Here is a 72,089-nt window from a genome sequence, read left to right on the forward strand (position 1 = left end):
CTTTAAGGCGTTCTCTTATTTCATCGTTCCGTATCCTGTCCATTCTGGTCACCCCTAGTACTCTTCTTAGATACTTCATTGAAATACTTTGCAATTTATTTTTTAGTCTAGTGGTGAGCGTCCAGCTTTCACATCCAAATGTTCAGATAGGCACAAAAACTGTGTTGTAGATAGCTCTCTTTGCTTTTTGGGATACTTCTTTTTTCGATAGGAATGTGCTCTGAATTGAGTGGTATATCCTGTTTGCTATTCGATTGTTTATCTCTTCTTCTTGTGTACCCCTACTCTCTAGTTGCACTCCCAGGTATTTGAAGGTTTCGACCTGTTCTAAAGTAGTTCTATAGTTATTGAGTTTAATGTTTGTATGTTGGTCTGTTTTCCCACATACCATGACCTTGGTTTTACTTTCATTAATTCTCAGGTTACGCTTTTCAAGTTTATCTCTCCATATCTGGAGGTTTCTCTTGAGTGCGTCCTCGTTTCTTCCAAATACGACGAGGTCATCTGCAAATGCGCACTTCGCTATCTGTATCATTTCCAGGTTTCTATGTCCAACAAATACTCTTGATGTTTCGTCTCTAGTTTTCTTTATTACATAATCTAGTAAAATATTGAACAGGATGGGGCCTAGTAGACCTCCTTGTCATAAGCCATCATTGATTCTAAACTCTTCTGATTCCATATTATCTGTTCTTACTCTGTTTCTTGTAATTTTTAGGATCCTTTCGGTAATACATTTCCAATCTTTATTGCTACTCGTCAAGTTTCTATAGCCTTATTAAATTCTTCTACAAGTTCAGCCTCCTTGCCGTTGAGACCTCTTACGTTTCATGTTTCTATTGTCATCCTTCAGGTATTCTGGTTTTTTGAGTTGCCGTTGTTTTCACACTTTTAATCTCATTGATTGCAGTTGCTTTGTGTATTTGTAAGCGTTTCTCATCTTCATTCTTTTTTAAGTTTCCATACTGGTCTTTATATAATGCTTTACTACTACTCATGTCCTTGTTCATTAAAAACTTATACAGAAGTAAAATACTTTAAATTTGTATCCTGGTATAAAACATTTAATTTAAAACTTTTTAAAAGTGCCGTACAAAATGCATAACGTAACATTACAGGTGAATAACGTAATGTTTTCGATCTAGTTTAGATCATCCTCAGTGCCTTCTTTTTGTACTTTAAAATAGTAGCAGTGATATCAATATATGGTTTTACATGTGTGAAATTTTAAATTCTAATGCGAACTTTGGTCGATGATAATGGATAATGATTTTAATACTTAAAGAGCAACATGTTTCTTTGCTCGACTTAAACACGGGGTTCTTGTTAGTTAAAACGACACAGTCCAACTATCTGAGATGACAGGAACTATAACTCAAGAAGACAGCATTACCATGACGAGCTATGGGTGTGATCAGAAACTAATGTAATTAATTACATTACATCACATTACATTAATTACATTAGTTTCTGATCATACCCATACTTAGTCATGTTAATGCTGTCTTCTTGAATTATACTTCCTGTTACCTCAGCCAGTTGGTCTGCGTCGTTTTAACTGACAAGAACCACGTGTTCAAGTCGAACAAAGAAACATGTTGTTCTTTAAGTATTAAAATCTTTATCCATTGTCATCGACCTATGGTCGCATTAGAATTTAAATTTTTAAACATGTAAAACCATATATTGATGTCACCGCTACTATTTTAGTGTTAGCTTCAAGTACAATTAGATCGAAAACGTTACGTTATGCACCTGTAAATTTTGGACGACACTGTTAGAAAGTTTTAAATTTAATATTTTATACCAAGATACAAATTTGAAGTATTTAACTTCCGTATAAGTCTTTATGTTGTAGTTTTGTTTGTCCGCCCCCCTTCTGAAATACTTTTTGATAGTTTCTTTCATTTTTTAATTGGTTAAAAATCAACTATTTTGTGTAAAATAATATAAAATATGTAGTAAATAGATGGTCGACAGAAAAACTAAAAACTAAAAACTAAAAACTTTCCTTGACTTTAGTTACTTAACTTATAGTTTGTTTTACAAATTGTGTTTGGTATAACTTCCTGCAGTAAATTATTTCTCTGAACAATGAATATTTACAAAACTTTTTGCTTTCGGCTTAGTGTCAGTGAACTAGTTTTGCATACAACTTTGTATTGATATATAGCTACGAAACTTTAGCAAATTACGTTATAGTTAAACATAATTTTTCTTTCGCGTCATGTATCAGACGGGCTTAAAGGTTGGACTTTTATCACAAGGCAACTTACAGGGATGCTATATACAAGATGTTTCGACAAGTTTTTATTATACTACGAACCACTTTCAATACAACAAATTATCAAAATTTTAACATGAAAGGTTTAAAATGAAAAAAAAAACTACTAAAAGAAAAATTACACAAATTTAAGGATACAGGAAATATAGACAAAAAAATATCAGAAGAAGAAACAAGGCAGTAGGAGAAACAAAAGAAAACTAAAGTAAATTGGTTAAAAAAAATATAATCAAAAATATGAACCAACTTAACAAACCACTACAAAAAGTCAACAAATATATGTACTTATTTTGAAAATAATATTATTATTAGCAAATTTCATGTTAGAGTACTTCCTTTTGGCAAAATACAATTTTAAACAGAATGCTGTGGTATGACAATATATTTATAAGCATATGGAATATACGTTACCAGAAAATACTTAAAACCTTTTTATTTTTTGATGATGTACTATTGATAGCAATAAGAAGGGAAAAACCAATTTCAATAATATTAGATCATGAAAAATAATATTAAAAATCAAAAAGAAATAATGATAGACTGCATATTCATCATCACGCTGTATGCGTTAAATTGCTATAGATATAGGTCTCCCTCAGATCTTTTCATCTGTCTCTGTCTTCTGCGGCTTGAATCCAGTTATTGCTAACACGCTTTAGATCGTCATTTCATCTAGTTGGTATACGTCCTCTGCTCTGCAGTTCTTCTTGTCTTGGTTTCCACTAGACAATACGTTTTGTTTATCAGTTGTCTAATAATCTGGCGACATCTCCTGTCCAATTTTATGTTAGCGGCGCGATTTTTTTGATGACGTCTATCGTTTTTGTTTTGCGACGTATTTCTTCATTTGGAATTCGGTCTCTCAGAGAGACACCCAACATATGGTGGTCCATAGCCCCCTGAGATAAGCGAATCATTGTTCACTACTTTTTTTGTGAGCGTAAGTGTTTACTCTCCATAAGTAAGTATAGATAAAATGCATTGATAAAAGATTTTCCTTTTGAGGCGTATGGGTAGAACCGATTTAAACACAAAGTTTAATTTACCAAACGCTGCCCAGGCTAATCCTATGCGCTGTGGGAACTCACATGTCTGGTTATCTTTGCCCAAATGAATATTTTATATCCTAAGTACTTATACCATGCAGTCTGCACAATATCCCTTATATCAACAGAATTATTTCGATTTAGCAACAGATTAGTTATTATTTACGTCTTGTTCATATTAATCTTTAGTCCGACCTCCAATGAAGTGCGCTATAATTTTTCAAACATTAATATTTATCATCCATGCGATTGGCTATAAGGATAATGTCATCTGCAAATCTAAAATGACTGAGTTTCTCTCTATTTTTGTTGATATCATGCTCGTTCAGATGTACCTTTTTACAAGTATGTTTCAAAAGCGTCGTAAATAACTTTGGAGAGACGGTGTCTCCTTGCCGTTCTCCTCGCTGTACACAGAATTTATTTGTTTCTTGTTTAAATCCTCTTAAGTGGCGGCCACAACGACGCACAGCACATCGCACCGCACCTACCCTTGACCAAAGCCTCGCTGAAGCAAAGTAAATACAAGCATTACCGTAAATGCGTGTGGCCACAACGACGCACCGCTCCTTGCTTTGCACATCGCTGGATACCAATGCCTCGCCTACGTAAATTGAGTTTAGTATTTTCTGATCTTCGCACAGCGATTATTTTAGGGATGGATAAAGACAAATTACTTAGTTATGTGTTTATGCATGAACCAATTTGCTCCGCCAGAACACCTGTAGTTTCAGCGCCCAAGTATGCCATATATTTTTGATGACATGCACCTTTCACACTAATTTGTATTACATCATTTTTAGTAAAATGGTTATTTAAAACTTTTTTTAACTTACCGTAATGTTAAGATTAGTCTTTCTTCAGCTGTTGTGGGTTGGATATGGCAATTTTTCCAAATAATATTTATTTTTCCTTTAAATTTGTATAAAATACAATCAAACGTATTTGAACTCTTTCTTACGTATTCAAAAAAGTATTGGGAATCTTTTCTAAGGTCTTTATAAGGGTGGTGAAATTCGCCATAGTAAATTAGCATTTTATTAAGAGGATGCACCGCCATATTTCGTCTCAAAACTTTTAAACTTTTGTTTTCTTAATTATTTTATTTATTTCTATTGTATTGGTTTCTCTTACATCTTTTTGGATTGACTGGTAAACATATTTAATTATTTTCTTCGTTGTTTTGTAGTTGGAGCCGTTTGTTATGCCAGGTGTTTTCTTTTACCTATTAGCTGCTTGGTATTTTGCCTTAGTTTTCCTTTCTGTCAGAGAAGTTAGACAGCACTTCCTTTCCGTTTTTTTAGAGCTTTCGTTATGCTACCATTTGCTTGATCTACATCTTCTGTTTCGTATTACAAATTTTGTACTACATCTCACCACATAGTTGTTTAATAGAAACTGCAAGGTTAGATATAATAGTTAAATAAGAGCAAGTAGGGGTAGCATGTATATCACTGAAAATAAATATTTAGAACCAATATTAAAAAATCCAATATCAAGAATATAATACGTGCCGCTTAATGGCGGTATACGGGCAACAATACATTGGCTTGTAGAACAGCCCTTACAATAGGGGTACTGGCCTATAGTCTATGGCTAATGAAGCAAATAAAAAAATGCATTTAGCCAGCAAACGTCCGAAAATCTATTCAGGCCAGAAAAAGGAAACTATCTTCTAATTCTTCAGTATAATCAAAGTTATGACATCTGCTGATGTGAAATGTTCTCCAACTAAACACAGATTCTTAGATAAGTAGCAACAGGACGATTTCTCCTACAAATCGTTCAGTCAAAATGGTTGCCTCAATATAAGTTCAGGTGATACTTTCAATGATCAAACGTGTGCATATTCTGGGTGGGTTCAACTTGCGTAAGAGCATAATTGGTGAACCAATTTTCAACTAAAAATTGTGTGGTGATATCCCTGGTATATCCAGACAATTTAAACATTCTGTTGGATAATTTACGGCTTTGTTTTCATTAATAATACTGTCTATTGTTTTAAAAGAAATCAGATCACCTGATAAGAACTGTTGAATCTGCAAGTTAATTTCGTCAACATTTTTAATTTAAGTAATTATTCAGTATAGCCGGGAAGACACTTATAATTAATTTATATTTGGTCTTAACAACAATGCAGAAATTATCTGGAAGTTTAATGCATTTTTTATTTGGATGGAGTTTTATTTTACCTTTTTTAATATCCAGCAAATGTTTGGAAAATATTTGCGCTTATTGATCATTTTGGTTCGACCGGTCACTCCTCAAAGAGAAGAATAACCAGTAATGTACGTTAGAAGTTACTGAATAAATTGTCGTTGTACTTCTATGTAATGCTTTTAGTGAATGTTTATAAGCCATAGTACATTCATGCCAGATAATAACTGAACTCATCTGCATCATTGCACTCAAGAGGTAAGAGGTGGTATCACAACTTTTCCCGATGCGCAACAGATGCCAAGTGCTTTATTATAAAACTTTAATGCCTAGCAATACCGGCATACTGTGTCCATTGCACCAATAGTAATTTTAAAATACGCAGAGTAATTAAATCACTTATTTTGAAAAGGTAACATTTACATAAATGCAAGGTTTACAGGAAGACAAAAAAAAAAACTGAATTTCTTCAAAAATGATGTAGTTACAAAAATCTTTCAAATATATTACTTGATAGTGGATGTGTTGTTTGCACAATGTCATGGTTGTCAATCGCCTAAAGTACACTAGACCAATAGAATGTTTTTCGAAACAAATGTGTGCGATTCCAAGAAAAAATGAAGCAATCATTATTTTATTTCAGTTTAATTCAAATAATATATAAAAAAAATCATTTTAAAAATACAACCAGTAAACTATACACTAATTAGAAATCCTCTTCTGCTAGTTTAGCTTGCTCTGTTGTAGGCTATGTGATAATCTGGGACCAATATTCCTTTTTTTTCTACTGGAATATACACCAATAGTTCCTTCAAGTCTTCAATTTTTTATAATTAATAGGCAAAATGCCGGAATATGCAGGATATAAAACCTCAGTCAGGAAGATTAACTCTGCTTTCTTGTATTTTGGCTAATCCAAAACACTCCTATATTATTCCATCAACAAATGGAAGTGCAGTTACTGTGCCAGGAGTTTCCTTAAAATATCGAAACTCATAGAAATTGCTGACTTGTAAGGAAACTTTTTTATCAGTGGCAATTTTATTGCCATGGCTTGATATTGACAAAACTTGCTTCTTAGAGTGTTGTGGTCACCATTTTTTGAAGTCGATTACTTCCGTACCAACGACTTTGTGAACACTAGTTTTTTTACTTTTTGAAGAAGTCTCAATGAGAAAGACATATTTATCATGAGGGTATATTCTATCATATCTCCGTACTTTTATTTTCGCAATTTCAAAATCTCGATCACATTCATTAAAAGAATGTCCCTTCATTGGAAAGTAATGTGTGATATTTTGAAACCGACCACTTGATGTTAGTGTTAACATCACATCACAACGGTATTGTTTTTATTTTGGCCAAGGCATCTGTCTGAGAAAAGATATAACTCAGTTATCGTTAAGGGTACGTGTTCTTTAATGAAATTGAGCAAAAATGTACATACTTCATTTCGACCTTTCAATGATTCTCCTTCTTGGTATGAATAAAAAAAGTCTTTGTTGTTCTTCATATCATAAATACCAAATTCATAAATGCATAGCTGCTTGTATTAAAATACCTCTTGCACAGGAATATGAAAAAGGGTCAGATTCTGCATGTAGTTGATTGTTATTGCCATTACATCCTCTCTTTCTCTGCAGATTCTGCTTATTTCATCTATTTTTGCGTAGAATTTATTTGCTCTTCTTTTATGCACTAGAAGCTTAGCTACAGCAAAACTTATAGCACTTTTATTTAAAAATGGATCTGCTATATTTTCTTTACACAGTGAACACACATCCACCTAAGGTCGGCCAAACGAAAGATCGAAATTTTTTTAAAATAGGAATAGAAGTAGTTATATTTTATGATTTTATCGGTGATATCCGGATTCTTCTCCAGAAACATTCCGTAAATAATTTTAATGTTTAATGAAGCAGACAGGTATTTTTTTTTAATATTGTTTGAGTAGTGGACTACTCTTTTGGGTAATCAACAAATTCATGAATTCGATGAAAGAAGTTGCCATCAATAGCATTATGCCAAGACGATATTGCTGTTCCCCTTAAATCACGAGGAAATTTGTTCTGAGACTTTAGTTTGCATAAACGATAAACTCTTTTTATTGTAATTCCATGCAAGCTTATGAAAGCTTTCTTGCATACTTCTTTTCTCTGTCCATTACTACAAACATAGTATTTACAAGAATAACTTTAATGCTTACTTAATGTTACGGATACCTTATGGCTTCTAATGTTTTGTTTGAAAGTTGGTTAAGGTTGGCTATAATTTCCGCACTGTTTTCACAAGAGAACATATGGCAACACTTCTTTACACAGCTAAAACCAATAAAAAATCTATTTAACTCTGTACTCTAAGAACTGTACTATTTTTACTTACCCACCGTTTACTCCTATTTTTCTCCGATAAACTTCTTTTATAACATGATTTATATGAGCTTTTTCTTTCACCTTAGCATTTCGTATAAAAGTTTTTTTAGAGTAGTTGTCTGCATTCACAATACCTTTCCTCTTTTTTCATCTTCGAGTGTATTACAATAAATAACGGTCAAGTGATCTAGCTGTACTTGCAAGAACTGGCGGGATATTGGGTTTGTTCCAACACAACGAAAAATCGTCACGTAACGGTTACGGTCCTGCGCACTAAACAAAATACTTTCCAACAAAAATATGATCGTTCATCTCATCGTCCTTCCGACCGTCCAACAAAAATTATGATCGCCCAGTGAAGGTTTCGGGACGATAATTTCAGTAATCTGGCAAATGCATGTACTGGCTGGGATGACTTGCGCACTAGGATTTTATTCTACTTCTTTAAATTTTAAAACAGCAAATTTGTTCAGAAAAAAGAAGTTAGGTTAATGATTTTATCACGTGCTTATGATAGACTTGTTTCTCGGTATTTATAACTTTATAAATATGACTGACGACAAAGGAATTAGTGATTTTTCTGATTGTTATAGTAGTGAGGATGATTTGGAGCTATTAGCCGAACCTAGGGTGAAAAACCAGAATTATTTAGGTAGATTGGTCTTTATTTTAAAATTGTGCAAACTACTGATTAATAATTAAATAAATAAAATAAAAAAAATAAATTGTCACCAAATGATGAACATGCGCATTAAAAACGGTACAAGTAGTTTCGTGACGGTTTTCGGACCATACAAAAATTGCGTGTTGAAACAAACCTATTATCATTCCAATACGTTACCGTTAGCCGAAAGCCGATCGTTGCCGAACCAATTCAGTTGGTTTAGTTCGAAAAGGTAACATGGCCAAGATTTGTTACCTATTTTAACTAAACCAAAACTCAATGTCTATTTTTAACAGGGACGAGATGAGATATGTTACTTTTTCAAACTACATACTGTGTAGGAACAATTTGTAAGCAATATTGCGTCAAAAAGTGCATTTGGCAAAAAGTGTCATTTGTTACCTTTTCGAAACAAGTGATTCAATTAATGCCTGGAGTATATTCAAATGCAAGACGAACAAATGATTTACGTGTAAATGCGCGGTTGATTCGCTATCTTTCTCGTTCTTGTGTTCTGGCTGTAGCTATATGCTGCCCACGTGCAGATCTCGTTCTTAATATATTCTGTATTCTGTCGTACCCGATGGTCACGAGATGCATAATATACTTGTGCACGGTTCCTTTTTATTTTTTTTTAGTGATAATTGATATATTTTAAAACAATTTAACAAATATTTAAATAAAATTAACATAAATATAAAAATAAATTATTAAGTAAAACCCACCTGTTTTTACTTTATTCTAATATTTTATAGAATTTTATGACTATGAATAAACGTAACCGAAAAATTACCACTGAAAATAAATTAAAGTTACAATATTAAAAATACACAATTTACTAATTTAAATTTGCGCACTGTTATTAATAATATATAAAATAACACACAGACTAACTCATATAAATCTTTTTTTTGAGAAGTTAGTTACATTTGACAACCTGGAAGTGCTTGTAAACTAACAATAATTGTTTAGTACTGACACATGCAAAATAAAACGGCGTAAAACAATAAATCAAAGGTTTAATGTATATTTTTTAAATTGTATAACCATCTATATATTTGTATTTACAAATAGAAATATTATTATTTACAAAATATCCTTTGGGCCATTACCATTTTTGTGTGTTGTAGAGTAAATAAATTAATAAATAAAACAAAATTTTAAAAAACAATTAACGCCAATCATAATTTATTCATAATATATAATGTTTTGATTAGATAAACAAAAAATAAAATCACAAAACAATGTTGTTCGATTTTTAATAAATAATGCTATTCATTTAGAATCATTACTTTGAATTTAAGATAGTAATACTGAATAATGTTAAATTTTATTCGTTCATTTAAATAAGGGAATATTAAGTGAAATGATTTATCTCAGTATTGCTTACAACAACTGTAAGTTGTCTACATAACATTTTCTATAAAATATACTTTTTTATAAATAATAGAAGATTAATTTAGTCATATATACGATAAAAATATATACGAAAGATTTTATGTATTTAGATTAATCACTTAGAATTTAACATTTTTTACCATTCTCAGTAGATTTTAATATTTTTAATTTTCAATCTTAATATTAAGTGAATGCACAGACTTATAATTAATATAAACTTAAACAAATATAAATAAATAATGTTGAATATTTTAAACATATTTTGAATAATTCTAAGCATAAAGACAAAATAAAACATTGGGTTGTCAGCAAAACGGAGTTACAACCAACGAACATCAGAGCGTATGGACTAGAGTTATAAAGAGTCCAAAATATTTCCTATTTGGGCGCAAACGTTAACGATAACCGGGATATAAATAAAGAAAAATAAGAATGTGCATTAAAAAAGCCAGAGACACCTTCTATATATTACAGAAAATTCTAATTAATAGAGATATTACGTTAAACCCTAAAATCAGAATAATACGCTACTAAGTATATATTTTCCACATTGCTCTATGTAGTGGTCGCCAACCTGTCGGTCGCGAGCTACCGGTAGCTCGCGGAGGCAATTCTGGTAGCTCCCACAACAATTTTAATTTAAAAAATACAAACTGCAAAAATCAGAGAAGCTTCCGTCCAGCGGTTGGGTTAGTAGAGAACAACAAAAATAATATTATGGCAAGCAGTTGTAAGATGGTAAAGACATACCACTTTCATTCAAAATGGGAAGAACAATACTTTTTTACAGAAGTTAAAGATAAAAATGTGTGTTTGTTATGCAATACTTCAGTCTCCGTTGCTAAAAAAGGAAATATTGAGAGACATCATAAAACTGTACATTCTAATCTTGAAAAATCATTCCCACTACATTCTGCCGCCAGAAAGGAGAAACTGAAACAGTTAAAAAACCAGTTAATTGGACAACAATCAATATTTTTAAGAACAGTCGACAAAAATAAGGCTGCAACTGAAGCATCGTCCAGCGTGTCCCAGATAATTGCATAAAAAAAGAAACCTTATGAAGACGGGGAAATGATAAAATAGGCGTTTTTAGAAGCTGCTGATTCGTTATTTGCCAACTTTAGAAATAAAGACGAGATAGTTTCAGCTATAAAATCTATGCAACTTTCTGCTAATACAGTGATGAGACGTGTAGAAGTAATGAGCAATGATATTTTTTTACAATTAAGAACTGACTTAGATAACTGTGTTTATTTTTCACTTCAACTGGATGAATCAATAGATGCCGTTGACACTGCCCAGATGGCCGTGTTCGTCAGGATGGTTTTTAGTGATTTTACGATTAAAGAAGATCTTTTGAAGTTTATTCTACTGTAAGGACACACTACTGGACAAGAGTTGTTTTCTCATTTAAAAAATATTATTTCTTCCGAAAAAATTCCAATATCGAAAATGGTAGGCTTGACAACCGATGGCGCTCCAGCTATGGTGGGTTTTGATAAGGGTCTGGTGGCGTTATGTCGTAAAGATGAAACTTTTCCTCAATTTCTCTTTTACCACTATATTATCCATCAGTAAGCATTGTGTGGAAATTTCCTGAAACTAAACAACGTTATGAAACTGGTGGTAAAAATTGTGAACAAGATTAGAGCTCAAGCGTTACAAAGAAGATTATTCAGAACCTTGGCCGATGAAGTTGACTGTCAATACGGGGACCTACTCCTTAACTCTGAAGTCCGATGGTTAAGTAGAGAACTGGTGCTGAAACGTTTTATTGATGTCCTATCTGGCATAGTTTAATTTTTCAAACCACGGGATGAACCGACTCCGGAACTAGAAAATTCAATCTGGCTTAAAGATTTTGGTTTTCTCGTGGACATTACAGAGAAATTAAACGAACTTAATTTGCAGCTTCAGGGAAGAGACAAAGAACTAGCGAAAATGATTTCTGATATAAAAGCATTTATCAAAAAGCTGGAGTTTTGGGAACAAAACCTAATTAACAGCGATTTCAAGCATTTTCCTATTCTTTCAGAAAAAATATCTCAAAATCCATTTGAACCCTAACAGATCATGTAGAAATAATTTCTATTCTGAAGAGTAACTTTAAAAACCGTTTGAAGGATTTCAATGAAATGGCTTTAGTAGCGCAGTTTGTTGTTTCATCCTTTATGGAAATTGATATCCAGCAGTTTTCAGCTTGTGTTATGCAGAACTTTGCCGAAGACATCGCTGCAACAGAAATGAAAGTCATTGAGTTTCAAAATGATTTAGCCTTAAAATCGTTAGTCTCAAGTACTGAATGTATCTGGCCTATTGTAAATAAAGACATTCTATGCCGTGTTGCCTTGAATCGACTTAAAGATGAACATTTGGATAATTGTATTCGAATGGCTGCGTCAAATTATACTGCAAACATTACAAAAATTATCGATGAGTCTGAGTGTCAGCCTTCTCATTGAACGTGCTTTTTTATTTTTCAATATTTATGTTTATGATAGTGCGTTACTTTTTTGTTGTTATTAACTATTTTTAAATCATACGTGACATGCCGTTGTGGCTGGATAAAAGTTTGTGTTTATTTTTCAAATACCTTCGTTTAATAGGTAGGAATGTAGCTATGAACAAGTACGTACTAGTAATATTAGTTATTTTGTTATTAGTTTATTATTAGTACCTATGTATTATGTATTACCAGTTAAACAGTGAAATAAATACATATAATGATATATTAACTGTGGATTATTTCCTTTACGTTGCGTTACGTGGCTTCCGTGTGGGTAGCTCGCTGTTTCTTCCAAAATTAACAAAGTAGCTCAACACATTGAAGAGGTTGGCGACCACTCCTCTATGGTATGAAGAGCTGGACCCTTATAGAGACATTAATGAAAAGATTGCAAGCCTTTGAGGTATAAATTTATTGATTAGTATTGCGGATAAGTTGGAATGATCAAATAGGAAATGAAATAGTTTTAGATCGAATGAAAAAGAGCACAAATATAACAAAAACGATAAAAATTCGAAATTTACAGTATTTCAGTCATGTAATGAGACATTCAAAGAGGTATAACCTTCTACACCTCATAATACAGAGTAAGATCTTCGGAAGGAGAGGCCCGAAGTAGAACATCCTGGCTCCGAAATCTCCAAGAAACTTATTAAGAAACCACCTCTAACTAATTTAGAGCCGCCGTACACAAAGTTATTCATGCCAATAAGATCGCCAACGTTCGATACTCGGACAGGGTACTGAAAGAAGAAGAAAAAGCTTTAGTAAATCTGTCAAAAATAAAAGTATTTTACTCTCGAGTAAAAATCATATTGTTAAAAAAACACTTTATATACAACTAATGAAAGTTGATGCCTGATGGTATATGACATAGATCAGTGTAGATAACTGTTTGTATGGAAAAATAAAACCATTGCTTCTCCTTATAATTTCATTATATTTCCTCACCTAGTAGAACTTCCTAGGATTTCAAATAAATATTTCTAAAATAAAATTAGTCAAATCGATTTTGTCGTTATCGATTTATTATAAAAATATAAAATGACGTTTAACAAACAACGTCATTTTATGATATATTATAACTCTGTAGAGGTGAAGTATTCTACTCAAATATATATATATATATATATATATATATATATATATATATATAAATATATAGATATATAGATATATATATATATATATATATATATATATATATATATATATATATATATATATAGATATATATATATATATATATATATATATATATATATATATATATATATATATATATATATATATATATATACTGTGGTGCAAAATTAATCGGCCACTCAGATTTTTTCTAAAAACTGGCGTTTGAGAAAGTTTAAGATCTTTCCAATTAAGTATTTAATGATAAACAAAATTTAGAAGTCAAACTTATTACAACTCAAGAATGTTACATAGAAAAAACAACAAACAATTCAAAAAATCTGAAAATCTGCAAAGAAACAAAAATATTTTTTTATATACACATTTTTAATTGAAAACGATATTTAGTAGAGTAGTTCGGTCAGGCATACTTCGGATTAAGGCAACAAAGTCTGCTTACGTTACTTCAAATACGTCTTCCCAGAGTCTCCCATTCAGGCTCTATTGGATTTAAGTCCGCGATGTGCGGACGAGCATTATCTTGCATCAGACGAAAGTTTCTCCAACAAATGGGGAACATGGCACTACATTATCTTTCAAACATTGCTAAATATACCGTTGAGCTCTCAAATTGCCCCCTTAAATTAAACACGTTCTGTATGAGCTCCTAGGGAAATGCCTGCCCACAACATTAAGTTACCTCCACCAAATTGAACAATGTTTTTTAATTTTAATTTCATTGTATTTACTGAAAAATAATATATATAAATATATATATATATATATATATATATATATATATATATATACGTTTCACTTTTATTTTTGATAGCATTAGTTCACTACAAATTGAAAAGATCTTAGAATATAAGTAAACAACGAACAGGGTTTATACTTACAAACACAATTTGTTGTACTTCTGCTTTTCATCCATTGAATATATATATATATATATATATATATATATATATATATATATATATATATATATATATATATATATATATATACTGATAATATTTTTATAAACGTATAAAAATAGTCTTCCGGTTTGTGCCACCATGTAAACGTCAAGAATAACATAGTGTTGTCGGAAGTTCTTCCCTAGAGGGATGAAGACGTAACAAGATTGAAGTGTTGGTATATATACGATATTGTTCTCCTTCATCACCTCTTATCTTTGCTATAAATTTTACGAGCGCGATGTCTTGTCCCCGGCGAGAAAGCATTGCGACAGCAACCAAGAAAACTAAATCGGGGTCCAACGTTTTGTAGCAATTTAGTAATGAACGCAATTGCTGGATTTTACTTTTACGATCATAATAAAAAATATGATAGAGCGCTGAGCACGTACAAACTAAATGCCTTGTTATTAGACTTGATTTGTTGGTTTGAAAATATGAAGCAAAATGTATAGTTTAAATTTTAATCTTTGAATTAATCATGACAATTTATGTTTTTGTTTCTTTTTGGATTCTGTTATATTTAATTTTGATTTGTTGCTACTTTGGCATTTGAAAATAGAGAGTTGATCTGAAAAGTAAATACATTAAATTTTCCGTAGACGAATCCTAACACCTTTATATTCGGATTAAAAAATAAGATTTTTTTTATTTAAACAAAAATGACCCTGCACAACTACTAAAAGTTATTAGCAGGGAGTAAAAACACAAATTACAAATAATCAATTTCTTGGGTCTATTGAATAAAAATAAGTATTTGCTTTTACGTCTTCGTATTTAAGTATTTACTTAATATTAATTGAATAAAAGAACAGTAATTACTTTATGTAAAAGAGTTTACTTAGAGCAATAAGTAATCTCTTTTATTTTCAAGTAGTTACTGAATGTATAAGGTTACACAAAATTTTTTCCAGTTATTACTTCTTTTTAGTTGAATAAAAAGAAGGATATTCTACAATTAGTAAGTAATACCTTAATATTTGTTAAGGAATCTCAAATGAATACTTACGCCAGTAGTTTATGCATACTTACACTAGTAGAGTGGTAGTTCTAAACATTTTTCGATTATTATAATTATGGCTGACTTTATATGTTCGTCAACATAAACACCACATGAAAAGAAAAAACGTAAGTCCCAGCAAGTCTAAGGTTGTATTGCGTTTTGAAAGCGAAAGTCTAGACTTTCTATCAGATTATATTTTGCCATAGCTGGATGAAACCAGAGGAGGTGCCCTTAGCTCTCGACAAAGTATGAAGATTTTTCTGCGATACGTTAGTGATACTGGATTTCAACCAGGTATTGCTGAAGATTTCGGCGTTCACCATACGCCTGTATGTAAAACCATAAATAATGTTGCTGACAGAATTTTTGAGAAATCACATCATTGGATAAAGTTTCCGTCTGACCTGGATGTACATTACAATGAAGCGGAAGTAGATATCATTCGTCAAAGAGCTGCAAAACTCCAATTAATAGTGGACACAATATTTAACAATAATATTTAAAAACAATATTTTACTTGATTTTGTAATTTTCTAACGTTGTTTTTAATTTGTTTACTTAAATATCATTGTCAATTTTTGTGCCATAGACACTACCATATAAAACAAGTATTTTTTGTTTTGATACCTATTTAATACACTGAAACTTTTAATACAAAATTAAGAAAACAAAAAATGTGAAACTAAAAATTGCAGTACATATATGGAAATTACAAATACATTAAAAATAGCAGTACATATTTGGAAATTACAAATACATTACAAGTTTATGTATTCTCGTAGTTCTGATACGATGAGATTATTAACCACTTCTGCTCCAAAACTATCTTCAGGAATTCGATATGGCAAAACATTTGTCAATTTTTCTATCAGAAGTTTTTCCCTTTGCGCTTGAAGTCTAGCAACATTTAATTGTTCAAGAAGAACAAGTCGTTGCAACTCTTGTGTTGATAAAGTTTCCGTTTCATCGGTCTCTAACTTAAATTTCTTGTTCTTTGGGCGTTTTTCCATTGTTCCCATAGATGAGGGTATTTGTGAATTGGTACTAGCTGATCCAGTATTTTTTAGATTGTTCGCTTCTCCATTGTTAGTTCCAATGGAACATCCCCCAGGAATTTTCGTGAATACTGGATTTTTTCAAAATTCAATATATCCAGAAATTGTCTTTCCCACTCGCGCAATTTAATTTTTTTGTTACCAGTCATATTTTTATCCGTTTTCTTCTTTACATCTGTTTTCATGTTATTGAGAATTTTTTTTTAAATTGTCAATAGTAATACTTGTACCAGAAGCCTTAATAAATTGATCTCTTATCCTGTTCCATGCCTTCTCTTTACTTCTAACAATTGCCGGAACCATTGATTTGTTCAGAAGAACCGTATGATTTTTCAATATTTTTACAAATATAAGCCTTTGACAGCCACTCTCGACAGGTAATTCTTCCTCACTTGATGACGACATGACTATTTATAGCGCTAAAATTTAACTGACGTGGATGTACCTACTACACAGAAATCTCAACGACGCACGCGACGTTTACAAACTTGTTAAAACTGGTCTTGCAGCTATAAAAACATCACAAGACAATTTTAAAAGTAAATACTTACAAGCATAAGTTAATACTTAAATTTCAGAATATTTTTCCAGTATTACCTTATAAGAAAACACTTACTTTTATTCAAATAAAAATAAGTAATATCTTATCCTTATAAGTATTAGCTTAAAAGTTACTACTTTTAAGGTAACACTTATTTTTATTCAACAGACCCAAATGTATGTATATAACTTAAGTATATTCTATTAAATACCGTAAAATTTAACGTCTTTCAAATATTTCAGCACTTAGTTATTGGCAGCTTAGTAGATCTTTCATGTTGGTAGAGAGGTTATTTTTTCTTCGTTCTTGGGTGTATGTTTTACATTCTAACAGAATATGTTTCACAGTGATTTGAATCTTGCAGTTGTGGCAGAAAGGGATGGCTTCTTTATTTATTAAGTAAATATGGGTTGGTACAGTAAGTCCTAATCGTAGTCGTCATTATCATTAGTTCACAACGTTTAAGCGGGAGTGGTAAGGTGGTGCCGACAGTTTCTACAACATCTTTTAATTTGTTGGATGTAGAATTCCAGTTACTACGCCATAAGTTGGTAATATGTTTTTTAATGGAGGTTTTATGGGCGTTTCTTGTTAGCATTTGTGACACAGGGATGCTTTTATCTAGTGTAGATTCATTAACATTCGCAAGTTGGTCCACTGCTTTGTTTTCCTTGATTCCTACGTGTGATGGCACCCATAAAAAAGTTATTTTTATGTTTTTTGTTGATAGTAGTATAAGTTTATTTTTTATTAGCAATATAATTTCTTTTGATGGATACAATTGCTATAAAGCTTTTAGTGTACTTAATGAGTCAGATATTATAATAAAATGAGGTGCGTATTTTCTTTTGCAAACTTTCAGTGCTTCTAAAATAGCCAGTGCTTCTCCAGTAATTATGCTACAACTCAGAGTGAGTCGTACTTTAAAATGCTCTGCTCCATGTATGTAAGGCGCTGCTAGTCCTGATTGAGTTTTTGATACATCAGTGTAGATATGTTCAGAATTTGGATATAGGGATATTATTTCATGGTATGATTGATGTATAGTGGATGTTTTGGGATTGCGAGTAAGGAATGTATTTAAAATTGGTGGACTAGTTGACCAAGAGGGAACGTTTTGGGTTGGATTTATGATGGCATTTAACTGCTCGCTGTCGAAACCACTGAACTGGATTCTTTCATGAAAAGGGAATGTATTTATAGATCTATTTTTGTAATTACTGATACATTTAGGTTTTAAGATATTTGAGTGCATGAGATTTTGATGATTTGATAATATACGAGTTGCATAATTTAGTCACTATTGTTGCCCTCGTAAGTGTAAAGGTAATTTGTTAGCTAATACTTGAAGGCTAATAGTTGGGCTAGTTCTAAATGTGCACAGAGCAATTCTTAGTGACGTTGTTTGAATTGAGTTTAGTTTTTCTAATTTAGTTTTTTTGGCAGTACCATAACATATTGAGCTGTAGTCTAATTTGCTACGTATAAGTGATTGGTATAAGTTTAATAGGGTTCTTGTATCTGCTCCCCACGTACGGTTTGAGAGTATTTCCATGAGAATAATTCTAGATTGACATTGATTTTGCAAGGTATGTATATGGCTTTTCCAGTTTAGGGCGCAATATAGAGTTAACCCCAGGCAATTTATTTCATTTGTTTCTTTTAGAGTATGTCCATTTAAAGTTAGATTAACGTTTTTTATATTTTTTCGTTTGCCGAATATTATGTACTATATTTCTTCAGGAAAAAAGTTAAAAGCAGTTTTAAGTGACCATTTTTCCAGCGTGTGTAAAAGTTTCTGTATTACTTTAGCCGCACATTCCACACTTCTGCTTTTCTGGTAGATAATAAAGTCGTCTGCGTATAAATTGACTTTAATCGGTAATCTCATTTCGTCCAAGATGTTATTTGTTGCAATCAGAAACAATGTTGGACTTAAAATGGAGCCATGCGGAACTTCATTTTCAAGGGAGCGTGGGCTAGAGTTATAACCGTTAGCTCTTACTTCAATGTGTCTATGAGTTGAGAAATTTTGTATAAAAGCTATTGTATGACCCTCAATTTCAAATTTTTGTAGAGTTTTTAAGATGTTATATTTCCATGCAGTGTCGAAAGGTTTATTAATATCAATAAAGACAGCTAGCAATTTTTAATTGTGTAGAAATACTTTATGGATTTCAGACTCAATTGATACCAAGTTGTCAGTAGTGGATCTGCCTTTACGAAACCCATTTTGATAGACAATAATAAGAATGAGTTTTCTAGATGCCATACTACTTACTCTGTTATTCATAATCTTTTCCATTAGTTTACATATACTACATGTCAAGAAGATTGAACGATATGACAAGGAATCGTCTTTAGGTTTGTTGGGTTTAAGAATTTTAATGATAATTGCTTGGCACCATATCTTGGGAAATATATTATTGAAAAATATTGAGTTAAATCGTTTTAGGAGGATAAGTGTAGCGATTCTGAAATATTTTTCAAGAAAATAGGCGAAATAACATCTGGACCGGAAGTGGTATTTTTAAGGCAGTTTAAAGAATAATCAAATTCTTGTTGTGTTACGTTTTTATTTGGGGGCGATTTGCTGTCATGGGTTGAAATTTTAAAGGATTCTTCATGATTTTTGTATTTAATGAAATTTAAGTTTAGGTTTCTATCACTAGAATTTAGTTGATACACATCGGCTAATACGTTAGATATGTCTTTTTTGACGGTAACAAATGATTATTGTAAGAAAGATTATTAATATTGATGTAGTTGTTTGATAATTTAAGGTTTCGGATATTTTTCCAGATGGTTTTAATAGAAGTTGAGTGGTTTATTAAGCCAACATAATTATGCCAAGACTCTTTTTTGCTTTTTTAATTAAATATCGAGTTTTTGCCATAAGCTTTTTAAATTCCCGGAGATTAGCATCTGTTTCATGTGTTTTAAGAATATTTAGTACATGTTTGCTTGCAGCTAATGATTTGGCAATTTGATCTTTCCACCAGAGGACCAGTATCCTATTACAAGTTTTTGTTTTACCGATAGCTTTATGCGCTGCCGATATAATTATATTATTTTTAATGTACATATGTTTTTGTCTATATTTTGATATTATTTAAAGTTACATAGTTTCTCATCGATATTCTGCTGAAAAAGGTCCCAATTAGCGGTTTTTTAAGTGAAAAAGTATGTCATTAGTGTAAAAAGTCCGAGTTACAACGTGAAGAAAAAACTATCGACGAGGTTATTTTAAATAACAATGAAATTCACAGCTTATACATAGAAAATAGGCTGTTACACCAAGAGAAAGAATCACAGGGTACGTTGATTTATCACCTCGAGAAAAGAGCTTATGAACAAGACACGTTAATCGAATTATTGCAACTATGTCTTAATAAAAAAAATCAACAAAAACATCAGGAGATCAGACGTCAAATTGCTCTATTGGTATCTCAGAAAAGGAACAGATGGCGTGCCAACTATCAACAGACTTAATGCCTTCAGAATCGACAACACAACATACACCTGTATATGATAAGAGTGGCAGTGGCAGATATGAACGACGTCGTGACAACTCTAACCCCAATACAAAAGTAAATATAATCACTAATGAACAAGTGCGAGATGCAGTTGAAGCAGCGAAGATGTATAAAAAACCCATTACTGGAACAGCTTCTAACTCTAATTCATCTACAGAAGTGAAGACAGTTGCAAAACTTGGATTTCTAAGTGTTTATCAACTGCATCCTGAAACGACAACCTAAGACTTGACTTAAATTATCTGAAGGTAAATGCTCCAAATATCAGTTTCTACTGCAAGAAGATAAAGGTTACCGAGTACCAGGCTAGTTTCAAAGTTTCATATCCATTAGATTACAAAGATGAAGTCTTCAACCCCAGCATCTGTGACTCAAAAAAATTTTGTTTACTCAATGTGTATCTCTCGCCTAATGGGGATATTGATATTTTTATAAATAAATTATATCATGTATTTAATATGTGTTACGTTAAATATTGTGTTATTCTTTGTGGTGATCTTAACATCGATTATCTTAAAGAGTCAAGGGAAAAATCTATATTGTTGGATTTCATGACTAGTTTTGGACTTAACTGTAAAAATACTGAACCAACAAGAATATTTACAAACAAAAATGGTGTAATTTCACGATCGAAACTAGATTATTTTCTTACCAACATTCCTCAATTATACAATAAGGCTGTCGTGAACTACAATTTAGGTGGTCATTTAGGACTTAATTTTAGTTTAAACATATCTGAGAGTAACAATACTGCTACATCCCAGATAGCTACTTATAGAAACTTATCAAAGAATTGTTTATCTCATCTTTTGTTGAGTCTTGATTCTGAGATTTTCTAAAATGTTTATAAATATTCAAATGATGTAGATGATGCATATAGAGCTTTTTTGAACACTGTCTCCTATCATATTGATAAAACATGTCCTTTAATATTAAAACGCATAACTACTAATACCAACAGAAAATGGATCAATACTGAAATTCTTCAGCTTAGTAAAAAGCTGAAGGATTTATTTTGGCTAGCAAATGTTAGTGGTAATACAGATTTAATGTATAACTATAAAATACAAAAGGCCAACTTTATCCGTAAGGTAAAGGATATAAAAAAAGCCTCATATCAAAGTTATCTACATAATCAAAATAATAATAAAAAAAGGAAGGAGTTATGGAAAACTGTGAATCGTTAAACTGGTAAAAATAAAAACAATTTTGAGTGGAGCATTACTGACAATAATAAATTATTGATACATCCAGAACACATAGCAAACAAATTTGGTGAGTATTTTTGTACATCAGTCAAACGCACATTAATAAAACATTTCAATAACTATACCTTTAACGATTTCACAACTATGACAATTAACAACACATTCTTTTTTTCTGAGGTCTCACCATTTGATATTGAAAATGCTATATCTTCCTTAAACTATACCAGCTCAGTAGGTATTGATCAAATCTCCACTAAAATAATTAAATACATTTCTTCATATATATCTCCTGTTCTGTCTCACATCATCAACCTATCTGTCACGGATGGCAAGTTTCCAAGTGACCTTAAAACGGGAGTAGTTAGTCTAATTTTCAAAAAGGAAGATCCATGTTTGGTTGATAATTACAGGCCAATCACCGTAACAAGTGTACTCTCTAAGATTATCGAAAAGTGTATTTACAGTAAAATGATATCTTAAATAAATGTCAGCATGAGTTTCTTCCTAATAAATTTACAGAGAGTGCTTCTATTTCATCATTTAATTATGTCCACGCTGCTTTGGATTAAAAAAGGTATGTGGGTGCACTCTTTTTTGACTTAACTAAGGCTTTTGACTCTACTGACATTGAAATTATACTGCATAAATTAGAAGCCCTTGGTTTTTGGGGTCATTTCTTGAACTGGTTAAGGTCATACTTACAACATCGTAAATTCCTAGTAAAAGTCGTTAATAAGAAGTCATCTATTTTTAATCTTGATCAAGGTGTACCGCAAGGCTCAGTATCGGTACCCTTAATAATTCTTTTATATGTCAATGATTTGATAAATTTTTTAACTGCAGACCATACAGTTCTTTATGCAGATAATTCAACAATTGTAGTTGATGAGTCAACTGAAGTCGAACTCATTTCAAAAATGAACTTAGTAGCACAGGAATTTACAACCCGGTGTAAAAGGAAACTCTTTAATGGTAAATCCAAAGAAAACTATTTGTATGCAGTTCTACTCGCGCTGTAAGCCATCCCATGGTTATAAAATCACAGTCAGTTCTGAGGAAATACCCTTTAGTGATACAACACTATTTCTTGGTAGCATTTTAGAAAGTAATATGACATGGGATGAAAATGTCACTAAAGTCTGCAAAACAATAAATAAGGGTTACTATGAGATCCTTCAGTTGAAAATTCTATTTAACACCAATCAATTGATAAGTGTGTATTACGCACTGGTTTATTTATATATGGCCTATAATGTTGTTTTTTTTTTTATGGGGAAACTCTAGAAACTCTTCTAGAGTTTTTATAACTCAAAAGAGAATTCTTAGATTGATATTCAATATTGATAATAGACAATCATGTCGTAAATATTCTATTGAACACAGACTGTTGATTTTTTATGCTTTATATATTTATAAGTGTATTATTCACGTCAAAACTAAATTTCAAAATTTTACCCTTAACTCTGACTTTCATAATTACCCGACAAGACACGGGAGGTTGATAAGCGTGTGTAAACATTCCACAACTCTCTTTGAAACTAGCCTTGATTTTGCAGGATCTAAATTTTACAATTGTTTGCCACTTAGTATAAGAAATGAAAATAATATTAAAAAATTCAAAAATAAATTAAAAGCATGCTTGATCCAATTATGCGTTTACAACCTAAATGAATATTTTGACTTAATAAAAGACTACAGGGAATGAGGACCGACGGGTTCAGAGATGCTCTATATCGCATATCTTTTTTTTATATTTTATTGATTTTGTTTTATTTAATTGTCCTATATAACTTGTTGATCATGTTTTATGTACTATATGACTTGTCCTATATCACAATGTGATCTGATGGGATTAATAAAGAATATTTTATTCTATTCTATTCTATTAACTAGAAAGTCGCATATTTCATTAAAATTTAATGTGAATGGGGGTGATTGGTTTTTAATTTTGTCTTTTATCAATTCTAGAGAACTAATTAATAATGTCGTCATCAGAGGTTTTAGTTTGTTTTTTAGGTTTTTTTAGTTTATGTGTGATAGGAAGAGCAAAGATTTGTGAGTCCGTTTCTGGGTTATTTTGGTCGATCTCAGGTGAGGATGAGATTTGTCTTTTAACTTGAGTAGATACTTGAGTAAGTTGTTCATTAATATTAACCGACGGTTGCAGAGTTACAGTCTCAGCTCGACTATTAGTATTATTTAGATTTGATGATATTGTTTCTTTTGGTAAGGAGGGTTGACTTACGTTTTCTATAGTTTCAGTTATGCTGGCGTTCGTTTAAATGTTCTGTTGTGTTTCAGGATCTCTATCGTCTGTTTCAGGTGTCGTATTTGAAGAGGTTTTTGATAGTACGTTTAAGGAGTTAGCTGTAGTTATAATGGAACAATCTATATCGTTATGTCCAATATTGTTGCACTTAGAGCAGTTTAGTCCACAATAGAGAGAAATAAACGATAAGTTTTATTGTGAAATATATTATAGAAGTAAAGAATGGAGGTATTATCCAGGAGCGAAATAAATACTTGCTTTCTGAATCTCAGCACGTGGCTATATTCAGTTTCTGTCATACCCACTCTTAGGAAGATTATCTTGGAAACTGTTGATGTTGATCAACATAAACTCATATGACGAGATTCCCTAAACAGATGCATCTTAAACTGAGACAGGTGTCGGATATTCTGTAACAACTTTAAATAGTATTATTCAGAAGTTCTGACCTCTACAATCCACCTCTATCCATACAGGAGAGCTATACGCCATCCTAAAAGCATTAAAAGGCTTATGTAACCAAACTAAAGCCAAAAACACTGCAATATGTACAAATTTGATGTCCTCCATGGACTCGATTAAAAATATTTACTCCGAATATCCATTAGTTCATGCCATATATGATGAAACAAACTTATTATTATTTCAAGTCTTATTTCTTCTAGAACAAACGTAACAAGAATCTGAATTCCTTCACATGTTAATTCACATAGAATTTTAGGTAATGAGACTACTAACAGACATTAAATCTGTTCAACTAGCATCAGATCTAAAACTACTTTTTAAGTCTAAAATTTAAAAGTCCTGGCAAAACCAATGGAAAAATTCAACCTCGAAATTATACGAAATCCAACCTACTATCGAAACCTTTCAGCTACCTAACTTAAATAGAAGAGACAAATTAATCGTTCGCAGGCTAAGAATTGGTCACTCACGGCTGACACATGGACCTTCATTAACCATTTAACATATTCTTACACATTGTGTCAAATACAAGCAAGAAGAAAGAAAAAAAACGTCAAAAAACTGTCAAAGTGTTTAGACGCATTTCAAAGTTTCTCTTAAAAATTTAAATATTTAAACGATTATTTCTCCAGTTCTGAACATGTAAATAGTGAATAATATTAAAATCAAAATCCTGTTCCAGTCTTATCTAAAATAACTCACAAAGAAGTTAATTTTATAGTGGTTTAATAACTTAGTGAGAAAAGTAATTAAGTATAAAAGTGAAAGTGATTTGTATACTGAATATTGGAATCGTGAGTAGATAAAATATACTTTTTTCATCTATTTGGATTTAGATATTTAAGTAAATCACTGCTATTAGTTATAAGTATTATCCAATTTACATAAACTAGTATCACAACGAAAGCTGTAAAACAGCACCGGTTTTAGTCGGATTTTAAAATCCATTTAAAAGATGTCATCTTCCAATCAGCTAACACAAAATGCATCATACTCAAAAGCAATTAGTCAACCACGTTGTATATTAATCCCAAGCAGAGATCAAGCTATTTTATTTAACAACTTAGAGAATTGTACAATTAATGACTATCTTAAAGGATTGAGTCAGCATATAGAACCGAAAAATATAATTTTCGCATCCCGTATATCAAATGGTAGAATATGCATATATCTATCCTCCAAAAACCTAGTAGATAAATTCCTAGCAGAAAAAAAGAAGATAATAGTAAATGGAAATATACTAGAAGCGAGAAGATTAATAACTCCATCAGTCCGCTTAATTCTGTCCAATGTATGTCCAAGCATACCTTCTAACATAATAATGGACGAATTAATAAAACTAGGTTTAAATCCTCTCTCAGACATATCGTATCTACGGATAATAGCAACCAATCCTGCCTTTAGTCACATTCTAAGCTTCCGAAGAGAAATTTTCGTTTCACCTATTCCAGACAACTTTGTACTACCTGAATATTTGATTATCGAGTTGGAACAAACATCATACCGCATATTTATAGCCCAAAACGAAAATTGTTTCAAATGCAAATTAACTGGACACCAGGCAGCTAATTGTCCAAATATTTTACCTTCTAACCATCCTCACAATAATAGTGCAATACAAACAGAAATAAGACAAAATTTATCAATAAATCATACTCAACAGGATAATCTACAAAATACTCCCGCAATATCAAATACCACTCCCTCCACACTTACTACGTCTTCTCAAACCACATTATAAACAGTAGCAATCCCAAATTTATCAATAAACCAAACCCAACAGTGCTCACTACAAAATACATCTATACATTTGACCACTTCTTCAGTTAACACTACAATCGCAACACCTACATCGTCTGAGTCATCCTCTAATACCCAAAAACATAAATCAACCTTACCCGAAACAAGTCAACACTTAACTTCAAATAAAAATACACATTTGAATTCTTACGAACTCCAAGTAACTTCGAACAAAGCAACCGGAAAAAGAACCATAGAAGATGCAATCACGCCACCCTCCGAAGAAAACTTTGAAAAACCTAAGCTTCAATTAAAGAAAAAAACCAAAACTGATGACAAAAACTTAAGAAATGTAGAGAATATGTAGAAAGGAAAAAGCAATTGTTAAGCTTCGATCAAGTAGTGGATCTATTCGAAAATATACAAGGATCAAAAGACATAATCAGCGTAACAAAATTGTACTCAGAAGACTCTCATGCACTTATAAAGTTTCTATCGAAATTACATCTACACTACATCGACAGAAGAATGAAAACCAAAAGCACCAAATTAATACGAAAACTTGTCAAACACATAGGTTTTCTCTCTGTGAATACTTCATTGTCGGAAGAAGATTCCGACTCATCGGTAAATAATTCCTTTAAAGAATAATTACATTCACTTCTCTGCTTCAATGGAACTTAAATGGGTTTTACACCCATTTTGAAAAACTAAAACATATTATCACACAATACACACAATAAAACAAATAATGGAAAAAGCAAACGAGTATAAATTAGAATTGGAAATGTTATTCATAGACTTCAAACAGGCATTTGATTCAATTAAAAGGAACGGATTAATGATAGCACTTAAAAAATTAAAAATTTTACATAAACTCAGAAAATTAATAGAAATGACAATGAGAACTACAAAAATAAGCATACAGACACAAAGAGGAGAGACAGAGGAATTCATTATAAATAAAGGGATGAAACAAGGAGATGCCTTATCAACAACGCTCTTTAATCTAGCATTAGAATATGTACTACGAAATATAAATAAAGGAAATCTCAGAACAAGAGGTGGTCAAATAATTGCATATGCAGACGATATTGCTATTATTGCAAAGAACAGAAAAATAATGAAAGAAATGCTAGAAGAAATAAGAGAGAAAGGGGAGGTAATGGGGCTAAGATTAAATCAAGAAAAGACAAAAATATTAAGATTAGGGAAAAAACCAATGAAATAAAAATCAAAATAGGAAGTTCTGAGTTTGAAGAAGTAGAATACTTCAAATACCTAGGAGTTACAATAAGTAAATCCGGAGAAAGGAAATCCGAAATAAAAGAAAAAATATTAGCAGCGAATAAAGCTTATTTTGCAAACAAAACATTACTTAAAAGCAAAACACTGACTAAAAAAAGTAAGATGAGCATTTATAACACCATAATTAGGCCAATATTATTATATGCAGGAGAAACAATGACGATGGTTAAAAAAGATGAAGAAGACTTAAGAATAGCAGAGAGAAAGATTATGAGAACCATACTAGGACCAATCAGAACAGAGCAAAATGAATATAGAAGCAGAACAAATGCAGAAATTAAGGAAGGACTTAAGGAAGACATCGTAACTAAAATAAAGCAATGCAGAGTTAGATGGTTAGGTCACATTTGGCGAGCAGGCGATGAGGCAGTGACATACGCAATGATGGAATGGAATCCAGGAGGAAAAAAGAGAAGGGGAAGACCTAGATCAAAGTGGCTGCAAGAAGTTGAAGAAGACCTCCAAAGGGCAGGAGTCAGAGAATGGAGAGGAAGAACTAGAGACAGGAAAAATGGAGAGATATTGTCAAAAAGATAAGATAAACAAAAAAGACTGATCCACTTAAGAAATCGGATCTAGAAAGCATTTGCGGTTTAACCCCACACTGGGGTGTATAGCCATTATATATATATATATATATATATATATATATATATATATATATATATATATATATATATATATATATATATATATATATATATATATATATAAAACATATTATCTCTGAAACACACCCATCTATTATCTGTCTACAGGAAACAAATTTCAAAAATTCAAACCATGTATATAACCTTCGTAATTATTCATGTTTTTATAATAACAGATTAAACCAAAACATTGCCAGTGGAGGAGTAGCAATTTACGTGGATGAAAAATTCATGAGCACACAGTTACCAGTGACTTCAAATAACATTGAATTAATAACTATTGCAATAAATATACCTCAAAAGATTTATATATGTAATATGTATATCCCACCAAATCAAACCATATCCCAAGAAGATTTAACAGCTGTTTTGGAACAAATTCCTTCACCTAGAATTATCGTTGAAGATCTTAACTGCCACAATCCGATGTGGGGTTCCATAAAACTCAACCCAAAAGGACGAATTATAGAAGATATTATAACATCCCAAAATCTGAATCTACTTAACGACGGAAGACCAACCAGATTCAACATACATAATGGCACATCATCGGCAATTGATATTTCTCTGTGTGACCCTGTTCTGTCCACTACGTTAACATGGGACGTTCTACCCTACTTATATGGTAGTGACCACTACCCCATTATAATTTCTTTAACGCATCAAAAAACCACAAATATCGAATCGCCTATCTCAAAATGGAATATTAAAAATGCTGATTGGACTAATTTTACCAAACAGATCGAACAGGACATTAACCAAACCAACTTTACATCATCAAATGACATTGACAAGTTTTTAAGTACATTTTTACAAACCATTACAGCAGCCGCAGAGACGTATGTAAGAAAAACAAAAATGTTAAAGAAACATACACCTCTTCCGTGGTGGACACCTGAATGCAGCCAAGCTACAACAGCGTATAAGAAATCTTTCAATAAACTAAAGCATCATAAAACAGACGAAAACATAACGGACTACAAAAAACGAAGAGCTGAGGCAAGATACATTCTAAAAAAGAATAGAAAAGAATCCTGGAGAAAATTCATCTCATCTCTAAATACCTCTTCAAGCACGAGTACAGTTTAGAGAAACTTAAGGAAAATCTCTGGCAAAAGCCAATCATATAGGATTCCTTTTCTAGCAAAAAATAACAAAATAATTAGTGATAGAAAAGAAATCGTGGATATGTTAGCAGACCAATACGAATTAAATTCCAGTGATGAAAATTACACTGATAATTTTAAAATATATAAAAACAACGTGGAAAAAAACGTATTGGGATCAGACGGACATGAGATTCACAACCTTAACGTTCCTTTTTCCTTCATAGAACCTGCTGAAGCCTTAAACTCTTCCAAAGATTCAAGCCCAGGACCAGACGGTATCCCCTTAGCATTTCTACTACATCTACCAGACAATGGAAAAAATTTATTACTAGACCTTTATAATTTTATTTGGAGTAACCAGGTTTTCCCATCAACTGGGTCAGAAGCAATAATACTACCACTTCTTAAACCTGAGAAATCCCGGACATCACCTGAGTCATATCGACCAATATCTTTAACCAATATTATATGTAAAGTGTTAGAGAAAATGGTAAGTAAAAGGCTGAGATGGTATTTAGAACAACAAAAACTTCTTATTCCACAACAAAGCGGATTTAGGCAAAATAGATCCACTATAGATAACCTAATAGACTTAGAGTCAGGAATACATGAAGCATTTGCAAATCGCAGTTTTTTTTTTATATTAATAAAGCTTATGATACTGTCTGGCGATACAGTATTATATCAAAATTGCATAATTGGAATATCAGAGGCCATATGTTAAAATTTATTTCCAATTTTCTTCATTCTCGCAGCTTCGTAGTTCGATCAGACAACGTTAAATCAGATAAAAAAATTTAAAAGAACGGAGTACCACAAGGATCAGTTATAAGCTCAACCCTTTTTCTAATAGCCATAAATGACATACTTCAACAATGCTCACCGATTGTTAAAAGAAGATTATACGCTGATGACTTAGTTTTATTTGCCAAAGGAAAAAACTCTACATCTATTCAAAAACATTTACAACAAACAATTAATCAGTTAGAATCGTGGTCTAGGACTATCGGATTACAATTTTCACCAACAAAAACTAAATGTATTTTATTCACACGAAAAAATAACACTCTAACTCCACATCTAAAGCTATATAATCAAACCCTTAGTTTCACAAATAATATCAGATTTTTAGGTATGGTTTTCGACCAAAAGTTCACCTGGAAAAAACATACAGAAGAACTTAAAAAATCAAGCCAAGCAGGACTAAATTTTATGAAAACTATTTTCAGCAAAAACTGGGGAGCAGATCAAAATACACTATTACATGTATATAAATCTTTAATCAGATCCAAACTCGACTATGGTGCGATAGTTTATTCATCAAGTAAAATATCAGTATTGAAAACATTAGAAACTGTTCAAAACACAGCTCTACGAATAGCTACAGGTGCGTTTAGAACGACACCAGTTGAAAGTTTACAATGCTTAACAGGAGAACCACCACTAAGTTTACGATGCAAATACCTTTCTCTCTCATATGCGTCTAAAATAGCTAGTAATAAAGAACACCCTACTTATACCAATACGTTCACAGATCGATTTCAAGACACTTTCTCTACAACAAGACTAGATCCACCATTTTACGAAAGAGTTAGAAGAAACCTTCATGACCTACATCTTAAATTTCCTGAAATTCTCCCAACAAATTTCTTAACTTCTCCACCTTGGTTAACACCGATTCCCAAAATTAATACTAACCTTAGTATATATAAAAATCGTGAGACTATAACAGACCTGATCAAACAATCATTCTTAACAGAAATGGAAACTTATAAAAATCACTATAAGATATACACTGACGCATCCAAATCTTCAAACGGTGTTGGTGCAGCCATCCTCACACCCAATACATCCTTAAAATTTAAATTCACGCCCATTACTTCGTCATATACTGCGGAGTTGTTTGCAATATTACAAGCACTTATCCACATAAAAAGTCAAAACGGTGCCCGTCTCTCATAATAACCGATTCACTAAAATCACTTCACACTATCAAACGTTTATATACCAATAATCCAATTGCCTCACATATCAAATCAGAAATAGAGATTCTAAATAATAATAAGATCACTGTTGACTTCATGTTTGTTCCATCACATTCAGGTATACAAGGAAATGAAGAAGCAGATGAACTAGCACACTTAGCATCCTTCAGCCAGGACTCCATTCTTATTAATGAGGTTTCTTCAGATGACTTTAAGTCAAAAATAAAACATAAAGTGTTAAGTGCGTGGCAAAATAAGTGGAGTGCATCACAAAATAAACTCAAGGAAATCAAACAATTAGTGAAACCATGGTTCCAACCCACAGCGAATAGACAGGACCAAGTGAGAATAACACGTTTGCGACTAGGACACAGTAACTTTACACATAAACACCTCTTTACGCGAACTGTGCCGCCAATGTGTGAAAATTGTCAAGTAACACTCACCGTGAAGCATATACTAACTCAGTGCAAAACATATGAACCAGCAAGAAAGAAGCACACTATACCAAATAATATAAAGGAAGCCCTAGGAAAAAACATGAAGATTAAAAACACAATAAGTTATCTTAAAGACTCAGGACTGTATCAATTATTGTAATTTTTTATAACTTTACCTGTATTAAATATTTAGTTCGCTAATAACCCTGGTGGTTACAGCGTAAATAAATAAAAAAAAAGCAAGAAGAAAAAAAAAAACAATCTATACATGGTCTTACAAATATTATCCTTAGCCAATTAGAACTTGTTCAGGATGTACTAGATTTCCTTCGAGAAACGAACTTGTATTATAACATTTGGTGTATTTTTTTATTATTTAATTACTTTTTCTTTCATATATTCCCTTTGTTGTAAATTATAACTAATGTAATGTAAAATGTATAGTAACGAAATTGACCCAGTGTCAATAACCTTGTAGTTGAGACAAAATTAATTAAAAACAATTCACTAAATATGGATGCATTTATTCAAGGATATGAAGTACTAGAAAAAATAATGCATAATAGAATTAATCAGAAACTTTAATCCCTTAATTAATAATTTAATACAATCTCTTAATATTAGGCATATGAATATAAGAAGCTGTCAAAAAAAAAACTTGATGACTTTATAATGTTTTTATCTGAATGTAAGAGAGATTTCGATTTTGTAATTATAACGGAAACTTTTAAACAAAATGATTAGGATTTGTTTCAAATTAAGGGTCATACATTAATATACAATTTAGATACAGTGTTTCTCATTATATTTTGACCCCCACTTATTTTCCTTAATTTCGAGAATACAAAAAAAAATAAAAAAAAAATTGTATTATTTTATCTGTACCGACAAACAGTGTAGCAAAAGACCAAATTTTGTATACAGGGAGTGCCCAATAAAATGCATCTTCAATATTTCAAATGGAACACCCTGTATTTTTTATAGTTTCGAGTAGCCCTGCATTTCGTGATAACAAATTATATAATATAGTGTAGTATTAGTTTTGTTCTATAATGGCGTATGGTACTACTATACTATACACTATACCTACTAAGATAAGAAAAAAATATATTTAGAAAGTCAACAAAATTAATGATTTACAATACTACATTTAGGATACAATACTACATTTAAGATACAATACTACATTTAAGATTACAATAGATGCTCAAAGTGCCCCCCATTGTTATCGATGCACAAGTAATATCTTCGTCTCAAATTTTCTAATGCGACAGATATTTTGTTATTATGACCATTTAAATTTTAAATTTCCGGGCGAACTTTTGCCGTGATAGTGTTCGCCGTGTTAATATTTGTATGTGAATCAAAATACACTTTTTCTTTTAAAAACCTTTATAAAAAGCTATCACATGGTGTTAACTATTCTATATATTCTATACTCGGGACTATTTGATGGCTATGTAATGGTACCCTTATTGCCGATCCACATATTAAATTAATTATTTAAATGTTTTTGAACGGCTACGACAATATGTGGCGGTGCTTGTTGCCATGTCATACTATTTAATTGATGTTGTGTATAATTTTAATTTAATAACTTATTCCCTTCTGTAATAACTGTGCCCAAATATGATTCCCCAGTTAATTTATAATTATAAAACAATGGTTCAACTATTTTGTTTTAAAATATTCCGCACCACACATTTATTGAATTTCTTCCTGACTTTTTCATTTGCTTAATTGTTTGTTTTCTATTATTTTTATGTTCCCACGAATACCGTTTTCTTCTATTAAAAATGCCTGAAGTTGAAAAATTTGATTCATTTGTCCATAAAATCTTATAAAACTAATTAGTATCATTGTTCAAATTTATAAGAATGTCTTGACAGAACTGTAAACGATGTCTCTTATGAACATCGGTAAGTTCTTGTACCGGTAATATTTTGTACGGCTTATAGTTGTGCTTTTTTAAAACTCTATGTATCGTCGTACAGCTTTTCTCTAATGCATTAGTAGCATTGTTTAGACTAGTTTCGGAATTTTCTAAAATAAAAATGTTATTACGGATTTAACCTATTATTTAAGTATTTAATTTTTACCTTCAAAGTAAAGCAAAGTATTACGATCTTCATCATCATTTCCTACGATAGTACGTTTCTTCCGTTCAAACATTTTTTCATTTATGACATGACTATAATTATATAAATATGTATTTGCAGAAGGAGTCTGTCGATCTGGATACATCAGCTTATATTCTCTTCTTGCCGCTTGCTTGTTCTTATTATTTTTTACATAAATTGAGAAAACTTATATCTACTTTTTCATCTGCAGTATAAACCATTTCGTTATGAGGAATGACAGTTTATAATAAATTAATAATTGTTTCATTTTGAAATGTCAGTTGCATAGCCACCTATGGTTACCCTTTTGTAGTATCATACGCCATTATAGAACAAAACTTATGCTACAGAATGTTACATATTGGTCAGGAGATGCAGGGCAACTCAAAACTATAAGAAAATACAGGGTGTCTCATTTGAAATGTTAAAGATGCATTTTATTGGGCACTCACTGTATACAAAATTTGGTCTGTTGCTACATTGTTGGTCGGTACAGATAAAATAATACTACTTTTATTTGAATTTTTTTTTGTATTCCTCAAATTAACAAGAATAAGTGGGGTTCAAAATATAACGAGAAACCCGGTACATTTAAAAAAACGATGGGATAATGATTTATGTAAAAAAGTATATTAAAGTAACATAAATTAATAGATATAACAGTAACAAAACTAATTGAACTAGAAATTTTACTTAACAAAAAGAAGATTATTTTAACAGCTCTGTATAGATCACCCAGTACTTGTCCAATAACATTTAATAATATTTAAATGTATTATTTAAATAATATTAATAGATCCGATGTTTATATTTTTGTAGGTGATATAAACATTAATATTTTAGAGTGTAATGAAGAATTCGTAGAGGAGTATAAAAGTATCATGAGAGAATATGGATTTATATCATATATATAAACGAATATACACATCCAGCAAGTAGAACTGAATCATTTATTGGTGTAACGTACTTCAAACCTTGAGAATCATATTACATCTTTATCATCATCATCATCATCATCATCATCCATCCTTTATTATATCTTTAGATATCATTGATCATTGATAATTCATTGATTATGGATCATTCACCCATAGCACTCGGTATTAATAATTTTAAAAACATAAATATAAATGGCATGCTATCCAAAATTTTTAAGTAGGTATCTATTTTATCAATTACACAAACCTAAAGTCTGATTTAGGGCAAGAAAATTGGTTTTTGATTAACTCTGAAAAAAATGTTAATAAAAAAAACATGAAATATTTCATTACAAAACTACAAAACTATATAAACTTAAGTACTAACAAAATAAAAATTGAACAAAAAGGAATATATAAAAAACCATAGATAACACCATTGTTACTATAATAATATAATATATAAAATAATTTATTCAGACCTTTACAAATATCCCGATGATAAAAATTTACAAAACAGGCACAATAAAAATTTTGTAGCAAAATGTATTCAACAAGCCAAAAAAGATTATGCAGAAGGGCTAACAAATGCTAATAAAAATATGTCAAAAAAACTAACAATAAAACAGATATGTTTACTGAATTTGTAGACAGCTATACCGATTTGGGAAAACGATATGCAGAAATGATTTCTGAGCCGACTGAATTTCGAGAAAATATATTGGTATAATATATAATACTACGTACCTATTCTCCACGACTGGAAATGAGGATAAAGAAATAATAAAATCTTAAAAAAATTAAAAGTCACGATAATATTATATGTAAAACTTTAAAAGAAACAGCAAATCAGATTTCAAAACCCTTAACATACATAATAAATACATGTCTTAATTTAAGCGTTTTTTAGATATTATAAAAACGGCAACCATTAAACTACTACTTTAATCTGGCGAAGAAATATATTGTCAAAATTATAGGCCTATCACCCTAATTTTAAACACAGACAAAATATTAGAAAAAATAATTAGGATTTAAAAAAGAAATTCAATATAATATTTGAATGTCAGTATGGATTTCAAGAAGGAAAATCCACTGAAGATGGAATATGTGCTCTAACAACTAATATCTACAAAGCACTTGATAATGCAAGACCAGATCTTTCTATATTTGTATATTTATCAAAAAAGGATTTACAACAAATGGTTGACAGAGTGGTAGAGGTCAGCGAAGAAAACGGACTGTCCCTAAACACAAAAAAGACACAATTTATGGTAACTACAAAAACCCAACAGCGCCAAGAAAACATAACAATACATGGAGAACAAATTAAAAAAATTGAAAAATATAAATATCTGGGTACAATAATTAACTTAATAATTAAGTACACAGAAGAGATTAAGGCAAGAATAGGACAGGCAAGAAATTCTTTTAACAAACTGAAAAAAGTACTCTGCAGCAGGGACATTTCAATTTCTTTAAAGATAAGACTTCTGAGATGCTACGTGTTCTCCGTATTATTTTATGGGTTGGAGACTTGGACTTTAAAAAAAGATGTTTCGGACAAATTGGAAGCCTTCGAGTTATGGGCCTACAGAAGGATATTAAGAATAAGTTGGGTGGATAGAGTCACGAATGTCGAGGTGTTGAGAAGAATGAAAAAAGGTAAAAAGGTTTTAAATACAATTAATGTCAGAAAATTGCAATATCTGGGACATGTCATGAGGGGCGAGCGATATAACTTGTTGCAATTAATAATGCAGGGAACAATACAGGGTAGAAGGAGTCGCGGAAGAAGACGCATCTCCTGGGTAAATAATTTGAGAGCTTGGTTTAACTGCACTTCTGCTGACCTCTTTAGAGCAGCGGCGTCGAAAGTGCAAATTGCCATGATGGTTGCCAACCTTCTTAGAAGAGATGGTACGTGAAGATAAAGGAGATATTTATCAAAGGCATTTGACACTGTTTCACATAAAATATTGCTTACTAAACTTAAAAAACATGGTATTAGAGGGCTCGCATATAATATCCTAGAATGTTATTTTCTAAACAGGCAACAATATGTTTATATAGATGGAGATATTAGTAAGGGAAGAATTATATCCTATGGAGTCCCGCAGGAAACAGTCTTATGACCAATTCTCTTCAATACCTTCATCAATGATCTATTCAGACTGATTTTTCTATGACGACAACTATTTTCTATGACGCAAATACGAGATGGTTTCAGTTTAAGAAGCTCACCTTAAATGTAGATAAAACGAAATATTTGCCATTTACATCGTATGTAAGTAACCTCCCAAATCTTGGCCCAATAAAAGTCGATGAAAAAAATGAAACTTCATATACATACGAGAATAAATATTTAGGTATAATAATTGATAAACATTTACGATAAAATACTCAAGCAAATAATATTGTGGTTAAAATAACTCATTTTGTAAACTCTTTATTATGCATTTAAACAATCTAAACTTATCTATGGCCTTTTAGAATAGGCTGGGATACGGAATAATTACTTTAATTCTATAAAAAATATTCAGAAGTGGCTAATTAAAATTATTTATGGGAAAAATTTTAGATATTCTGACGAGCTGTTATATAATGATAGTCAGTTTTTAACTGTACTTAAATTATTCTGTTAAAAAGCCCTTATACATATACATAAAAAAAAGAAAATATTAAACTTTAACAATCATGCCGTTCAAACTAGATATTTAAGAAATAATGCAATTGTACCTAAATGTAATAAATCCATACTTCAGAGATATGTTGGTTACATAAGGTCCAAATTATACAAAACTCAACCATAGAATTTAAAACGAATTAAAAAAAAAAGACGTAGATATAAATATAAAATTAAACAATGATATAAAAACAAAACAACTCAATTCTATGAAGAACTAATAACTGGACAATAGTAATAAATAACAAATATTTAAATAGACTTTGACTGCCATGTTCATGTCATGTATTTTCTTGAGTTTACTGCTTATGTCACATGCTAGATTAAATATAAGTATATAGAGCTTAAATATCTAAGTCGAGCTATAATAGCTCTGAGAGGTTTAATGTTTATTAAGTATTTAGTATACTTTCTGTTTCTTGTAATCTACCTATATTATAATGTAAGCTTCGTAAATAAACAATATTATTATTATTATGTTAACTACCAAGTACTAATTGTTAATGTTCATAAACATAGTATTAAGTAATTATATTAAAAAAAAAATTTCTACTAGATAAAATAAAAATAATAACGATTTAATGACAATTAATTACTATGATTTTCATAAAAATGAAGTTTCTAATTAAATATGTCTATTATTAAATATTTATCGGCTACTTAATTTTATCATTATATTTATTTTTAAAGTATTACAAATTCAGTTACAAAGTCTTTCATAAGGACATCTGCTAAAGCATTTTACTTACTTTGCCCGTAAATTTAATCCAAAAATTTATCCAATACTGAGGTTCCTCAGGACATTCTTAAATTGTTATCCTTGGGTCCTAAATTTGGCTTACAGCCAACCCTTAAAGATTATTCTATCAGTAGAATCTTAGCAAATGTTGAAAATATTTTGTCTCATGTTCACAATTTTGAACTTTTATCTCTGAGGTTTTCTTCCAACAATATTCTGTTGAATTTTTCTAATCATACCAGACAACCCATATCGGAGCTAGATAAGATTTACAAGGAGACGGTATCGTTTTTAAAAACCCACCCTAATCTTTTCGTTTTTACCAGTGACAAAGGGAATGCTACTGTACTCATGGATAGAGATCAATATCTTAATCTTAGTAAATCATTGTAGGTGATAATAGTGGCTATCAACCTCCCTCTACCAACCTTTGTTTCAAATTCATTAACAAATAAATAAATTTACCACTCATTTAAAAAACTTGCTAAATCAACTTCTTGCTAAATTTTTACATAATTGTGATGGGTATTCTCCCAGATTTTATTGTCTACCGAAACTACATAAGCCAACATTAAGCATGAGGCCTATATTAGTTCACCAAATATTAATATTTCAAAATTTTTAACTGACATCTTATCTAAATCATACAACTTTAATATTATTGATTCTTTTCACTTTAGTGAATTTATTAATAACTTTGAACTTCCACAAGGTTACATTGTAGTGAGTTTTGATGTGGTATCTCTTTTCACAAATTTACCTTTATCTAGTGTCATTACCCCTCTAAGAAATCACTGGAACTCCATTCAACCTAACTATCCTGCATCCTAGGATGTATTTGCAGAACTGTTGCAATTAGTGTATTTGACACCAATTTTTTGGTTTTTGATGATAAATATTATCTACAAATATTTGGGATACTTATGGATTCCTCAATCTCTCCCATGCTAGTTAATTTTGTATTGGATGATTTAGTATCTGACCGTTTGGGTCTTTTAGATTTTCAAATCCCTTTTATTAAGCAGTATGTTGATGAACTATTACTAGCCCTACCTCCAGACAAGATACAGGCCACCTTGTCTTTGTTCAATGAGTTTGATCCTCACTTACAGTTCACTGTTGAACTTGAGGACCTTATCGCCAATAGTATTCCCTTCTTAGACATGCGTGTCATTAGAATGGGAGACAACACCTTAACTACAAGTTGGTATAGGAAACCAATGGCCTCTAATAGGTTTCTCAACTACCACTCTTGTCATTCTTTTAAATTTGCATTGAAGAATGCCAAGACTGTTCAAAACTTATTTTCTAAAACTAAAACACCCTTGTCCCTTTTGGAACTGGTCAATGTCATATATCACATACCTTGTGTTGAGTGTGACTAGTGCTATATCGGTCAGACAGGGAGATCACTGCGAGGGCGTCTTACTACACACTGTAGTGATATTAACTTATTCAAGTATACTTGTGCTCTTGCTCAACATGCTATTAACACTAATCACAAGGTTGACTTAAATAAAGTTAAGATTCTTAGCAACGAACGCAATCTCGTAAAAAGGCAGTTTTTAAAACCGTGTTCAATACTTACACACCCTAACGCTCTGAAGAGAACTGACATTAATGACTTAAGCCAAATCTATCATGCATTAATATTGCAGATTTAGGCTTAACAGTTTTTTACTTTATAATTGTTTCCTGATATGTGTGTTTACATATATTCTCTATATTTAAATAAATTCAAATAAAATAAAATAAAAATTTCCTTACTTTACTTCACTTAATAAAGATTGATATTCAACTAATATTTTACTGATTCATTTTAAGTTTATATACATATATAAAATAATTTTTGATGAAATAATTTAATATAATTTTTAAATTAATTTGATTCATAGAATTCTCATTAATTTTTTAGTTCCAAATTATTATGAACCTTGGACTATTGGAAGTTGAATTAAATCTGCACCTGTGACTGGCCAACCAGTTATAAGTTAGACACTTTTATCTGATATCTAGGAATCGACCTTACTTGTTTGTTCTTTTTCTCCAAACCATTCCATGAAGGGAAAATGGTGTTCTTAAACATCTTTTTCTTTCATTTAATCGTTCGTACAGACAAGGTTTTCGCCTACTGTTTCATATTTTTTAAACTTACCGCTTTATTGTATTAGCGGTTGGTAACTCGCCTTGTGTGTCACGTTTTACCTTTAAGGACACTGTCTTTTTACGTGACAGCTATGTGGATCTGAAATGGGCTTTTAGGTAGGGATCACAGATCACCTACCTCTTATTAGTGGTCTATGATTACAATCAATATTACTTTGTTTGACTGAAATTATGCGGCCTTTCACGGACTGCCATCTACGCTTTCGGCGAACGGTGTTACAGTCAGAATGATTTAAGGTTAAGTTTCAGTTGTTTTTAACTCATTCATTTCATCATAATTCCACGGCTTTTTAAAGTCTTTGTTCACTTAATAATATTGGTTTAGTTTTTCCTAAAATACACCCTTGCGGATATCCATATATGTATAGTAATAAACACTTGCAACGAGATATGTAGTTAAATCTTAATTCGACTATTATATATATATATATATATATATATATATATATAGTTAACAATGAACCAGAATTATTTGCTGACAACATAAGGAAGTAAACGTTAAATACCTATTGGGTTTGCAGCAATAAAAAATGAAACGTGTACTCCTGTAAATTTTTAATCCAAGCTTTCGGATATTGGTTATGTCCTTCATCAGGGAGAAACTTAATAATGAGGTTGTATCATCAATGATGTTATGTAATGTTGATAATATTTATCACAGTCTGTCATCTTTGTTCAATATAAAACCTATTTCTATATTTACTTCAAAAATTACTTTACATTCACAACACTTAATTATTATAAACACATTCATGACATGAAAAAAAAAAAAAAATTAAGAATAACAATATCATGAATTATGATTCCGTTAATCTTTATTCCGCCTTGGGCCTCGTCTAATGCGTCTCTGAATATAGACTCCGAATACAAATTAAACAGTAGCGGTGATAAGACACAACCCTGTCTCACTCCCCGTCGGATTTGTATATCTTTGGATGTGCAAAAAGTAACGAAAATATTATTAACTTTAACAAAAAAAGTTTTTACTTTGAATGTGTAATAATTTAAAAATTGGATCACACTCGGAAAATTAATTAAATAAATTAACAGAAAGAAATTCATTTAGTGGCACGAAAAATACACTACTCAAGGTAAAGGAAACGCGACGCTATTGCCGCGTGTTTTGTCTGGTATCTTGTTCCTATTGTATTGCCAATAAAACGATCTTTTTGAACGGAATGAATTGGAGAAGTATCAGAAATGTCAACTGTTCCAATTAATAATATAAAGTAATAATTATGTACTACTTAAGTAATAATTAATAATATAAAGTACTAAATAATCTTAGGATATTAACCGGAACGTCAGTCACCAAACAGTGAAGAATAGCAGTTAATAAAAGTAATTGGACCAAATGGAAAATTTACTTACGTGTTATGTTAAACATGATTTCATCAAAATCATTTGCAAATTTCATATCTACGAATAACAAACGCAAAGTTATTTACTTACTCTGATTACCGCTAGTTCATTCAAGTCAAATTTCGAAGAAAACTATTCTTTTCTTAAATAATTTGTCTTGTATTGTCCTAAAAAAAGTTAATCAAAATTGTATTAAAAATTTTAAGCGTTTCGAATAGTTTTATAGTAAAACCCTGACCTGCAACATACCCAGGCAGGCGTAAGAATTACAGCACTCTAAATAAGTGCAATTTAAGTATATCAAAGAACGGGAAAGTAAGTGCAATGCTTTAGCAGATGTCCTCATCAAAGACTTTGTAACTGAATTTGTAGTACTTTATATATCATTTATTAAACAAGTATAAGTTTAAATTAAGTAGCCTCCAAATATTTTATGATAGATATATTTATTTAGAAACTTCAGTTTCAAGAAAATCAGAATAATTGTCATTATAGCGTTATTATTTTTATTTTATCTAGTATAAGAAGAATTTTTTTTGTTATCATTACTTAACACTACATTTATGAAATTTAAAAATTACTACTTGGTGGTTAATATAATAACAATATTATTGTTTATTTAGGAAGCTCACATTATAACATAGATTACAAAAAAAATATTCGATAATGAGTTTTTGAATATGGTGGTAGACGAAATCAATTATTTTGCTGAACAAACATATTTGTCCTAAGTTGGTGCTCGGGAACATAGCCGGATTTCTAGATCCATACTGGTAACATATTTTGCATGTCAAAAAAAAAACAATTCTCTACAATAGAATTTAAAACAAATTAAAAATTAAAAAGACATAGATATAAATATGAAATTAACAATTAATTGAAAACCTAGGCTCGATATAGGCTCAATAGTCAATGAGAGCAACAACGTCAGTCAAGAAATATAAGCATGGATTATTAGTGGTAATAAGTGATTTTATGCATGCAAAGAATGAAAAGTAAGTTACTGAATCGTGACTCGAAGCTAAAAATCTACAAAACAATAATTAGAGAAGTAATCACATACGGATGTGAAACGTGGACCCTTACAACCATTGATTAAAATTAATTGAGAATATTGGAACGCAAAATATTGAAAAAAATATTTGGACCAACCCATTGTAGCGATGATTCGTTGGGAATAAAAATGAACTATAAGCTGGATGAATTAATGTAGAGCGCAGATATCGTTGGATTTGTAAAATCAAAAGTACTAAACTGGCTTGGTCACTTAAAAAGAATTTCTGATAATTGTGCTATAAAAATTATTTAGAGATGAATACCCCAAGCAAATATGATAAGAGGAAGGCCCCGTAAAACGTAAATAGAATATGTATAGGAAGATCCTAAAACCATAAACATTAGTGGTGAAAGAAAGTATACTAAAGGGCAAAATAAAAAACATTTTTAAGCAGGCCAAGACCCATAAAGGCTTGTATTGCCATAAGAAGAAGAACAAGAAAAAGTTGGTGCTATTGCAAAGACTATTCATGCAAAAACCGATACATTTCTGTTTTCAAACAAAACCCTACTTTTATATAACATAACTACTACTTATTTTTAATACAATGTTTAATTTAATATTTATTAGATTTTGATTTACAAGTTATCGGCTGTTACCTCAAAATTGGAAAAAAATGTTTGTTCTTCAAATGGAACAAGCAAAGGATTGATTGACTAGGTTTAAAAAGAAAAAGAATGTTAAACCGTTGACAGAAGAATAGATAAAACACAGTACTTATAAAATTAATTGTATATGTTCCTTCCAAATTGAAAGCTACTTTTAATTAAACAAACGACCTTAATTTGATAAGTTAAAAATATAACAAATATATTTTTTTCCTATTTAAATTATTGTGTCTCGGCTGCAATGACCCTTGACACAAACAATATTGTGTAAAATAATTAAAATAAGTACGTGTTACTAATTGCTACAGTAATCGATAAGCTTAGAACCTATGACTAAATCTTGCAACAGTTTTATCACTAAGTTATAAGTAAAAGGTAAAGTACATAAAAAACAAGGGGTCATATTCTGTTGAACATCTGAATGTCTTTTAAGAAACCAATCCGATTAAAGACTTGATCGGATGAGTTTAAAACGTCTTTGATATTTGACTTAAGTTTATGCTGCACTCTGTGTTTTGCGTACCGGAGACACTCGATCAGGATGTGTTTCACAGTTAATACACTTGTGCAGATTTCGCAATTGAGCTTCGGCTCGGACTCCATTAAGTATTCATGTGTGAATTGGGTATGTCCTATTCTTAATCTTCGGATGACAGCTTTTTCTTTTCTAGAGTTTATGGAAGTTAAAATTTTTCAACAGTCTGCCGGATCTCACGTAATGCACTCTTGTTTGTGTTCCAGTGGGTTTGCCAGGTATGATAGTGTTGTTGCTTAAATATTTGATTTAGGTCATTACGGATTTAAATATGTTGGACTTTTGAGGATTAACTGTTTACACAAGAAGCTTGCTTGGCTGTTTGGTCTGCTTTTTCGTTACTGGGGATGCTGATATGGAATGGTAGCCAAATGATCGTTACATTTACACGTTAAAAAGCGAGTGCACTGTAAGTCCTATGAATTTCTTGAACTAAGGGATGCTGAGAGTATAGACTTTTTATCGAGTGTAATGACGACAGGAAATCTGTGCATATTGCTTGGTTTTAGTCATCTGTTTTTAGTTATTTAAAAGCTTCTAGTATCGCATAAAGTTCTCGGTAACGGCACATCCAACGCCTGCGTTGCTTTTGGAGGCATCTATATACATAATTTTTGGAATTGGATCTTGCTTATGATTTCTTCGAAGTGTTGCCTTATGAGAAGGCTTGAGGCTTCATGTTTACTGTATTCTAATAGAAAAGTGATTGCATGTGGGAGTGGTCTATTTCAAGGCGGAGTATCCGAGATTGGGAAGGGATGTGTTTTAGTTAGGTCGATGGTTTTTCATTGGTTGATTGGATCATTTGCAGGGTCTCCGGAGGCAATGTTGAAGTAATTAAATGGTAGACTGGATTGGATAAATTTGCAGATAAGGAAACAAAGTAGGATTGAAGAAGATACTTTCGTCGAATCCAAAGAGGTGGTTCATTAGCCTCGCAGTAAAAGCTGTCTATGGGACTAGATTTGAAAGCGCCTAAGCAAAGACGAATAGAAGTGTTATGCACAGAGTTTAGTAGCTGTAAGTCATAGTTTGATGCAGACATGTATATGAAGCTGCCTTTAAGTGGATTGCAGCTCTATATATATTAAGTAAGATGGTTTCCTCCGCGCCCCATGTGTATTTTGATAGGGTCTTGATGATATTGAGGCTCTTTATTGCATTGACCTTTACTACACTAATATGTTGTTTCCAAGTTAGCCTACTGTCAAACGTTAAACCAAGTATTTTCTGATGAGTAACTAGTTGCAATGGAGTTCCATTAAGGGTGATAATTGGACTTTGGCTGCAGGGTCTTCTGCTAAACCGTATTAATTTGGATTTAGTGGTTGTAAGATCCGGTTTTTTGGACCACTCGCTAAGTTGATTTACAGCGGTCTGAAGTACGTTGCATGTGGCAATTGTACTTTTTTCCTGTCAATATAAAATAAGGTCATCTGCGTATATTAAGTACTTGATTGGTGGACCAATACTGCAACAAATATTATTTATTGCAAGAATGAACAGTGTTGTATTGAGTATTGAACCTTGTGGGACTCCATTATTTTGCCCGAATGTCGCCAAAATTTCCCCATTTGTTTTTACTTTGAACGTTTTTTGTTTTAAAAAGTTTTTTATAAAGGAGTAAATATTTCCTATTATCTTGTATTGACGAAGCTTTTCAAGAATGGCTTGGCGCGAGATAGTATCAAAAGCTCCTTCTATATCAAAGACAGTAGCGATCAGATCTTGTTGGTTTGAAATAGCAGAAGCTATTTGTGTTTGTAATAGCACTAAATTGTCAAGGGTTGAACGGTATCGCCTGAGACGAGATTGCGCTGCGTCAATTATTGCATATTCTTCGAGAAGCCATGTTAAACTTAAATTAATAATTTCCTCAACAGTTTACATAATCAAGAGGTTAGAGAGATAGGTCTGTATGATTTTGTTAGGTTTGAGGGAGATCAGATTTTTTATTCGTATGATAATTGAATCATGCCACAGTCTGGGTAATTGCTCAGTATGCCATATCTTTTTATGAAGATACAGCAGTGCTGTGAGGCTGAAATAAGATAAATTCTTGATAAATATAATTGGAATATTGTCTGATCCCTGCGGTACACCCGGGGGGGGGGGGGGGTTTGGGGGTTAAACTCCCCCAGGGCATATAAAGTAAAAAAATTTATACAGAATAGTAGGAAAATGTAACTTGTCTTTCACACACAATATAAAAAAATCCAAAACGCTAATTGAATAATTAAATTACCACTTTAAATATGACATATGTAGAACAAAATAATTATTGTATAAATACACAATAATTAATATTATTTTTTATTATATTTAGATACAGATACCTAATATTAGGCTTATGACAAAAGTAGACAGAACGGGTCTGTTGCGAGTAGCATGTGCCTACAGAACTGTATCTGCGGCGGCCTTATGGACTATCACGGGTTGTGTTCCTCTGCATGTATTAGCAGTAGAAAAGAGACATCTCTATGAGAGAATTGACAATTTGACAACAGTTATGAAAAAAGAAAGGGAAAGATTAACGGAAAATACGCAAAAAGAGTGGAGCAACAAGAAAGATGTTGCCCAGTGGACCAAGATGCTGATCCCGAGCCTAAGGGACTAGGTAGATTGTCTGTTTTAGGACGTATATTCATAGGTTTACAAAGACAGTTACAGATAAATGCCTATACTGCGAATATTTCGACATTGTTAATCGCAGAATGCTTGAGTGTAATAGATGTAAAGTGGCGAGAAACAGAATGTATAAAGAAATAGGTATGAACCCTGTGGATGTAAGAGAGATGATCTTAAAGATGACGGGAAGTACGGAGGGATGAAGTAGTGTTTACAATTATTTCATCTGGGCAGTCATTAAAAAGAATGAAAAAGAAGAGAAACATCAACCGGGTCAACGGCAGATATAAGATCTTATTACTGTTTTAATGGAAATAAGCTGCAATTGAAGGTTAAAATAAGTTTATTGACGTTTGAATCTTTGATCCGTGATCTTGCTCTGATAACTTGTTTATACTCCAACAATTAATAGAAAAAAGAATAGCGCTTGATACTGAAGTACATCTAGCCTTTATTGACTTAAAAGAGAAATTTGATATAGTTCCAAGACTTAAATTGTGGCATGCTTTACAACAACTTGACATTAGTCCATACCTTTTAGGAATAATCACGGAAGTATACAGGGATAACACTACTTACCTAAAAATCGGAAATAGGCTATCAGAGCCAATAAATGTAACTAAAGAACTAAAAAAAAAGATACAGTCACCCTTACTGTTTAATTTATATATTGAGGCAGCCCTCCAAAATTGGGAAAAAACACTTCAAGGGAATGGGAATCCCCATAGGAAATGGGGAAATATTCTCCCTGAACTTTGCGGATGATCAAGTCGTCCTAGCTCAAGTTCCTTATGAAATAGAAATTATGATAAAGCGTCTATACAGAGAATATGTAAGCATGAAGAAAACAGAATATTTAGTTATCAATTCAGATGCAAGGTTAGAAGTGTTGATAGACGAGGACGTGGAAATCAAGCAAGTAAAAATTTTTAAATATTTAGTTGCACTTATTGCTAAGATCGGCTTGGAAAAAACCGAAATTAAACACCGAATTAATCAGGGAAGTAAAATTGTAGGATGCCTGAACTCCTTATGGTGGGATCGTAACATTTCTAAAAGGAACAAAAAAAGAATAGGGTAAACCATGGTTGAATGAGTTCTTTGTTATGGCTGTAAAGTATGGAAAATTAGTGCAGACCCAAAGAGAAGATTGTTGGCAGTTGAAATGGATTATTTGAAAAGAAGTGCTGGAACATCACGGCAGGAAAGAAAGACCAACTAATCTATAAGAAATAACATGAATGCTACAGAAACGGTCATTGGCAGAATAGAAAGAAGAGGTTCAAAATGATTTGGTCACATTGAGAATGCCTGACGAACGTTTTCCCCAAAAACTTTACAAATGGAAGCCTCCTGGAAGAAGAAAAAGAGGTAGACCTCGACGCTCATGGAACAAAGGAATTAGAAGAGCGATGGAATCGAAAGGTTTGGACGAGGAGCATGCCTTGGACCGGGAGGATTGATGGAGGAGAATGGGAATACGGCGGTAGCCGTCTTTAAAATGTATTGTATTTACAAGTTGGATTAATGTCAAACGTCAATTAACGTATTTTAACCTTAAACCGTGGTTTATTCCCATTAAAATAGTAATTACTTTAAAATGCCACAAGAAAATAGCTTCAAAACAATAGATAAGATCTAGATAAGAGAAGGGAGCGTTCCAAAAATATCGTCAGCCTTACAGCGGCCATCCCACTTTCGGAGTACGGTACGTGCGACAGTTAACTGCGCGCAAGTAAGAGAGGGTGCTTTTAGTTGGTAGGCAGAATAATAGATACCTAAATATTAGCGAAACAATGATAGTGAACAATAATTTGTATTACATTTATAATGTTAGTTTAGATAGCATTTAAAACGTTAATTGAGGTTAAGAAACTTTTTATGTATGAAATATTGTACTGTAGACCTAAAATATCACCAAGTTTGTTTGGTATATTGTACAACATGCGCTTTGGCGTTAGTGCTGGACATTTCTCTAATATATGTTTGGTTGTTAATTTTTCATCACAGTTGTTACATCTTGGTTCTTGTTTGTTGGAGAACACGTAGCTATTTGTTAATCGCGTATGACCCAGTCGGAGTCGCGTTAATATTACCTGGTCTTTCTGACTTGTTGGTAATGTGGGCCAGGGTTTTATTGATTTTTTAACATCGCGTAGCTTGGCCGATGACACTTTCCACTTTTCTTCCCACATATATCGCACTTTATATTTAACCGCCGCTTTCACGTCCGCACTCGTAAATGTTTTAGTACACTCCGCACTATCACTACTTGCAGCTTCTTTTTCAGCATTGTCTGCCTGTTCATTTCCTGGAATTCCAATATGGGATGGTATCCAGAATAATATAATTTTGTTAAATGTTTGTCGAAAGAAATGAGGCGGGTTAGGCACTGAGGATTCTTTATTTGCCATGGAGGAATTGAAAACGATTGGGAGGAAAAGCATTTTGGGAATGTGTAGTTTAATTGATTTAAATAGCTTCTAATCCTTGCGTAGAAAGGTTTGGCAGTTCTTGGCTTATTTATGAAGAGATTTGGGAATTTTTCTGTAAAATAATTGTGAATAGTAGGGTTTTTTGGGTTAGACCTGATTTTTGCGGCGTATGCTACACTTAGATAAACTCTTCTGTCTTCCAAGGACGGTTCACCAACTTCACAATAAATACTTTCGATTGGTGTTGTGCGAAAAGCTCCAGATATTATACGTAAAGATAGGTTGTGAAGACTGTCAAGTTTTTTTAGCAGTGTCTTAGTGGCTGTAGAATACACAATAGATCCATAATCTAATTTAGAAGATTTAATCGCTTGTGACAAGAGAAGATCAAATTTGTTATATAAAGTTTTCAGCGTAGAGTTTCTTCGAATGTCATGCCCAAGAATTTTATTGACGGTACACGTTTTAGGTTCTCATCACAAAGTCTTAGGATGGGGGTGTTTGTGATATTTTTCTTAGAAAACAGGATGAAACGAGTTTTTTCAGTGGAAAAACAGAAACCTGTTTTTTGTGACCAGAGTTCTAAGTGTTGTATAAAGTTCTGTGTGTGACAAAATATATTTTGTATATTTTTACCTTTGCAAAAAACTACAAGATCATCCGCGTACACGCGTGCTTTTATAGACGATTTTAGATTTTTAAGAATATCATTGATTTCCACTATAAAGAGCGTAGGACTTATAACCGAGCCTTGACGAATGCCATTTTCTGGATACATTATATCTGATGTTGTGTTGTTTGTCCTAACTCTGAAAGCCCTATTTCGAAGAAAGTTTTTAATAAAGAAAAAACAGTGACCTTGGATGTTCCAACTATGTAATTTTTTTATTATATAATCGTGCCAGGCTGTATCGAAAGCTCTTGATATGCCAAAGAAAACCGCTAGACATTTATTTCTTAGTGCGAATGTTTCAGAAATGTTACTTTCTAAATCTATGATATTATCTATGGTTGACCTTTGCTCGCTAAAACCACTTTGTTCTGAAATAATTATATCTTGTCTCTCCAGGTGCCATCTTAGTCTATTATTAATAATTTTTTCTAGTAACTTACACATGGCGCATGTTAAAGATATCGGTTGGTATGACTCGGAACTTGTTTTAATACTATTAGGTTTTTGTATAGGTATAACAGTGGATTCATGCCATTTTTCTGGAAATTTGTGCTGTAACCAAATAATATTAAACAGATTTAGAAGTTGTTTGTGAGCGCTATCTGGAAGGTGTTTGATAAAAATACTAGGCATATCGTCCAAACCAGCGCTAGTTTCTTTGAGATTTGATAATACTTCTGTATACTCTAATTGAGAAATGGGTAAATTTAACGGTTCACCTGTGTTAGGTATAATGCTCATTTCCGTATTTTCTTTTTGCTTTTTGTAATTAATAAAAGATTTTTTATAATTAGTATAACTGGATCGGTTTTTGTATGTGTTAGCAAGAATTTTGACAATCTCAGTATTACTAGTAACTGCCTTTTCATTTATTTCGAGGCTTTTAATATTGTGATTGCTATTTAATAAGGATATTCTTCGGACTTTGTTCCATACTTCAGTCATGGGAGTGTTTGCATTTAACGTTGATACATATTGAGTCCATGACTGGCGTTTAGCATTTCTAATTGTCTTTTTGGCTATAGCACGTTGTTTTCTGTATTCAATTTTGTTCTCAACAGTTTTGTAGCGCTTGTATTGGTTAAAAGCTCTTTTGCTAGATTCAACCGCTGTTTTGCATTCGTGATTCCACCATGGGACAAGGTTGCGTTGTTTTATGCATGCAGTCTTTCCTATTGCTTTTTCTGCTGCTTTTGTGATAATGGTAACAAGGTTCTCTAGTGTCTCTTCTATATTTGGGGTACTTTTAAATGTGATCATACTGCTTTCGATTAAATTGGAAAAAAGATTCCAGTTAGGATTTTTTAAATTCCATTTTGGAGTAAATGTCTGTTCACCTTGGTTTTTGTTATTATAAATAAAAAGTGGATAGTGATCACAATTGTATAAAAAGTCGAGCCTATCCCAGGTGAGCTGTGGGGTCAGACCTGGTTCGCATATCGTAAGGTCTATACATGAAGATTCACCGTTCTGTATATTGAATCTAGTGGGCCTGCCGTCGTTTAAGAATGAAAGGTTGGACTGTTCAAATATCTCTTCTAGCAGTCTTCCTCTAGTATTTATAGTAGAAGAGCCCCATAAAAAGTTGTGGGCATTAAAATCGCCCAAAATAAGTCTGGGTTGGGGAATTTGTTGTTACAGTTCAGTTAACGCTTCTGAGTCGACTTGCGTTGATGAAGGTAGGTATAAGTTACAAACGTGGATATTTTTACTTGAGTTAAGTTTAATGCAAATTGCTTCTAGATTAGTTTGGAGAGAAATTTCAGTGGTTTCAGTTGACTTTTTTACAAAGATAGCTACTCCGCCGCTGGCTTTTTCTTGACTAGTTAGATTTTTGCAGTAACTTTTAAATTGTTTTTAAGCTTGTATTTTTTCATTTTTCAAGTTAGTTTCCTGAAGACAAATTATGTCTGGATTGTATCTACCCAGAATTATTTGGAGCATCGGAAGGTTATTGTAAAAACCGTTAATGTTCCATTGCAAAATTGAAGAGAAGCCCGTTTATAATAAATAAAAACTGAAACTTGTGATTGTTACAGAAGTTTATGACTCGATCCCTGAGATAACTCACTTTCAGTCTCTGATGTCTCACTATCCGGGTAGGTCATCTGTAAGTGTATCAGTAGTTTCTTTCGTATTTTTGTACATCTAGATTTAATGGATCTTTGTTTAAAGTAAAAGTATATTGCTGTTAGCATTTTCACTAAAGCTTCTAAATGGTTAGTGTAGTTTTTTATGACGCTGACTGGATCCTGTGCACCATAAACATTTTCAAATAGATCGGAAATTTGATTAAAATCAAGAATAAATGGAGGGTTTGGCTCTGAGATGAATGCCTTGGCCGGTTCCATGAGTATGTGAGTTGGTGTCTTTTCCTTGCTTTTTTTTTTTGGTTTTTTGGATGGAGCATCATTTGGTTTAACAAACGGGTCTAGACTTGGGTTTTCTGAATCAGCATCTTGCGCTGGAGGAGGTGTGATTATTTCTTCCAAACTGCGTTTTGAGCTATTTTGTGTAGACTGGGTTGTATCTATATAGATGATTGGTTGTACGGTTGGAGTTTTTGAGAGGTTAGTTGGAAGTATTTAGGTAGGTGTGAATTGCAAAGATGTTTGGGGGTGAGAAGTTTGGTTATAATTTTCAGAAACTGATTCTTGGGTTGTTTTGCAATTTGCTGCAGTATGGTCTTGCCTTTTACATGAAAAACATACCAAGGAATCTTGTGACAAAAAGATCCTATAGTTGGTGTTATCATAATTAAATAATATGGATTCAGGTATTGAGAAAGGTGGTGGTGTGATAAAAATTTGTCGTCTAAAACTATAAACGTGGCTGAATTCCAGCAAACCGGCACTTATCTTGAGAAATGACATGGGAGGCATGGTTTTAAGGCCCAATTTTTCAATTTCTTGAGTTAGTAAAGCATGCGGAATGGTTTGACAGAATTAGTCTTTCTGCTGGAGTGACGAGTTTGCGCGCTTGGACTCGTTGATTATTAGTTTAGATAAACCCTCCATAATTATTCATAAAATGTTCAACAATGTTTTTGTTTGCAAGGTACATACACACTCTGTTGTTAGAAAGCCGTGAGGAAAATAGAATATTTTTGGGCTCGATTAACATTCCTAGTGGAATCAAGTAATCTTGAAGTTTTAGGTTTTTAATTGCTGGGAATACAATAGCTTGATCTTTGGTAGGGAATTGTTGTTCAATCACAGTTTTAGTGTTGTTTTCCTTTTGGGAGCTTCTGTAGTCAGAAATCCCGTCAGTTGGATTTGACATCTTTTCTTTATAATTTAAAATTAATTTAGACCTGAAATACGGACCTGCTTTACAACAGGCAATTTTATCATGTCGTTATAGATAACGAATAAACTTGTTTGGAGTTTTTATATCGACGAAATCGACTTATGATAAATACAATAAATTCCTGTGAAATGACTCTGTTTTATATAATTTAAAAGAGTACTTACAGGATGGAAAAGAACACACTCTTATGCACTTATATTTATAAAATAAAAAAAATTTAATCAATAACTACTATATAAATAACAGTTTTTTACCTCTCAGGACTGAACTGCCTGAAGCGTCAATGTCGTGTCTACTAATTTTTGGAGCAAGAGGAATTTGTATATTCTGGTCATTTGGACAATCTGTTCGGCTTTAATACCTAAATTTCCATGCAAAACTTTCAGCCATGATTTGAGCAATTGTTTAGTGATCTGTTATAACTTTTCCATTCAGTGATATTGCTGGAATTTTTGAAGGAGTTTTATGACCTTTCATTTGTATTATTTTTGTCCAAACTTGAGATGGTGGAGTATCACTGGTAAGTGTAGAAACAAACTTTTACCAGGAAACTTTTTTGCTATTTTTAAGGACATATTTCGCTTTGGCTCTTAGCTTTTTGAAATAGATCAGGTTTTCTTGTTCGATATTTGTTGAGGACCGTTTTTCATTCACGTACAGTTAGTTCACATTGAAAATTTGACCATGGTACTGCTTTTTTAGAGGAGCATATTGTTATTTTTTTTTACATGATTTTCTGCAGACATAATAATCCAGTTATAAAAGAGATTTATTACCTCGTCTATATCTTCAGATTGTTAAAGTAATAAACTAATAATATAATCTTCGGCGCAAGTTTAAAAATTATTCCAGTCCGCTTTAGCAATATTCCATTAAGTGATGATGATATTTATTGCTATTTGTTATGACTAGCCGGAAGTGGCTACTATCATATAAGCTATCTAAAGTATACCATGAGAGTGAATCGGCAGACTTGGGATCACATATGCTTAGATATATAAAAGAGTAAGTCCTGAGACAGTGTTAAAATATGTACTGGCTCCACTATTGATCAGACAAGTATTATTGCAAGTCAATACGGTCTCTAAGGTTCTCTCTACGGTTTTCATCTTCCAAATGTTTTCTTTGAGTCCCACATAGTATTATGGGCGTTTAAGTCCCCAACCAGTATAACAAGGCGGGAAAGTTGGCGGGTCATCTAACTTGGTTTCTGTTAAGTTGTAATTAGGTGGAATATATGTACTGCATATAATTATTTGGTCGGGACACCAGACAGTTATTGCTGTGGCCTCCAAATTGGTAGATAGGATATATTGTATAAAAAATAAATCATTAGACACGAAGATAGATGTTCCTCTACTTGCTCTTGTAAACGTAATCCGAAGGAAATGGTAACCTTCAAAATTTTTAAATTCACATCTATGTTTCCTAAAAATTGGTTTCTTTAATTTGGATCTGCTTTTGTATTGTTGATTAATTATTGTAAGCATTCGAAGCGAGGGTAGAACTTATCGCAGTTTCACTGCACTAACGTGAAAATTATTTTTAACATTGAGAACATTGGGAGGTCAGAGAAGAGTCGCAGTCGGTGTCGGTTAGATAATCTTTAACATTCCTAGTGGAATCAAGTAATCTTGAAGTTTTAGGTTTTCAATTGCTGGGAATACAATAGCTTGATCTTTGGTAGGGAATTGTTGTTCAATCACAGTTTTAGTGTTGTTTTCCTTTTGGGAGCTTCTGTAGTCAGAAATCCCGTCAGTTGGATTTGACATCTTTTCTTTATAATTTAAAATTAATTTAGACCTGAAATACGGACCTGCTTTACAACAGGCAATTTTATCATGTCGTTATAGATAACGAATAAACTTGTTTGGAGTTTTTATATCGACGAAATCGACTTATGATAAATACAATAAATTCCTGTGAAATGACTCTGTTTTATATAATTTAAAAGAGTACTTACAGGATGGAAAAGAACACACTCTTATGCACTTATATTTATAAAATAAAAAAAATTTAATCAATAACTACTATATAAATAACAGTTTTTTACCTCTCAGGACTGAACTGCCTGAAGCGTCAATGTCGTGTCTACTAATTTTTGGAGCAAGAGGAATTTGTATATTCTGGTCATTTGGACAATCTGTTCGGCTTTAATACCTAAATTTCCATGCAAAACTTTCAGCCATGATTTGAGCAATTGTTTAGTGATCTGTTATAACTTTTCCATTCAGTGATATTGCTGGAATTTTTGAAGGAGTTTTATGACCTTTCATTTGTATTATTTTTGTCCAAACTTGAGATGGTGGAGTATCACTGGTAAGTGTAGAAACAAACTTTTACCAGGAAACTTTTTTGCTATTTTTAAGGACATATTTCGCTTTGGCTCTTAGCTTTTTGAAATAGATCAGGTTTTCTTGTTCGATATTTGTTGAGGACCGTTTTTCATTCACGTACAGTTAGTTCACATTGAAAATTTGACCATGGTACTGCTTTTTTAGAGGAGCATATTGTTATTTTTTTTTACATGATTTTCTGCAGACATAATAATCCAGTTATAAAAGAGATTTATTACCTCGTCTATATCTTCAGATTGTTAAAGTAATAAACTAATAATATAATCTTCGGCGCAAGTTTAAAAATTATTCCAGTCCGCTTTAGCAATATTCCATTAAGTGATGATGATATTTATTGCTATTTGTTATGACTAGCCGGAAGTGGCTACTATCATATAAGCTATCTAAAGTATACCATGAGAGTGAATCGGCAGACTTGGGATCACATATGCTTAGATATATAAAAGAGTAAGTCCTGAGACAGTGTTAAAATATGTACTGGCTCCACTATTGATCAGACAAGTATTATTGCAAGTCAATACGGTCTCTAAGGTTCTCTCTACGGTTTTCATCTTCCAAATGTTTTCTTTGAGTCCCACATAGTATTATGGGCGTTTAAGTCCCCAACCAGTATAACAAGGCGGGAAAGTTGGCGGGTCATCTAACTTGGTTTCTGTTAAGTTGTAATTAGGTGGAATATATGTACTGCATATAATTATTTGGTCGGGACACCAGACAGTTATTGCTGTGGCCTCCAAATTGGTAGATAGGATATATTGTATAAAAAATAAATCATTAGACACGAAGATAGATGTTCCTCTACTTGCTCTTGTAAACGTAATCCGAAGGAAATGGTAACCTTCAAAATTTTTAAATTCACATCTATGTGTTTCCTAAAAATTGGTTTCTTTAATTTGGATCTGCTTTTGTATTGTTGATTAATTATTGTAAGCATTCGAAGCGAGGGTAGAACTTATCGCAGTTTCACTGCACTAACGTGAAAATTATTTTTAACATTGAGAACATTGGGAGGTCAGAGAAGAGTCGCAGTCGGTGTCGGTTAGATAATCTTTATCATTATTTGTAGACTGCGATGTTGTGCTTCCAATTTGTGAATTGTCTGTATTAAGTTGCTGTTTAATTTTTTAGAAACTCTTGTAAATCTATTTTTGATTGTTATATCTTTCATTGAAGGGTATATTCTAAGCAGGTTGTCGAGTAGTGGTCGAACATTTTGAGTGAACTGCTATGCTTCTTGTAGAGGGTTATTGCTGCTGAATGAGTTTTCCAGAAAGGCAAGAAAATTTTCAACAGGTAAGGAGAATAAGTTGGTTTTTTTCTGATAAAGATTATTGATTGTGAGAACAGAGGCAATTAATTTAGACTGATCGGATGCGACTTTCTTGGATTTTTTAGTTTTATGAATTTAAGGCACGTTTGCATCGGGTGACGGTATTTTTACGTCTTTGATGGGTAAGTTAGTAGATGTGATTTTTCTTGGGAGGTAGAATCGCTAAAATCAGAACGAGTACGTTTTTGACCAGTGGTAGGAGAAATAAATTTATTGTTTGCGGCAATAGAAGTGGTGGATCTATCGACAGTTTTTATCTGTTGTCTGGGAACCGTATTTTGTGTTGTATTTTGGTGGTGCCATATTGTTTAATATTGGGTTAGCAGAGATGGCTTTAGCTGGGAACGTTTGTTTATTTGAGAGAGGATTGCTAGGGGGATTTTGACACTTATTTGCTGTATATCCATGTTTTTTGCATAAAAAATATGCCATTTTGTCAGAGGAGATAAAAATTCTGTACGAGTTATTGTCGAATATAATTATTAATAAAGTTGGAATTTCCATATTATCTGTGGTTGAAGTAATGTATACCTGTCGTCTGAAGCTCTTAATATGTGTAAATTAATTACGAGGGATTCCAGCTTTAATATATGACACTGGTGAAGCAAGTGGAAGACTAAGATCTTGAAGGTGTTTTTCTATAATTTCATAAGGTACTGACGGACAGACGTTGGAGATTATTAGTCTTTTGGCTGGGGTTACCAGTCTTCTTCTGGGTAGTTCTACAGAGTTGATTGTAATCGTAGGATATTATGTTAAAATATGTTCGACATGTTCAGAATTTGATAAGTAGATGCATATCCGATTATTAGAAATTCTTGAGGCAAAGCATATGTTTTTGCGGCATACAATGTTACTTATGGCTTTGACGTAGTCGAGTAGTAATAAGATTGATTCGGCATGTATTAATATGGCTTGATCTTTTTTGGAAATTTAGGTTTGGGTTTTGACATAGTAGCAGTTGCACATGAATTTGTATTATTACTGATAATGTTGTTTCCAGACATGGTGTTGCTAACTGTAGGAGAACATTGATTTAAATTGTTAATCATGTAGTAAAAAGTTTTTGGTTTTCGTATTATAAAGTTTCAACTAATAGGCAGCAACTGTCACGGATATATGTATTACTGGTTGCCTGACTAAAACTTCGTCGAGCCAGATCTTAATAGAACTAGACTATGTTAAATATGGCAAAAAATGTCAACACAGCTAAATGTTTTATATGTTATTTATATATATATATATATATATATATATATATATATATATATATATATATATATATATATATATATATATATATTATATTTTATTTAAAATGTTAATAAACAATTTCTTACTGAATAATATTACCGCTCTTGATGTTAAAAAGTCTACACAACAATCACTAATCACTTTTTAATGGTTAAATACTTTTAAAAACTGGTATTTACTGTGATAAACAGCCAATTTTTACACTGATTCACAGAGCGGTATGTACTAGTTCTAATGAACAAATAATTAAATTAAATCGTTTTGTACTAATTGTTTAAAGGTAGTACGGCTTTTAGTTTTATCATTTACTTTTTGTTTTAATTTACTAACGTTTTCAAAATATATTATGTTATTTTATTATAAATATCGCAGCCCATTTATGAACTAACTCGGCCACCATTACTTTCAAATAAAATCTTTTTCGTAATGAAATATTTATATACTACAGCTTTTATATCCTTTGTAATAACCTTATATAGCCCAAACCAAATTTTCTGCTGTTATAGCCTGACCATTCAATTTACTTATTCCGATAAAATAAAAATCTCTATTCAGTGAAGTATCTCCGCAGGAGGTAAAGCCTCAGGCGTTTTTTCGTAAAAACAAAAATCCGAATGTGTATTCTCCAAATCTTCCCTCGGTTACTTCTCATTCCGTTATTCCCTTTTCTCTAAAGGTATTTCTCGACGAGGTGGTTTTTTCCTATGAATTATGTAGAGGTAAACAAAGGATATTTTTAATAAGTTTTTGTATTTATAAAACATTATACATTGTTTGTCGTTGACCAAGAAAAGATATTCTTTTTAAGGATTTTTTAGTTATTTTTTGTTGTTCCACGATTCTAGTAAATCTAGTATAATATAATGTTAGGTCAATAAATATATAAATTAGTAGACACAATTAATACAATACTAGGATTTTTACAAAAATGCAAAGATCACAACGTTTAACGTACGAACAACATTACTCTACGAAAATTTAATTACCTGTTAATAGCATTTCGCATCGAAAATCGCTTAGAAACAATTGCAAAAAAATAAAAGTTTTGAACCTTCCTTCCTTACGTTAAGGTATTAACTTTTAATTAAAACATAGGGAGCGCGGCAACAATTTGCTGCCATGTAATTCCTTATTATTTTCAAAACTTTTGTAATTATTGATTAACTGTATCGTTATTTTTATTTTATTTTATAAAAAAATAAAAAAGTGAATGCACCGCATTTTGTACGTTTTATAAACGTAATTTTTCACTATAGCAATTGCAGCATTTACCACATTTAGCAGGATTTTCATCGTCTTGATGAGGAATGAGGATCAATATCACTTAATCAGGATTTCGTCCAAATCGTTGCACGATGAATAATCTTATCACTCTTTAATTTGATATCATAGACGCATTCTCTAATAGATATATGTATATATATATATATATATATATATATATATATAATAGATATAATATCTATTTGTTGAGAATTTTTTACTAACAGAAGTTTCTGCAAATGGTAAAATGTCTCCCTCATATATCCTGGAGACAGGAGTACCTCAAGGATCAGTCCTCAGCACAACCTTATTTTTACTGCTTCTTAACGACTTTAGTTCCTTCGTACAACCCCCTGTCAAACATAATATCTATGCGGATGATCTAGTTATTTACTGTTCGGGTAAAGGAACAAGCTCCACTAGCACTCTTTTGCAAAATACTATTGATAACATCTCTCACTGGTCTAACAAAATTGATTTCAGCTTCTCGCCTACAATGTCTAAAGTGATTAACTTAAGCAAAAAATATAAACAAACTTTTCCGCTCTTAAAATTAAAAGAGCATCCACTACAAGTAGTTGAAAATCACAAATTTTTAGGGGTAATTTTCGACAAAAAATTAATATGGAAGAGACATATAGAAAAAAATAAAGCCAGTGTTTCAAAAAATATAAATCTCTTAAAATAACTAGCCAATCGGCAATGGGGAGCCGAAGAAGAAGTCCTATTAAGTTTATACAGAGCCCTAATAAGATATATGTTAGACTACAGATCGATATTATATATGTCTGCTCCTAAAACTTATTTAAAATCACTAGATACATTTCAAAACACTTCGTTAAGAATATGCCTTGGAGCCTTCAGATCTAGCCCCACAGAAAGCATATATGTCGAATCGTGTGAACCCCCTCTAAATATTAGAAGACAACGTCTTCTAAACTCCTATTTTGCTAAGGTTTCTGCAAACCCAAATAATATTTATCTTTCCCACTTATTAAAAATTTTCAATTAACAGGAGCACGCAGTAGAGCTACTGCCAAATTATTACTACAGTTTCTATTGATACTCTTAGAAAATATTGACTTTAATCTTACCACCCCCATTATTGAGCCCAATACTCCACCTTGGCTAAAAATATTACCTGACTTTAACGTAAATTTGTGCAGATATAAGAAAATGGAAACCCCCACGATGCTCATAAAACAAACTTTTAACGACATAATTAATAGAGGCAAGTTTGATAACATAATATTGACAGATGCATCTAAAGACGAAGAAAGTGTCGGATGTGCTGTTAGTTCCACAAATAACAGACTAGCAATGTATAGACTACCCATAATGAGCAGTATATTCACAGCAGAACTCTACGCTATACTTAAAGCTCTAGAGGTTCCAATGCAGGGTACCAAAAACTTAGCAATCTGCATAGATTCATTATCGTCTATAAATTCGATTAGAAAAATCTACACATCAAATCCTTTAGTTAATGAGATCCACGAAAGATGGACAGCACTTGCTAAATCAAACACTTCGGTTTCGATGATATGGAATCCTTCACATGTTGGTATTAAAGGAAATGAGAATGTTGACCACGCAGAAAATGAAGCACGTCATCTTGACCTTACAGATGAAAAAGTCTAAATCTTTCAAGATATAATAATTGAATTTAAAAAGTTATCTACCTATATGTGGCAAAATCAATGGAACAGGTGCACTACCCAACTAAAGTCCATCCAACCATATATTTTAGGACCTAGAATTGTTACTACGGAAAGAAAATCGAAGACCATCATTAGAAGGCTCAGAATTTGGCACATCCGGCTAACCAACGGATATCTGATGGTTCCCTAAGAACCTCCAAACTGCCAATATTGCAACTCCCATCTAAGTGTACACCATATACTTGTGAAATATAACCAGTACGCAGCAGCACGGATCAGACATGGTATCCACGGAAGTTTATGTAATATCTTAAAATCTAAAAACAATATGTCTAATGTGATGTATTAAATCTCTTAAAAACTGTAAGTTATATCACCTGTTGTAATTGTATCATCTATCTATATTTCAATTTTGTAATCATCCGCTAGTTTTTTATTTTCTCTTTTTTTTGATATCATCTGTATTGAAATTTATTAAATCAATGTAACTTAATTTATTGTTTTCTGTAATACAGTTCCTCGTGTCAATGGCCACCGCAGCCGATATAACCGACATGTAATTTAAAAAAAAAAACTTACGGTGTGTAGTTGTACAGAAAATAATTCTCATAAAAATTATTTAGCTTTTTGTAATCAGGAGGATTATGAAATTTACTCAAAACTTAGAAGATTGTGTAAACGTTTAACACATCAATGTGACACTTATCTGAATCCAGTAAATCATAATTTATGATTTACTTAATCATAAGATCTTTCTTAAATACATTGATAATCGTATTTAAGAAAAATCTTTGTCATCTACACTGCCAGTGTCTTTCACTACATGCACTTCAGATGATATATTGTTTCTCAAAGCTCTTTGGTAGTCAACTACATAGATTCCCTTAAAAGAGTAGTTAATTCTCTCAGTAATGATAAACTTGAAGAAAACTTGTTATTTATTCAGTTCATTGGTTAGTCTACTCGTAAAAAATATTATTTTATTATTGTGTCCTGTTTTTAGCCTAAGTTAACGTTGACTACATTTACTTTTTTTTCAACTGCATTTAGCCGTAAGGCAACTGTCTTAGTTAAAAAAAGAATATGCTGATTTAATTTATATTTCTCCCTATTTTCTTAAAAACATTTTAAGTTTAAAAATAAATAAACTAATTCAATACAATTGTAATAATATCATATATACATAATTCTTATTATCCAATAAATACCTCTGCAGTATTTTAGAAGCACATACTCTTTATTTATTTTTAATGATACCCATGTATAATGCTTTTTGAACCCTTGTTCGAATTATTATAAATACCGTGAATTTAATAGTTCCTACAATTCGCCCGCAAAATCACGGCTGCTGAAAACTTACTGTGTTTGCGAATTTCTTTATAGTTAATAAATATAATGTATATATATATATATATATATATATATACTTTATTATTTTATTATATTAATCCATAAACGTCTAACAATAGGTAGGTTCCATGTATGCCCAACGGTGATTAAAACATGTACACCTCGAGAAGGGCTAATAATGGGTGTTTTTTTTAGAGGTACAGAAATAGAAGTTGGCAACACGTTTTTAAGGGGCTGCCATTTTGACAGCTGTCAGGTGATTATTATTTACTTTAGTTTGACATTTCAATATGAATAGACTGACGCCTAAACAACGCTTTCAAATTGTGCAAATTTCTTTTGAAAATCATAGTTCTGTTCGGAATACGTATCGCGCACTACATCCATTTTATGGTATACATAATCGCCCGTCAGAGCAATTAATTCGATCAACTGTGGAACGTTTTCGTACCACGTTCACTCTTAATGATAATACGCATCCACAGAGACGTAGTACAGTGCGTACAGAATATGTTGTTACTGCTGTTGAGCGTAGTATAGAGGTAGAAACAAATCAGTGTATACGCCATCGTGCCCAGCAGTTGGATATGTGTCCATCCACTTTATGAAAGATTTTGCAAAAAGATCTTAGTTTGCGTGCTTACAAAATTGATCTCGTCCAGGAATTGAAGCCACACGATCACCTAGCAAGGCGTAGATTGGGTGAATGGACCCAAAATGAAATTGCCGTTGATCCCGACTTTCATATGCGAATTTTGTTTAGCGACGAAGCTCACTTTTGGTTAAATGGCTACGGCAACAAACAAAACTGCCGTATTTGGAGTGAAGATAATCCTCAAGTGAATGTTGAGAAACCACTATATCCAGAAAAATTGACTGTTTGGTGTGCTTTGTGGGCTGGTGGAATCATTGGTCCGTACTTCTTCAAAAACAATGCTGGGCAGAACGTTACAGTCAATGGTGACCGCTATAGAGCCATGATTACTGACTTTTTTATTCCTGAATTGAACAATCATAATGTGCAGGAGCTGTGGTTTCAGCAAGACAGCGCAACATGTCACATAGCTCGTGTCATAATGGATTTATTGAGGGAAACGTTTGGTAACCGCATAATCTCGCGTTTAGGACCCGTGAATTGGCCTCCAAGGTCGTGCTATTTAACACCGCTAGACTATTTTCTATGGGATTATGTGAAGGCGCTAGTCTATGCCAATAAGCCTGAAACGATTGACGAACTGAAGTAGAACTTTCGCCGCGTTATTGCCAATATACGGCCACAAATAGTGGAAAAAGTCATCGAAAATTGGGCCTCCATATTAGACTACGTCATAGCCAGCCTTGGTGGTCATATGCCAGAAATCATATTTAAAATATAATGTTAAAAAATTATCTTTCACATAAAGTTAATTTCCTGTTCATATAAAAAATAATCTTTGTTTTATACCACTTTAAAGTTCTATATCCCTAATTTTATTTATTTTTTTTTAATTTATTTATGCCTCAACCTCATAGGGTCATTGGCGTTGTACAATTAAAAGTTTTACAATTTATTTAGTACACCTATGGAATATACATAAGTATGATGTCAAATTTTTCATATCAGTTCCGTCACTTAATATTGCCTGTAAGGTATCTGTAAGGTATACATATATAAGATATATGTAATTTATATTAAAGTCTCTCCATGCAATATAAAGGACACTCCAGTAAAATATCGCGAACGCTGAGCACAATATCACATAAGGAGCACTACGGTTCTAATTCACTCTCCAGCAAATGTTTATGGATGATGGCGATGTGGCCTAATCTCAGACGAGGTAGGATGGTTTGAGGTAGACACTTATTTGGGGTTGATTTCCAAGGTAATATAGAATGTTTTACTTCTCGTAGTTTGGATGTTGATTGATTCCACTTGGTCTGCCAATCATTGATTATTAAGTTCTTGATTATATAGGTTTTATATCTAGATGTGGAATACTTCTGATTTCTACAGCTTCTGGACTCGAGATTGCTAGTTTTGCCAAGGAATCTACTTCTTCATTACTAGCAATTCCGATATGGGAAGGAATCCATACAAAGTTGACATTTATGTTCATAGTTTGCAGTTGGCTTATTACTGATTTAATAAATAGTACACTAATGTCAGAGTTTTTAATACTTTTTTTCTACCACAAAATTTATTGCATTGAGAATAGCGGTTAACTCGACTGTGTAAATGGATGTTAATTTAGGGAGTTTCATTAATATTATTGTTTTATTAGACATAAATTCTGATCTAACTTCATCTATAGTTTTAGAGATATCGTTATATATAACAATATGGTTACTGCATGTGTTGAGATCTTGGAGAACATATTGATATAATGCTTTGGGATGGTTATTTGCTTTTTTATATATTGAGAGTTTGGTATTAAAAGATGGGATGAGAACAGTCAAAGGGGAAACAGTGTTAATATCTGATATACCAAAGGTATCTGGACATTTGAATTCAAGTTCATTAAGGTATCTATTTAAGGTCAAGCCTAGCATGTGTTTTAAAGATATTCCTAAAACGGTCTGAATTTAGATAGTGGTTAACAGGGTTCATAGGATTTGCCTGTATTGATGTCGCATATATTGGTAAAAGTTGTTTTTTTCGGAATTTCAGGGGGACTTCTTCAGCTTCACAGCGTGAACTTTTAGTAGGGCTAGTATAAAAGCACCTAGTATGATTCGTAAAGCACTATTTTGTATTTTATCGAGTTGTTTTTATGATATATGGTTTTGCTGAATCATAAATAATAAAAGCGTAATCGAGTTTGGACCTGATCAATAACTTGTACATAAAGGTCAGTGTTTTACTATCTGCATCCCACGTGTTGTGTGCAATATTTTTTATAATGTTAAGTGCAGATTGACACGTACTTTTTAGATCATGAATGTGGTGGTTCCAGGATAATCTGTTGTAAAATGTCATGCCTAGACATTTAATTTTCTTAACATATTTTAAAAGTAGTTCTAATTCTGAAGTGATATAACTTCTTTTTATTTTTGAAAATAACATAGCCTGTGATTTTATAGTTGATAATTGAAGATCTGTGGAATTTGTCCATAATTCGAGATTCCATAGTACTTTCTGTAGATGTAAATCTGTACTTTCTGTACATTAAAAGTTCGATGAGATAGGAAATTTTTTATGAATTGTGCTATATTACCTTTAATCCCCATCGACTAAGTGTTTGAATAATACCATGTCGCCAAACTATATCGTATGCTCTAGTTATGTCAAAAAATACTGCGATACATTTGTCTACATTCCATTGCATCATGAATCTCAGACTCTAAACTAATAATATTATCAAGTAATTTAATATTTTCTAAAAACAACATTAATCTATTGGATACGATTTTCTCGAGAACTTTACATATTACACAAGTTAGAGAAATACGTCTATATGAATGTGACAGAGATTTTTGTTGATTTTGTTTATATATAGGGATGACGATAGATGAACTCCAGATTTTTGGAAACTTGCTACGTCTGCATATATGATTATAGATATTCAGCAAGTGCTTCTCTGCAGATGAAGGAAGTTTTTAAAGAAATATTGCGGAGATGTTATTCCTCTCTTTCTTTTTTGGTCTAAAAATCTGGAGGAAGAACATCATCGCTTGAGAATATTTTAAAACTATTAGCTAGAATATTGGCTATGCCCAGAGGAGAAGTGTATATTTTTTTCTATTCTGAGAAGTTAATGTGGTTTGGGGTATTTTTCCCGGATATCTTTCGTACCATTTGCTATACTTTAATAATTGGTTTAGATAAATATAATTCTAAAACAAGATTTTTCCATGATTCACGTTTACTTCTTTTAATGATGAATCTAGCTCGTGCTTTTAGTCGTTTGAATTCTAATTTATTTTCAAGTGTATTCTATTTCCTGAAAAATTCGGGGAAAAAATTGAAGAACACAGCACAGAAAACGTAAAATTATTTTACAGAACACTAAAAAACCTAAGAAACAACAAAAAAACGAAACGGAAACAAATAATGAATAAGGAAGGAACAATAATAAACGACTATAAGACAACAATGGAAAGATGGGGGAACATTTTCAGCTGATACTAAATGAAAATCAAGCGAATACAATAAAGAAGGAAAGCCACAACAAGAGAGTATCCATGAGAAACACAGAAAATTCAGAAACTAGGGAAAAAGAAGAACTGGAAGAAGCAATAAGAAAGATAAAGATTGGAAAAGCACCAGGAAACGATAAAGTAGCACCAGAAATGATAAAATATATAGAAGTAAAAGCAAAAGAAAAATTGTTATACATATATAACCTAATATGGAAGAGAAAAGTAATACCCAGAGAATGGACAAATGCAGTAATTATACCTATATACAAGAAAGGAAACAAAAGAGACTGTGAGAACTATAGAGGTATATCACTACTATGTGTCGCAGCAAAAGTATACGAAACCATAATAGATAGGAAAATTATACTAAATTCATTTAACAGAAAAGTGGTCGTCAACAAATGCATGCACAGAACACGCGAAACCTGATGTTTATATAATTGTACAGGGTTGTATTAAGATTCTAGCAGTCTATAACATCTGAATTTGAAATGAATTATTTTATAATTTTTAGAATTACTGTTACAATAATAGTAATCAATGATTAATCTTCCAAAGAAGTATGCTTTAATATTAGTTATTGTAAACTGTCATTCACACATCATTAGATAATTGTAGTATTAATCAAAAGGCAAAAAATAGAAAGTTATTTTTATACATTTTACGTTTTAAGACCAATATTTGGAAATAAGTAATAATATTATCATTAATGATATAAAAAGCGACCTCTTCTTGTATAAAAGTTACGGAAAATACTTATACATATATTATTGGGTAGATAGTCTTATACATTTAACATTACATTAACATTAATAAATAAAATTTATTAAGTCGACGTTTCGATTTTGATTTAACATTTATTTGTGTCATCAGAAACGAATGTATATTTAGAAGAATTGTGATGTCACTATTTTTGACTGATGCTGGTTATGTCGAAGATGGTTCGACATATCAAAATGCCGTTTTCAGATTTTGATTCAGGAGACAAAACTATATATAAATCCATTGATAGATCGTCCCCAAGTATTGCATAGGCGACAACGCACAAACGAACATACTTTGCGGATGTAAAACGAAAAATTTTCTTTGAAAATGATGAAAAAAACTTTTTACTATTACATATAGGGTAATATCGAATTACGAAAAATAAGTACTGGAAAACTACATAGGTATAATGAGTAAAATGGGTTACAGTTTTTCATTTTTAAAATATTCCATTTTGTTTATGTAATTTCGAATAATTTTGTATCTTTTATTAATCATTGCTACTCACTTTCACATCAAAAGCTAGATCCATCTTTAACCGGATGGGGGCCTTTTTCAAAAGCCACAACCTCTCTCTTTCTATAAAAGTAAGAATGCTACGATGCTACGTCTAATCTGTTCTTTTTTATGGTGTTGAATCGTGGACCTTGAACGAAGATATGTGCAGAAAATTGGAAGCATTTGAGATGTGGCTGTATCGGAGAATACTTAAAATCTCGTGGACTGACCGAGTCACCGATAAGGAGGTCCTCAGAAGAATGAAGAAGAACCGAGAGGTACTGACCACCAACAAATCTCGAAAGTTACAGTACTTTGGATACATTATGCGAAATAAATCTAGATATTCCCTTCTACAAGCCATCCTGCTAGAAAAAATATTTGAACAACGGGATCCAGGAAGAAGAACGTCCTGGTTAAAGAACCTCAGAACCTGGTTTAACACAACATCTATGCAGCTTTTTCGCGCTGTGGGAGATAAGATGAAGATTGCCATGATGATCGCCAACATTCGTCACCGATAGGCGCATCAAGAAGAAGAGAACTTATTTTTCATGTCGGCAAACTTAAAAGTTGTATTTTTAGCTGCTACATAATTTTATTATACTGTTTTTTATGTTGATTAACAATTGCTAAAAGTTGCACTTTGAGAAGTAAGTCGTCAAAGAAGCTGCTTTTTAGATGTAGCCATTCTTAGATATCCGCTTTTCTAGAAGATGTGGTGGGGATCTTTTTAGATTTTCTGAAATGATACGACGCTTTGTCCATTACAATCACAGAATTTGCTTCCAATTTGGATAACGTTTTTTCAAACCAACTCTTAAAACCTTTTTCATCCATTTCCTCATGGTAATCTCCACTTTTCTTTGATTCAAAACTCCATAGAGCGTCAGGAACAAATCCGTCTTCGCTGCCTATGTGACAAATAATCAATCGCTTTCCTTTACCTAAAAATTCAAATATTATTTATCAATTTCAATGTTCAACAAAAAATATTACCTGATGGATTTTTTAGACCTGTCGAGAGTCCATCCAAAAATGCTTGTCTTGATGAGGTGACTGACTTATTACTCCATGTTTTTCATTTAGTATGACCGGCGGTAATCCAACTCTCATCTAAATAATATATTTTACGATTGTCATTCCTATGATATTTTATCTGCCTTAAAAATTCTCTTCACCAGATTACAATGTCATCTCTGTCTGTAAGCATACTGTTGCTGCCACATTTTTTAAAGTTGAATTAAAGTTTTTTCAAAAGTTTGCAAAAAGTAGATTGGGTCGTCGTTGACCTGTTGTAGAACTCTATCTATCGTTGGAATTTCATTTCTAAAAAAGAATTGATGCACTATTCTTCTTATCGCCACCTTGTCAAAATCATCTACACATTCGAGTTTGCCTTTACGAGTGGTAATTTTTTTGGTGCAGCTAATGTGTGTGTAGTTTTATATTCTCTAATAACTTTAAACACAGAACTATCCGATACTCCAACTTTATCGGCTACTCTTTTCTCAACAGCGGACAATATTAACGCCAGATTTTTTTGTAACTCGTGGTTATACACGTTTAGAATTATTTCTTTAACGTCTACGCTTAAATGGCCTTTTTTCGATCTCTTTTTGGGGAGAGTTAAAGGTATGTTTACGAGTTCATCGGCAGAATCCGTGTCCGACATATTAATTTGTTTTAGTGACTGTATATACAAACCTGCAAAATATTATTTACAGGCTAATATTCTAATAAAATAATAGATAATAGATAATTGAACAGGTATATTAAACAGGTCAATACTCACAATCTCATTGTTTATTTTCAAGGTGTTACAGAAGTGACCGATTTCGAGGCTTACTATATTTGCCTCATCCTCAGGCAAAGCAAAAAGTTTGTTTTGTTAAAAAACAGTAATATAGATATCGGCAATAAGAAGTTTTCCTCTTACTTCCAGGGTACTGTCTGTCTATTATATAGAGCTATTAAATATAAAAATTATATTTATATAATTAAATTTAACAGACATAAATGTGATTCGTAAGGATTACTGAATCCATATCTGTTAAAACTGCAAAGTCTGCGTCTTTGTTTAGAGGTGTAGATTGTCGTTACTTGTGAGTTTCTACTTGTTACTTTTGATACGCTTTTGTATATAATCAGTTACAGTATAAGTGATTTTGTAAAAAGTAGATACCTCTTCAGCATCTCTAGATTTTATGAATAAATATATCACATCTCCCTAGTGTTTATATTCCACTTTTCTGTTAGGCGAATATAATATAGAAAAGAAATAGAATATAAATTAGAGGACGTACAAAGTGGATTCGGAAAAGGACACAACACACAAGACCATATATTCACCATGCAACAAGTAATAGAAAAAGCCTTAAAGAAAAATAAAGAAATATATCTGAGCTTTATAGACATGAAAAAAGCATTCGACTCAGTCAAAAGAAAAGATATATGGAAACGACTAAAGAAGAAACAAGTAAGTGAAGAACTGATAGAAGCAACAAAGAGTATATAAACGAAAACAAAAAATACAGTAAGAATGTTGAATATACAGTCAGAACCATTTGAAACAACTCAAAGAGTTAGACAAGGGGGAAGTCTCAGCCCAGTGCTATTAGCACTAAGAAGAAGTCAAGAATTTATAAAGCCAGTGTAAGACCAAAAATGACATATGCCTCAAAAACAAGATTCGACGCAGCCACAAAGCAAAGGCTTCTCGAAACATTAGAAGAAAATGTAATGTACTGTGTATAAATGAATGGACACAAAATAGAAAAAAAAAAGAATGGAATAAGCACATAGAATCGAGAATATCCGTGTCGTCAAAATAGCAAGAGATAAGTCACTAATCGGCAGAAGAAGTATCTTATGACCGCGCAAAAGACGGTGTGACAACCTTCCATAGAGGTATTAATCTGCCAATGAACAATCAGAATTGCTTATAAAGAGGAAGAAGAAGAAGAAAGAGGAAGCCTTCCTTTATTTCGCTTATTCGATGGTCGTCTGAACTTCTTGAGATTAGAATTAATTGGCACCTATCTCCTTTAGATATTATCTATTGTTAGATTCTTTGGTCATCTTTAAATAATTATATTATATAATTATGACATTCAGTAAACCACTCTTTAATATCATTTAAATTATACCATTAGCCTTGTAATATATTTTGCCTGTTAATTTAGTTTTTTATGCAAATGGAAGCTCTGATTTTGTTGCTCGATTTGCTTAATTTCTAAATAGGATTCTTATAGCCATCGGTCTCTTGCTACTTTAATTTTTTTTTAATTTCTTTATATATTTCATTCTATTTATCTCTTTTTATGGATTTGTACTGCCTCCTAACGTGCATTAGATCTAAGATGTCTTGTGTCATCCAGTCAATTTTAACTGTTCGCTGTCTTAGAAGATTTTCTCGAGATGCAGTGAATATTGTCTTTGTAATTTGTTTTCAGCCATCATCTATGTTGTTGGTATCTTTTAGTGTAATTTCGTGAAACTTATTAATTTTTTGAAAAACACCATTCAGATTTCAGGGGTCTTGGAGTGCACCTAGTGATATTTTGGAGGTTTTTTGATTTTTACAGACTATCTTTAGCCTAACTGTGATTATAAAATAAAGTAGAGTATGAATTGACCCGAATATTAGCACCTGCTATGCTATTTTAATGTGACTTATCTTTTTGTTTGTCGGAAAGTAATATATCTGATAGTATTGAGAATTGAACTGCCCGTTGTTTGGCCACCTTGTTTTGAAGACTACTAATACAGAGATATTGAGTCTGCTCATTTTAAATCAGAGATTTTTAAGCTTTCCTGCTTCATATAACAATTTAACATTCCACTTGCGTATTTTATTTTTTTATGTTTATTGAAGATCTTTACTTCTTAAATATTACCTTTTTACCTATACAACTCTTTCATTCAGGATCGATTCTTAGCTAAACATAAGTGCTTTAAAAAGTTAAAGACCTTCGAGATGAGGATATTTAGAATTCGTAGTATTGTATTATTCGTAGTATTGTATTAGTATTCGAAGTATTCGTAGTTTTGAGTTCGAATATTGGCAACAACAACGACATTGACACTAGCAACTTAAAATAGGGTTAAAGATGCAAATGGGGCCGAAACCTCTTCGAAAAGATCTCCCGGCAAAAATGCCATACGATTGTATTATTATTAGAAGACTTCTAACAATATCATGGACAGGCTATATCACTTACGAGGCGTAACGAGAGTATTACGTTAAATGGACCATTACATAAAATCTATTTACATTATCAATAAGTTCACAACCAATTATCAAGGATACGTGTACCGGGAAATATATTATCAGATATGTAGGCTATTAATTAAGAGAAACATTTGAGCACCCAAATGTCCATGTAGTCGAAGATATTTATGGTTAAAAAACATCAGACCGTGGATAGG

The sequence above is a fragment of the Diabrotica undecimpunctata genome, chromosome 8 (genome assembly GCF_040954645.1).
Source record: "Diabrotica undecimpunctata isolate CICGRU chromosome 8, icDiaUnde3, whole genome shotgun sequence".
NCBI lineage: Eukaryota > Metazoa > Arthropoda > Insecta > Coleoptera > Chrysomelidae > Diabrotica > Diabrotica undecimpunctata.